This window comes from Labeo rohita, chromosome 7, assembly GCF_022985175.1.
Source record: "Labeo rohita strain BAU-BD-2019 chromosome 7, IGBB_LRoh.1.0, whole genome shotgun sequence".
NCBI lineage: Eukaryota > Metazoa > Chordata > Actinopteri > Cypriniformes > Cyprinidae > Labeo > Labeo rohita.
The window spans coordinates 51,533,389-51,603,507 of record NC_066875.1 but is presented as its reverse complement, the minus strand read 5'-3'; the positions used below and the strand labels follow the sequence as shown (position 1 = coordinate 51,603,507).

Here is a 70,119-nt window from a genome sequence, read left to right as displayed (position 1 = left end):
AAATCAAATCAAGATACATTTACTGAAGAAATAGAATGAATTAAGATGTTAAGTATTGTTTTCTGAAAAGCAAACAAAGAAAATAAATAAATAAAATTAAGTGAGTTTTTGCTTAAAAAAATACCTGCAAATATTGTGAAAAATAAGTTTCATTCAAACAGCAAAACAAGACAATTTTTTGACCCAACTGGCATATTTTATGTTTTTAAGCACAAAAAAACAACTCACTTGTCATCTTTTATCTCAAGTATGTACAAAATAAATTTAGTTAAGATGCAAAACATCAAAGATAAGAAGTTTAAGAAGATTTGTTTTCTGAAAAAAAAAAAAACTAATCAAAATTATGTAAGTTTATGCTTAAAAAATGTGATGTTTTTGGAAATGTAAAAAAATCCAGTTATTCATGAAAAATAAATAAAAAATACAATAATTTATATATATATATATATATATATATATATATATATATATATATACTGACAAATTAAGATGTTTTTGTTGTTGTTGTTTGTTTGTTTGTTTGTTTGTTTTTGTGTGGAGACATTTCGACCATCCAAACAATCAGTCAATCAATCAATCAATCAAGCAAGCAGACAATCAATGATTGATAAAATGGAAAAGAAGACAAAATACTTAGTAAGATATGCATTTTTGCAATAAAGTTCATTTTATGAAGTCTTACATGGTTTCTTCTTCTTTCGAGCTGATCGTCTCATTAGCAGGCATTTCCTCCCAAACTGAAAAACACAAATATTGAACGTTAGATGAATCAGATGTGATGTGCGCTGGATGAATGAGTGAATGAATTAATAAACTCACATTCCACTGTATTCCACCACTCCATCAGACTGTCAGTGTCCTGCCAATAAAACACACACATGACAAAAGACTCAAAATCACAGGTTCCTTACAGGTGTGGCTAGACAAATACATACTCCACGGTATGAACAGAATCTATAGACATAATGAATGCAATAAAGTAAACATGATGAGAAAGGATGATTGTGTTTGTCCTGACTGACCCCTTCATCCTCTTCTTCCTCCTGCTTCTGCTCTTCCTCTTGATCTCTGAGTCGTCTTATGTCCATCTGAGCTGACATCCACTCAGCCTTACAGAGAGAAATGCATGAGAGAAATGATTATGAATTTAATGCATTTTCCTGATAATAATCGTATCTAGAAAATCTTACTGCCCAATTTTCCCCCCAAAAAATAATCTGTCAAATGTCACAAATAAAAGTAAAATATAAAAACAAATCAGCATGTTAGAATGATTTCTGAAGAATCATGTGACACTAATGATGCTGAAAAATTCAGCTTTGATCACAGGAATAAATTACATTTTAACAGATATTCACACAGACAAGAGTCATTTTACATCGTAATAATATTTCACAATTTCTACTGCATTTTTGATCAAACAAATGGTACTATATACATAAGTCTATGTAAAAATGAATATTGATATCTACCTTAGCGGCATCAGACAGGTAAAAATCTCCAGACGTGGCACCCGGAGGATCAAGAAAGTCTTCAGGAAAGTCCTTTATGTCTTTAGTCTAAGTAAAGCAGGTAGACAGATTACATTAGATGAAGCTGTAGTGAATGATTTGATTGTAAATTAAGATGAGCACACAGTTACCTTTGACCCTCTGCGATGCATGTCAGTCTCTTTAGATTTCTGTGGTTTATTATCCTGCATGAGAGGAACCTTCAGCATTAAACGTGTTTGTGTGAATGACATCAAAAGCATGAAACTGAAATTATCAAGTTACCGGTGTATATTCCTCCCAGCCGATGTCCTCCGCGAACTCCTCGTCTCCTGCCTTAAACAGATCTGCACCCTTCTGAGGGAACTCGTCCTCTTCAAAGCTCTAGAGATTTCAGAAATCAACAACAATGTCATCAAAATCTTAACATTTAAAAAGCGAGTTTAAAAGAAAGTCAGTCTCTCACCTTTGAGTCTCGAGGCGACAGCGGCGGCACGTTAAGAAGGGGAGGCTTCTTCATCTGCAAAACAGTCGGAAATTTAGCCAAATGGATTACGATTAAAGCAAATTCAGCTACATTTGTGATATTTACTAGCAATTTCTGAGTAAAATGGTTTCTACACCATTTTTGTTCCAGTGTAGACAGTTAAAGAAAATACACACTGTTTGGAAATTAAAGACACAAAACCTAGATGGAAATAAAATGATTGTCAATCATTGTAAGTTAGTAAATTAGTAACTAAGAAAATAAATGAAATATGAATTAAACCCAGAACATTCCCTTGAAATAAGATCAAGTGAAATTTTGAGAAATATCTGAAACATTAGGACGTAAATGACAGGTTTGTTCACCTCTGAAGCTTCATGATCTTTGCTCTGCTTGATCTCAGAGTCTTCAGTACTCTAGAAAACACAAACATCAGTGATTTCTGTCAACATTGTGTTTCCTTCAGATGCTCTTTTAAGTATGAAATTCCAATTATTGCCATTTTAGATCATTTAATATTTATTAAATGGTCAGAACAGTATATATCAGCAAGGCAACATTGAATATAATTGAAGTACAAAAATAACTAAAACTAAAATAAAATGATCAAAAAGGATATAGCTTTATAGTATAAAATTGTATTTATTTTTAATATCGATTAATATTGTTATACTAAATTAAAAAACAACTAATAAAACAACAAAATTATTAACTTTAACATTAAAATGAACATGGAAGATGCAAAAATAAAAATGAATTCAAAATATTAACATAAACTACATTATATAAAAATATGAAAATGACAGAAAGGCAACATATCTCATTTTCATTGAATTTAACTTTAAGTAATAAAATAACTAAAACTAAAATAAAATGATCAAAAATCGATATAGCCTTATAGTATAAAAATTTGATAAAAAAAAATATTAATTAATATTTTTATATTATATAAAAAACAACTAATAAAACAAAAATATTAACTTTAACTAAAATTTAAATAAATATGGAAGATGCAAAAATAAAAAAAAATATTCAAAATATTAACATGAACTACATTATATAAAAACTATGAAAATGACTGAAAGACAACATGTCTTTTTTCATTGAATTTAACTAAAAGTAAAATAACTAAAACTAAAAAAAAATAATAAAAATTGATATAGCTTTATAGTATAACAATTATATATTTTTTTAATATTAATTAATATTTGATATTATATAAAAAAGCAACTAATAAAACAACAACATTATTAACTTTAAAATTAAACATGGAAGATGTGAAAATATAAGTGAATTCAAAATATTAACAAACTACATTATATAAAAAAAACTATGAAAATGATCGAAAGACAACTTACTAAACAAATTACTAAAATTTAAAATAAAAATGGAAGATATAACTATAAACTATGTATGTATATAAACAGAAAACCTTTTTTCTCTCAGCCCTGAGTTTGATGATTTACCTTTGAGTGATGTCGATGTAAGCGAAGGACTTTAAACTTCAGTGATTTCTTCTGTACAAACAGTGGAGAAATACAAAATTAAAATGCAATTAAAAATGTCACATCGATTATAAGATCTTTCTAAAATCTCACCGGTCGACAGTCTGTCATCTCTGCATGTTTCTCATTGCCGTCTAACGGTGTGAAAAGATCTGAAGTTTTATGGACATCTGTCTCCAGATCAGCCTGAATACATAAAAACCCTTAGAATGAGCAACACTGATGCTTGTTTATGGTTTGTTTTTGGCAGCGTTGTTAATAATTAGTGCTGTTTCGTACCTTTGAATCCCATGAAGGAGGACTCATGAAGCCATTAGAATATGAGCTCTAGAAAAAACACAATTCATATAAGCAATAATTTCACCAGAAGTGACCAGAATATGAGAATAAACAGTCTGAACCTGAACATTGTTTGGTGAGTAACTCCGCCCGGCTTCAGTTTTCATTAATGTGTCTTCCTAAAAACAGAAATATTACAAGATATTCAATAAAGAGACAGTGAAATCAAACTCATCTTCTCATGTGACATCTGCTTTACCTTGAACTCGTGAGGTTTGAAACCAAACGTTCCCTTCAGATCATCAAACCCGTCATCATCCTAAAAGTACAGTTTAATAATGTTAAACATAAAGACACAAAGCTGAGGATTTCATGAATATCCGTACGACTCGGACAAACCTTCGTATCTGGATGAGGAGTGAATCCAAAAGCTCCCTTTAGTTCAGCATCATCGCTCTCCTGCAACACACATCCACTGTAAATATGCTGTTATAATGTGACCGAATCAGACAGAAACACATGCGTATGCGTTTCGCATGTGTACACACTATACTAATCTTATGTTTGCATGAAATGCAAAAAAAAAAAAAACTCATTCATGATGCTGGAAAAATCACATCATCCTTAAACACACAGTTTAGAATATTTGCAATGTTTTGCATTTCTCTGCTGAAATGCTATGATAATGTACTTTTTAAATGTATTTATTTATTTTTTATCTTTTTAAGTTTGCATATATACTGTGTGCTCATTAACATTAACTGAAAAAAAAATAAATAATAATAATTATTATATATATATATATATATATATATATATATATATATATATATACAAGAAAGAAAGAAAGAAAGAAAAGGCCAAGACACATTTTTACATGAAATTGGCATAAAGATAAGACACATTATGCATGCAGTGTGATGAGGAAATGTTTATCATTGCAAATAAATGCAATAAACGTCACATATCACTTTGAAAATACAGTAATTCCTGCAAAGCATCCAGTAAATAGTAAACTATAAAACTATTCTGTTTTGAAAATCGTTCTACCTGAAGATGTGGTGTTTCCTCCTTTGTTTCATTATAAGCTTTGTCAGCCTATTAGCAAATACACAACAACATCTCTTTAGAAACTTTTCATTATAAGCAAAATGTATAATATAAACACACAAAGAATGTTAAAACTCATGGGAAAGAAAGCAGAAGTGGCATCAGGACTCACCCTGGATAAACCGATAACAAACCCTCTTTGAGGAACAAACTTAACTCGCACTTTCTTTTTTGATTTTTGCTAAAAAAAATATATATTATATAGGTTATAATAATAGTAACAATGAGTAAAATAATGCATTAAAGGAGAAGTTCACTTCCAGAATAAAAACGTCCGGATAATGTACTCACCCCGTTCAGGGGTGCAGATGGGATGTCAGCAAACGATTTTAACTCAGGTAGTTACTTTGCATAATTTGGGCTAATGGTTTGCACTAAAAAGCTATTGGGGGATTCTTATTTGAAATCATGGATAAACAACAAAGAACAAAGGTAAACAAAGGCTTTCCTGATTAACACTAGCAATGCATGATCAAACTGTTATTTGTCTAGTATGCCAATCATCCACCAAAACGTTATGCCTTCATGCCTTTAAACATTTGCTTATCTCATCATACAAATTCTATCATTATGAACATTAAAGCAAAGACTCTACGTGCAAATAATAATAATAATAATAATAATAATAATAATAATAAAGTTCAACAACAACTTTGACAACATATTTACATAAATAAAAATAAGTGTTAATTACAGGTTTGTTGCAATTTATAGATTAGAAATAGTTCTTTCAAATGATGTGTGATTCATTAAGAATTAAACATCTATGCCCATAATTTAAGAGCATAAAAAGGCCTAAACATGATTTTGTAAAATAGGCTAATACAGCATGTGGTATGCTATGCCGTGCTTCATATTTGTTTTTGTTATTAAATGTTGTCATTGTAGCCTGTTTTATTGTTGTTGTGCTTTTAATAAAGAATAGGCTACCAATGAATCCATCTTTTGTTTTAGTCTTAAAAAGTGAAAGGTGTATAAATGTAAGCAAAACAGACAATGATCTTTTCTCGTAAAACATGACAAGATCACAAATTCGAAAGTGAAAGCACCTGATGCCTGACTTACAGCAAAAGAGGAACTCTCGATCACAAAATTCAAACCAAAAATAATAATACTGATGAAAAAGAACGGGTTGAGGGTTAACCACTTTCGTTACCATATAGCTATAAACTATGATAAAAGCTCACCAGCATGCATTGATTAATGTTGTAGCCAAAAAACGAAACAAAAAAAGCAACAAATTTACGTGCTCCTGCGGCTAACTGAGAAAGTTAGTTGCAAATTCCAAGATGTTCATGTCTTTCACAAAAGACTGCAAAATCGCCCTACATCGCTGCAGAAGTACCGACACAGTGTTTAAAAAGTGAACAAGCAAAGAAGATCAAAACAGCCAAAAAGGTAAAACAGCGATATAGGGCGATTTTGAAGTTGGAGGAGAAAATGAGATGGGTGTTTTTCAACATACCCTAACTGTATTGACCAAGACTACACAGAATATGCATGTGCATCGCAGAGCTAGACAAGTCGAGCATTTGAGCTTAAAAAGTATATACATTTTTATTTGTGTTTATTATTTCGTTAGATAAGAGCCTTGTTCCTTGGCTGGGATTGTTTAGAGCCTTTTGAAGCTGCATTTAAACTACATTTTGGACGTTCAAACTCGCGGGCAAACTGAAATGTTTTCCTCAAAAAACATAATTTCTTTTACGACTGAAGAAAGAAAGACATAAACATCTTGGATGACAACGGGGTGAGTACATTATCTGTACATTTTTGTCCTGGAAGTGGACTTCTCCTTCAGTGAAAAAATAAAAGACAATTCAGAAAGATGACAGATCTCTACCTGTCCATCAGCATTTCCATCAGTCTCCTCCATATTTCTCTCTTCATCATTCAGATTTTTGTCGATCTCTGATATCTACAACAGAAAATAATGTGTGTTACTCACTAATATAAGACAGTAAAGATATCAGCATTGTGAAAGAAAAATTTTTATATTGTACATGGGTACAGTGTGGTCTGGTCTCATGTGAGTGATTCAACTGAACTAAATAAACTGAATGAACTACTTTGATTCATTGATTCAGTGTTTTGAAGCTCTTCAACTGTCACACACTGAGGCCATCTGCTGGTCGTAGACATGCACTGACAATAACACCATCCTTAAATACACAGTTCAGAAACTTTGCGATCTTTTTGCATTTCTTAGCTGAATTGTTAAGGTAATGTATTCAGTGTTGCTTGTTTTTTAAAACTACATTTATAGTCATATAATATATGTATACACACACACACACACACACACACACACACACACACATATATGTCTGGTTCATTATCTTTGTGGGGACTCTCCATAGGTGCAATGGTTTTTATACTCTCCACACTGTATTTTCTATCCCCTTACCCTAACCCTACCCCTAAACCTAACCCTTACAGAAAACTTTCTGCATTTTTACTTTCTCAAAAAATCTCATTCTGTATGATTTATAAGCTTTTGTACCCATGGGGACCTCAAGCCAGTCCCCACAATGTCAAAAATGTCAGGTTTTACTATCCTTGTGGGGACATTTGGTCCCCACAATGTAGCAAAAACAAGTACACACTGTGACGAGTCGACTGCCTCCCCCCCTTATTGTCAGCTGCACCCCGTCGGTAATCGCCGCCCTTCACCAGGCTCCCGACGGGAGTGGGCGTGTGGGAGGAGGAGGGGCGCCGAAACATCCAGGTCTGGCGGCGTGTGATGAGGCACACCTGATGTGAATGAAGCCTCATCACCGCCGCTGTTAAAATGCCGAGCGCGCCTCTCCTCAGGAGACCGGTCTCTTCCCCGTGCATGCACGCTGGTGTCCTCGTGGGTCCAGGAAGGGGTGAAGAGGGAACCAGCGCCGCAGGACGAGTTGCCGGACCCCGCGGGTTCGGATGAGGACCGCACCCGTAACGGCTGACGGGCCAAGATGCCGGGCCGTGATATCCCCCAGAAGCGCCACGTAGGTGGAGGAGCACGATGCCGCTAGAGAAGCCGCCGCCCCTCGCACCCCGGACCTGAGTGGGGAGCGCGTGCGGCCGCCGGACTCCGCCCCTTACCTGGACCCTTCCCTTTTGGAACACTACCCCTCCTTCACGGAACCCCGTCACTTCGAGGACACCAGATCCCCCTTTTGTTTTGGACACTTTTTCCCCCTTTTTGGACACTTTGTTTTATTGTTTAATAAAAGCCTCTCCGAGGCCTGACGTCACGCCCACTGTGTCTGTCGCTTTGCTCCGCCCCCGTGACAACACATACACACACACACATATGTGTGTGTGTGTGTGTGTGTGTATGTGTGTGTTTTCATTGGTTGTAGTTTCTATACAACCGGCAATCCAGTTTCATCCCTTGTGATCTTTTTAATTTAATTTAATTTAATTTAATTTTTGTCTTCATTTTTCATTTTTGTTCTGTGTTGGGGTAATTTTGTAATGCATTACAACGTTACTTAGTAATTACTTTTTTATCGAAAGCAATGCGTTACATTACTTTTGCATCACACCAAAAGTGAAATGAATTCACCTCAGGCTGAAAGAAAAGTACATTTATGCAGGAGATCACTTCTTCTACAAATGATAGTTTATCTAAAGACATTTTTGCTTATTAGTATGGTTAAACTGCATCATCGAAGGTCAGCAGCAAAGACACAGCAAATAAAATGAGATTAAATACATAAAGGATATTTGTTTTATTTAACATATTTAATTATTTGGTTTGCGGCATATTTGTGTCAGGTTGCATTTCACAGTTTTTATTCATTTTGAGGAACACTGAATCTGTTTTATGTGAGTGAGATGAATTAATGCATGTTCACATTTAGTCTAGAATGTCTATCATGTTTAGTCTATCATGTTTACTCCCAATCTCCCGACAGGAGACTTGTCAGTCAACAAATGGGGAAACAAGTAACTGACGTTACTTATTTGAAAAAGTACTTTCTTAGAAATTCAAAAGTAATGCGTTATTAGTTACTTGAAGAAAGTAATATTATAATTTAATGCGTTTCCCCCAACACTGTGTATGTTTACTTTGATAGGTTTGGAATGAATGTTTTCCTGACAGCTGTCATGTTGAGATCACATGACCAGATAAACACTAGTCCGTCTGAGTCACTCTTATCAGATACACACACACCCACACACACACACACTCTCTCTCTCTCTCATGTGAGCAAATGAATAATGTTGATGAATGCAGATGTGAGAGTGTGTGAATGACAGACAGAACTGAGTTTAAGATCACTGTCAGTCAGAGAAACAAACAAAACAAGAAACTCTACATAGAAAACTGATTTACCTGATGACTGTCACGGACCAAAGCGCCAAGATCCAGATCTCCTTCTAAAAATGGATCTTTGGAGAAGGACTGCAAATAGTAGAAGACATGGTTTCAAATTCTAAGATATTTTAAAATTTAAATTCAAACTGGCTTGAACAGTGAATGTGCATATGACGTGTCAACAGCTGATGTGTTAGTACACATACAAATCATATAAGAAAAAAAAAAGATTTTATGTGTTTTCATTTGAATAGCAGGTCTGTCTACACTCCTGCATATCCTGTACACATGGTTAAAAAGGCCAGTGAAAATACCTTCGAATCCATCAGTGGAGGACCATTCATTGACTTCAGACCAACTGCAGACATATCCTAAAGAAATCACCAGAAAAAAATATACATTGCCTTATGTAACATTAAATGTTTAAAAATATATCTCCTGTTTTCATCTTAATTTGTTGTTTTTGGTAAATTAGTTACTAGTAAGTTTTAGTTTTAGTTTTTTTTTTTTTTTTTTTAGTTTTAGTTTTAGTTTAAAAGATTAAAAGATGAGGGGAAAAAAGGCAAATATTTTGTGTAATTTTAATCCTGAATGTTTTAAGAATAGCTTCCTGTTGGTTTATGGATTTAAAATTCACTCTTTTAATCTAAAGTACACATGAAATAAACATGCAAGCACAGAAAAAAACTACCTTTGACGGTCGGTGTGGCACAGGAGGCTTTAATTTCTGTGTCTGCTTCTGTAAAAACAAAAAAATAAAACAAAGATAGTAAATTATCAATATAAATACATACATACTAATAATTCGATTTTAGAAAGCAGATGCTGAGTTCAAACTGCAAAGAGAAATGCTGTGTGTTTGTACCGGTTTACAGTCCACATCTTCTGCTTTCTTCTCTCCCAAAGCCATAAGTTCAGCATGTTTCGATGAGGGTGTTAAATCATCCTAATATGAGAATGAAATGTGTCAGTGCTCAAATGCTGCTCATCTCTACTGTCAGTAAATATTATTAAAGCACAGCATCGCTCTAAACAAACCTTACTGTCTGGAGTGACTTTAGCTGAAGCTTCAGCAGATTTCACCTGAAGATGTAAACAAATATCATAATAAATAAACATATAATATGCTAAATTCCATCAGCCAATAATTATACAACTCATCCTGTAGAGCGAATTGTACATTTTATTGACAAAAATGTCAAAATGTTGAATGAGAGTTTACAGTTTACAGTGGTAATTACTCTTCTGGAGTAATGCATTGCATTTTAAATAACAGAAATCATTAATTAAAGCATTAAATTGAAATACAAAACAGGCTTATTATTGTAACAATTTAAAAAATTGTGCCAAAAATTAGAAATGAGCAACCTTTTGTTTTAGGGTTAAAGAAACAGTGTTGAAAACATTTAATTAAAATGGGTTTACAGGAGATGAATCTGCAAAAAAATAAAAAAATAAAAAAAATAAAAAATACACACACACACACACACACACACACACACACACACACACACACACACACACACACACACACATATATATATATATATATATATATATATATATATTAACTAATTTTAATAATAAAACTTTAATAATTGAAAAAAAAATTGAACTACATACTACATGTTATATATTAACGTAAATTAATTAATTAATTAATTAATTAATATTACTCATTAATTTTATGATTTTTTTGTTACATGCTTTTGTACATTTCTGTTTGGATGTTTTAATACATTATATATATATATATATATATATATATATATATATATATATATATTTAGCTATATTTATATTTAGCTATAATCATAAAAAAATCATTATTTGAAATTAAAAAAATATATATATTTAAGTATTTTTGGGGGAAATGTTGCATAATTACATTATATTATTTTACATATTATTTATATTGTAATGTATAAATTACAAATCTGTACATTATACATTTTTAAATTACTGAAAAATGATCATGTAATACATATATAATGCTTATTTAATTTATGTAAATATTATATCTTTTAAATCTTTCATTATTTTTTTTTCTTCCTAAAAACAAACAAACAAACAAACAAAATACAAACAGTTATTGATCCGTACAGATGACTGTAATGGTAATGTTTTACCTTGGAGCCTCTGCGGTGTGTAATAATCTTGGGTTTTGATGATTTTTTCTGTTTAGAGAAAAAATAAATCAATCTGCTATGAAACACATACTGTAGATCTGAAACAACCAGGATTCAGAAATAAAGAACGTCATACCGATTTATGATTAGTAGCTTCATTCTGTTCTTCATCTGGAGCGAAAAACTCATCCGTGATGTCAGTGGGCTTTGACACAATACAGAAACCATTACAGAAAGAAAGAAAATGAGCTGCAAATCTACAAAACAAACACGACACTGACATGTGCTCCTCTGTTCTTATCTGAGGTTGATTTTACATGAACATACTCACCTTCGAGCCTCGATTCAGTGAGTTTGTGTTCGTCTCAGAACTCTTCAATTCATCTCCAATTTTATCCTGAAATCACACATATCATTTCTCCAGTGTTACGATATTTTTCCCAGTTTAACATGCAGAAAACAATTATAATTAAGACATTCAGAGGTCGATTTCCCAAAAAGTGAAAGACAACGACTTTCAGTGCAACCAGCACAACTAAGAGTGTGACTTTGATGCAGGACTCTCCATTTCACTGACTGACAGCAGTTGTAAAATTGTTTTGGCAAATGTTTTGACACTATAATGACGTTGTCAGCGATCGCCACTGTTTGTGATTTACCTTTGAGCTCCTCCTGATCATCAGCGAGTGTCTCAGTTTCCTTCCCAGAGTCTGAAAGAGAAACACAAACACAAACACACGTGAAGAAGGACAAACACGCCAACAAAATCATGCTGAGTTTGCTGATTCACATCGTACCCGCTTTCCGTTCTTCTTCCCATCACCGCCTCCATCGGGCAAGTCTGAAATCTGGTGGCAATAACAATGCATAATAAACAATTTTTTATTATGAGACAAATTTAATAATACAAGAGATGTTTGTTCATCTGCTTTGGTTGGCTGTCAGTACGATGTGTTTGCTAATGTGTTGTTCAGTAGTTCTTAGCACATTTAACACTGAACTACACCAAAAAAAGTACAGAACATAAAGGAAAATACAATCCAGACTACACGCGCTGGGGATAAATATGTCGACCACAATGTTTTGTGTGGTTAATTATTGCCTGTGGAGATTAATATTATTTTATTTCTTTTATTTCATATAAAATAAATGTAATGTTTGATTTTAAATGCTTTTTGTTGTTGTTGATGTTGTTGTGAAATAATTTGGGTTACCATCTGAAAAGTTTTCAACTACATCAGTGTTATTTTAGCATTATTTATACACTATTATAGTTTATATTAATATTTTATATTTTATATATTTTATACATTAGACATTTTGAGCTACATACTACGTTATATATTTTATATTCCAACTACATCAGTGTTATTTCAGTATTATTTATATTGTATTGATATTTTATATATTAGACTTTATTTTTTCTATTTTCAGTTTTCAATTTCAAAAAAAAACAAAAAAAACAGTAATAAATAAATAATAATAAAAAAAAAACAACAACACAAATTATTATTATTATAATTAATTAATTAATTTCCAGATTTAAAACAAATTGAAATGTTGCCTTGGAATAAGTTGTTAATCTAATTTTTATATTACATTTTATTTCAGCTTTATTTCAGTTTATGTATGCATATGTGTATTTTATTTACAACTTATTTTTTATTATCTGTGTGCTGTTGTTGTTGTCTCTGTTTACTGGAAGCTTGTGACATTAAAACAAATTCCTTGTATGTGCAAACGTACTTGGCAATAAAGCTCTTTTTGACCTCTCACTTCTGACTTCTAAAAATCCTTTCAATAGTTTTATTTTCCCCTGCTCTACGTTCAGACAGAGGCGTGATCAGAAGGACAGACTCACCCATACAGAGTCTCTCCGAAGCTTTAATTTCCCAGCCTGCAACAGAGACGGAGCAGCTGAAATCTCAGTATTTTTCTGCACTGGTTTGCCATACTGTATTTCAGATAATAAGAACTTACAGGTTTCCATTCTGGAGAAATCTCTGGACTCTGTTCAGGCCAGTCCTCTACACACCTTTCCTGTAAATCACGTTTGAAGTATGTAGGTGTATTTGTTTTACAAATCCCGCATACCATTTGAAGAAATATGAATCCATATGAGGGTGTTTCTTCAACTACGGGAACTTTTTTTTTTTACTTAAAGATTTTCCTTGTTGTTACATGAAAGTCAAATTAAAACATGCCCCGTCAGCCTTCAGCATTTTTAATTTATATTTAGATATTATTTTATATATATTTATATTACAAATTTATATTATTATTTCCCAAACCAACTAAAACTTGTAAACTTGAAATTGTCCAATTAAAAAAAAAAAAAAAAGCTTTTAGTTGGAGAAACACCCACAGAAACACACGGACTGACTGGACGCAGCACACACACCTGACCGATGAGAAGAACGTCCTCATACACCTGCAGATCGCTCTCGATCTCAGCCGACGGGATCTGACAGATCAAAACAACACGTGTCACCACAGTGTCGAGCATAGCAAATATTTCACAAACATTTCACAACGTCCATTTGGATTCTAATGGCTTAGTTATCAAAACACAGACGACACGTAACACATGAAGTGTCCAAGATTACATACACTGTAGTTTCAAACATGCAATAACACCCAAGTGGAAAAGAATACACAGTGAAGTAAATAAAATAATTTCATTGTGGATTGTGAAAACTGGGTGTTTCATGTCAGAATTTTCTTACCAATGATGTTCATGATTTGTCATGATTACTGAACAAAGATGAACTATTGAGGAGGGTTTCAACAATAGTCTTACAGACTATAATAGTCTTAGACTAGAAAACAAATATGGGGCATTCATGTTGATATATATATATATATATATATATATATATATAATGTGTAATTTTTAAACATTTATTTTTATTAAAAATGTTTAATACATTTATTTATAAATAGAATTTACTTGCTCCTTATGTCCCCTGTATCTCTCTCTGTACTACACCTTTAAGTTTACACAAATTATGTGACCCTGGACCACAAAACCAGTCATAAGGGTTTTCTTTGTCCAATAATGAATAAATAAGCTTTTCATTGATGTATGGTTTGTTAGGGTAGGACAATATTTGGCCGAGATAAAACTGAAAATCTTAGATTTGAGGGTGCAAAAAATGTTAAATACCTAAATAAGAAGAAATCACCTTTAAAGTTGTCCAGATAAAGTTCTTAGCAATGCATATCACAAATCAAAAATTAAGTTTTGACATATTTAGGAAATTTACAAAATATCTTCATGGAACATGACCTTTACTTAATATCCTAATGATTTTTGGCATAACAGAAAAATCTATAATTTTGATCCATACAATGTATTGTTGGCTATTGCTACAGATAAACCTGTTCTACTTAAAACTGGTTTTGTGGTCCAGGGTCACATATAGAAACATCTAATACTTCAACTAGACAATTAAAAAAAAAAAAAAAAAAAAAAAAAACCTTTACATTGTAATTTTGTTTTATGTAAATGCACCTTATACTGTACTGTACAATATTTGTAATTCAGCTTGTGTACATTTTTCTGCTTTTCTGCATTTACATGTAATGATATTGTAGCAATAAAGACATGAAAACATGAAAGGCAGAAAAGAGCAAGAAACAGGAAATAACGAATGTGTCCGGATCTGATCTGAACACCAGCAGCAGAACGAGTGGCAGCACAAAATTGAATATAATCATCACATAACATCAGACGCTGTAGATCTTCAGAGATGAACATCAACTAGAGTTCAACTCACTCAGAAAACAACTATGCAGAAAATGAAAGGCATAAAGGCATAAAAGGGAAACTGAAGGAGAGGAGAGGTACAGTACCTGAGAGGGAGCAGGAGGCTGATGGAGGCCCTTCAGCGCTTTACTACGAGGAACAGGTTTGGGCAGCCTCCTGAACATCTACAAGACGAAAAGATTTCACATTTTATTTAGGGGGAGAAAGAACAGGGTCAAGTAAACACCTAAAGACCTATGAAATGATCTGTTGAGCACAGGTTTCTTTTCTTCCTGAAACAGGAAGTCGGGGCTGCTTATTTCTAGAAAGCATTTTATTGGACAAAATTTGGTGTATAATCAAAATTTTGGTTTGGTAGAGAAAAACTATATTTTAAATGAGTATATGGAAGCCAGAGTTATTATGGTTACCTAAAACTAAAAATAAACCACAAAAAAATAACTAAAATAAATAAATAAATAAATAAATAAATAAATGTACATATTAAAAAAAAAAAAAAAAAAAAACAAAAAGCACAATAAATGTGAATATAAATTCAATACAGTACAATAAATTTACAATTTAAACTTAAAATAAAAATAAAATGGAACATATAAGTATAAATATTAATAGAATAATATTCATAAAAATTCTAGGGTTAATTCAGCATAGTTTTTTCCTCTGCCAAAAATTGTCCCAATTTACCGGATCTCAGTAATACTAAAATAACACTAATCGAGTATGAATGCTAGAATGCTAATTTAGCTGACTTTTAGAGAATATCGCCTATAGTCTCTAAAAGTCAGCTAAATTAGCATTCATATTCAGATTAGTGTTATTGTAGTATTTAGTATTTAGCTCAAATCTAACAAATATGGACTAAAAGGCACAAAACATTTGGTCTTTATTGGAAAGACATTCTCACCAGGTCTCCATTTGAGTTTTTCGGCTCTTGAAAGGCTCCATTTTGCAAAGCAACATGGGAAATACCAATGTCAGGCTTTGTACCATTTTGATGGGCGAACAGTAGATCAGAATTGCTCTTCTGATTGGACTGAACTTTATTCTGAGTGTCAAACAAAGGATCAAACGCTTCAATGTTGGAGACTTTGGGCTCTGCGTTGGACGAGGATGTCTTGAAAATATCATCAGACGTTGGGTTGGTATTAGAAAGCAACGGTGAGGCAGATAGTGAAGGAGTCTCGAAGAAGCCGTTTGTTTTAGTGGATGTTTCTTGGAAAACATTGGCAGGATCAGATGGTGAAATTGGAGAAGGCGTTGCTTGAAATTTCTTCTGCCTGGAGAGGATGAATTCCAGGAGAGGATCGCTCTGATTGGACGAAGAACAGGATTCTGTGTTCTGATTGGCTGAGCTGCTTTGTGTCACATCTGTGTCCGCTTTCTCTTTAAAAGGCTGGAAAATGTCTGTCTCTTCACTCCAAACGCTTGATGCTGAGGTGCTTTGAAAGCCATTCGCTGCGTCGTCTTTATAAAAATCAGGTGGAGGAACCAAAACCCAGTCTGGAGCTGGAAAAGGATCATCTGAAAACTCAGACATCTGATGAATGGCGTTGCTTTTAGTTAAACTTTTTATGTTTGGTATCACATTGTTCTCCTCATCAACTGCTTTCAGATCATAGTTCTGCGAATACAAGCAAATTCAACAGAACATGTTAGGATTCCATATATGTGACCCTGGACCACAAAATCAGTCTTAATTCATTACTCCAGACTTCAGTGTCACATGATCCTTCACAAATCATTCTAATATGCTGATTGGCTGGTCAAAAAACATTTCTGATTATTGTTAATGTTAAAAACAGTTGTGCTGCCCAATATTTTTGTGAAAACCATTATATATTTTTTTCAGGATTCACTGATGAATAGAAGGTTCAAAAGATCAGCGTTTATTTGAAATATAAATCTTTTTGCTAACATTATAAATGTCTTTACTGTCACTTTTGATCAATTCAATGCATCCTAATCCTTGATAAATAAAATTATTGATTTCTTTAAAAACAAAAATCTTACTGACAGTAACGTTTTGAATGGTCTCTGCTACCTGTGGGCTTGAATAGAAAGGATTCCAGGAAGTGCTGCGGATCCCATTCTAGTGAAGATAGATAAAAAAACAAACAAACAAACAAAAAACATCAAAATCAAAGAGACTGGATAAAAAGAGCAAAAGCCTATAAATAGGCCCTCCTTTGTACATTTTAGTGTTTATTCATATACATTTTTTTCTTTCATGCATCTACAACTCTCCAGTATTCCAATATGGTCTGGATCAATGATTCTCAACTGAAGACGAAAAGACGTTTACTTGAGCTGTGCGTAAAATGTAATTGATAATTCATATAAAATAATAATAACCACAGGATTCAGTTATTAGAATCTCACCTCCATAATCAGACCTGAGACAGCAAACAGCGAATCACCATCCTGTGAAAGACACACACACACAAAAAAAAGGAATAAGGGTTGATAATGTATATATATTGAAGGCCATTTCTCCACTTCTTTTCAAAAGAAGTTTCTTTTGAAAACAAGTCTTTTCATTTCTCCAAAACTTCAAAACTATCCACATCCACAATAAAATATGCTGAAAATTAATTTCTTTCTGACAGTATTTTCTGATTTATAGAGTGATAAAAAGAAAAATTCAAGATCTCCTTTGTAATAACCTCCTTTAATATGTCGACAAAATCAAACAAGAATAAGGTTTATTTGCACATAATACAAAAAACAAAAAACAAAAAAAACAAAAACAAAACAAAAACAAAAACAAAACAAAAAAAAAAACACTGGCATTTCTTAACGTTTCAATCAAGTGGGTAGCATATCTATTAGTTCAGTCTTTTTTTACTCTATTTACCTGTTAGGGTTGTGTCTTGCGTCTCTTTAATAGTGCTTATCATTTAATCATGAAGAGTTGCAAAAGCAGTAGTATTTTAGCGATGTAAGCATGACGACGCATAGAAAGTCAAAATACGTGACGTCAATGATGACATACACAAGCCCACACATGTGCACTGGTCACCACAGATAATGTGTAGCTAAATTAAGAGTTAATAAAGATTGAAGATTATTTTAATGACATTCGAGCACATGAAAAGAATGAGATAAATTTCATTTATAAATATATACACCATCAACCCTCACACACCGTTTTTAAAGCATTTACTACGTCGTCAGCACTGCAACAGTATTAACAAACGATATTTCTTTATATGCTTAACATCTGCTGTGTTTAGTAGATATATTGATATTGTAAAGAAACGCGAGATAACCATGGTTTTATTATAGTAAATGTTTAGTAACCATGTCTTTTGGCGCATTGATTATCATTTGTATAACAGTTTTACTACAAATACAATGGTTAAACTATTGTTAGTGTAGCAAGACCATGGTTACTTTGTGGTTACCTTTTTTTTTTTTTTTTTTTGTTTTTGTTTTTGTTTTGTAGTAAAACCATGATCAATTTTCGTAAGGGTTCAGCAGTAACAACACGTTGCGGATCTCACTATTTCATTTATTCCGCCTGTTTGAAGCATATTAAATACACACTTACCATGTCGGCTGTTCGGTTACCATAAAGGCTTACAGGAACGTGTGGACGAAAAGAACCACTCACCCAACTTGTTATTAAAAAAACATAACGCAGCGACTCGTTTGCACTTTTGCAACAGGTGATTGTAAGTGTCAAACGCGCCTCCTTTAACATTCACCCGAGCGAAACTATGTGAACCTACCTGTCCTGTCGAGCTCAGGTAGGTCATATGTCATCCTGACAGCTGAGAGACTCAGCTGAACCCGAACCTTACATAAAAACACCACAGGACTGGAAAAAATCATTTTAACCAATCCAATAGCATGCGACGCGCTCATGAGCTCGCGTATTAAATGAGACTTGTTCGAAAGCTATACAACCGCTGCAAACATGGACGGATTGTGTTTACCTGATGATGTTTACCCATCATACAAATTAAGTGTAATTAAGTATAATCTTCTTCTTTATCATCAGAATCATCACCCTGAATATGAGATCTCAGCTTTCGGGACTGCTCCCATTTTGGGAAAAATAAACACATTTTTACCAACTCAGAACCTTTTCTATATAAGGCGACAATGACTTTTGTACATGCATTTTTGTACAAACCATGAAACAGCACAACTGGCACTGAAATAAACAATAGAAACCATCATAGGAATTCTAATGCATGGTTTCCTCTACAAATACCCATACAAATATTACAAACAATCAACTATTACAACTATTCCGGGACATATTTTATTAGGGTTTAGTGGTTTTAACAAGCCACCAAAAGAAGGCGACAAATTACCAACAGGGATCATTACAGTTTCCATTAAAACCAATACCAGTCCCATTATAACCAGTAGAAAACATTACAAATTCTGTGGTGGATTCTATTTTTTTATTTTCATTTTTTCAGCAGGGACATATGTCATCTGATCTCAGCTTTAATTTCGCTTTCACTAGGAGTACAACTCATTTATTTATTAACTGGCTATTCACAAGTGAAGAATTCGTGGCCACGTTGTATGACCTACATAATTTTGGCACCTGCTCCGTCTTACCATAAGAGGGCAGTAAACAATTACCTATTCATACTAAGAAGGTCTACTGTTTAATCAAGTACTGCACGATTTTGATGGCCGTCGTGGTCTTTTAGATGGTTGATATTAACCCTCTGGGGTCTGAGGGTGTTTTGGGGCCCTGGAGAAGTTTTGACATGCTCTGACATTTGTGCTTTTTTCAGTAACTTAAAAACATATTAATGGCTAAAGTCTGATTATACACTGTAATCAGCACAAACTGGGCTACTATAACAGGTAAGCAACATTAATGTACATCTACACAACGTTTATGCGTGGGTAGTGAAAATCTACTTTTTTATATTGCTCTGCAAAACTCCAACAGTGCTTTGCAAATGGTGTAAATAGAAAACCAAAACAGAAATAGAATGAATGCCAAACAACTTTTCACTGAGAAGAAAACTGAAAAGTGCAGCAAATTAGTTGCAGATTTGCAAATACATTAACATTGAGAACATGTTTTATGTTTAATATATATAGTTTAATTTGAACAAAGTATGTATATGTAGTGCAAGTTTATCAAGTTTACGTTGTAAATTACACGAACACAAGGCGGAAAATAAGTGAAATTGATCTCAAGTCTCTAAGTGAAAAAAGCTCTTTAAAATACATCAGAACTACACTAGACAGGCTTATTATGCTATTAATAATATTTAATTTTAATAGTCTAAATAGCAAAGCTAAATAACAGAATAAAATACATGGGAAATAAGAAGAACTTAAAAAGTTAATTTTTAAAAATTAAGTTCACAATAATAATAATAATAATAATAATAATAATAATAATCACATGAAGTTCCAGCAGTATTACTGTATTTGTTCACTGTCTTTCTGGCCAAAATTACTGCAAAAGTAATTGACTTCTAAATTACACTAGTAACTACACTTTCATAATATATTTTTCTGAAGAAGTGAAAAAATAAAAATGTATTCATAATAAGATGGCCAGTACGCTAATGGTGGCGTTAAACATTTCAGATTTCTGTTTTCATGCAAGGCTGGAGAGTGCGATGCTCGTACTTATCTTTCTGAAAGAAAATCATTGGTTTAAACTAGCTTTGGAAAGTTTTATATGAGTGGAATCAGTTTTTCATATTTTTCACATATGTTTCATACTTGTATATTAACGTAACCAATCGTTTATGTACTGTTCGTTAGAGCATAAATTTACTTGAAAAGCCCATTCCTAAAAATAACTATATTAAATCTTTAATCTGATGAAATCATAGAAGTGATCAAAATGATCAAAATCAGATGGTGTTGTGCTTCAAGTGTCTCGTTCCTGTCTCTGGAAGATCTGCCCATCAGGCTGGACTCTCCATGTTATGTTGGATTCAATATCCACCTGCTGATCTCCGAGGATCTGATTCATCTGGAGATGAGATTTCATCTGTGATTAGTGAATGGGATCAGTCTCCTGCCATTCAGATATGTGCAGCTCATAAATGTCCATCTCACCTTCTTCTCTATGGCCTCCATCACTGCAGATTCATTCAGCAATCCGGATGATTTCACCGCAAATCTCACAATCTGTATTTTCACATATTTAGCTTAAAGAAACACAAAGAAGCACAAGTGTGTTTAAAACCAGTGTGGATCTACAGTATATTCATGACTATTCATTTTTTTTGTGTTGTAATATAATTTGTTGCATTATGACAGACAATGAAAATTATTTCAGAGTAAAAATGTGAATGCAATGTGCTATACTGAAAGAAATTACTGTTCAGTGTTTTAAAACCCTTGCAGAATTTTACAGATATTTTAATAATAAATAGTAAAATAATAAACACATTCATTCAGTAATTGATTTATATCCAGTTTATCTGGATATATTTATTATTGTGGATGGATATCATTATTATTATTATTATTATTATTATTATTATTATTGCAAAATTAGAAATATAGTATTTTACTGAAAGAAATTACTGTTCAGTATTTTAAAATCCTGGAAATGCTGCATGGATATTTTAAAATTATCAGCATCATCATTATTATTATTATTATTATTATTATTATTACTCTTCTTATTTTATTAGTATTGTTTTTTTTATTTTTTATTTTTTTATACAGTAATTGATTGAAATCTCCGAATTGGTTCTTTATGGATTAAAGTCAAAATAAAACTCACTATTAGTAATCATTTATTTTTTAACAGTAATTTTTTGTCTTATGATATAAAATAACCTGAAAATAATCTTGCATTGGTTATGAATACTATTAGTATTAGTAATATTATTATTAATTAGTTAATTAATTCATTTGTTTATCTGATCTTGTTCTTTAAAAATTAAGGTTAAAATTAAACTCATGATTATTTTTCATACTTTTACAGTAGTTTGTAATGTTTTTAAAATGATGATTGCACAATGAGAAATACAGTACTTTACTGAAAGAAATTACTATTCAGCATTTTAAAATCCTGGCTATACTGCATGGGTATTTTAAAATAATCATAATCATCATCATCATTATCATTGTAATTATTTAATTTATTGTTTTATAGTAATTGACTGAAATCTCTGATCTAGCTCTTTATGGATTAAAGTAAAAATAAAACTCTCTATTAGTAATCATTCATTTTTTAACAGTAATTTGTTGTCTTACAACATAAAAATTATCTGAAAATAATCTTGCAATGATTATTCATGCATTCATTCATTCATTCATTTATTCAGTAATATGTTTATCTGATCATGTTCTTTAAAAATTAAGGTTAAAATTAATCTCACTATTAGTTATCATACTTTTACAGTAGTTTGTAATGATTTTAAAATCTGTCTGTCTATCTGAGTACAGTTTGTCTGGTCTGGTTCTTCAAGGATTAAAGCAGAACTGGAACTCACTGCAGAAGAAAGGTAAGGTATGCGAGCATGCTTCATCTCCAATCAATCCGGTCTCATTGACAAACCCGCACTTTTCGTTGCCATCGGCGTTATCCGGCTGTCCGTCTGCCCAGTTCACAGATAACCAGGTGACTTTGCTCTGGTCTGACCACAGCCACAGGTTCTTGGACAAGCCGATCCAGGCCTCAGTTATAAGGCCTAGTTTAAGGATAGTAGTCACAATGCCGTTCTCAATGATGTCATTGATGGTGGACAGGTCTATGTTCTTACTCCTGCAGTGACGCTGAGCGTCGCTCCAAGACAGTTTGGCAAGATTGATAATAAATTTGCCTCCAATGAAACCTGTAAAAATTTAATGTTTTGGTCAGAACATCTTGTTGAATGCAATTTGAATTCACATTCAGAGTGGATGACAGTCGACTTGTGCATTATAAGACTTTAATGAGGAAAATGTTTAATATCAAATGTGTCAGTAGGTGCAATGTACCAAAATTATATTTCTGTCTAAGAATTCTGATTTTTTTCTTGCAATCCCGAGTTGGTATCTCACAGTTCTGACTTTCCCATATTTATGAGTTATTAACCCAAACTGTAGAGAATGATTTATGAGCTGATAAAATATTGACCTCCAGTGCAATGCAACTCACTTTAGAGAGAAGTATCTGTCAAATGCATGAATGCATGTCACGCTTACAAATGCAAATTAGCTTGCAAAAACGAGTTAGCCAAACGAAGCAATGATATAACAACTTAACGTCTTACTGTCATAGCAAAAAAAGGGTTTTGGTTCGTCACAAGATGCAGCATGCCACTTTCCAGTGTTTCTAATCACGCCACACATCCTCTGAGTCCTGGAGGTCGTGTCTTCCAGGGTGTCCCAGTTAGTGTAACCTAGGTTTTTATCTTGGTAAGACCAGCGCCAAGCAAATACACCATCATAAAATCCCATCCAGGCCCTGTTTTGAAAATTCATGGAGGTTGCGATCTCCTGTATCTTAAATCTGTCCTCATCACTCTGAATCGTGGCCAGGTCAAAGTGATACTGCCTGCAGTGCGTCTGGGCTTCGGACCAAGTCTTTGGTTCTTGGATTAGAATGAAGTAACACGAGGTCTTCGAGAAAAGTCCTGTCGACAGCACTGTATTAAATGAAAGTAGATGAGTTTGTTTGTTCCTAGGGGAACAGATTTAGAGAAATACAGCATTCCTTCACTTTCTCACCTCAGTAAATGGGTGCCGTCAGAATGAGAGTTCGACCAGCTGTTAAAAACATCACAATAATCCACAAGTAATCCATGTTATTATAGATTATGGATTTTAGCCGAAAGCAATGGTTTGAAGTTAAAAACATCTTGATGGATTTGTTTCTCACAAACGCGCAGAATCTCACTTCTCAAGTTGTTAATTGATGGACTTGAGTGGTGTGGATTACTTGTGGATTATTGTGATGTTTTCTTATCAGCTGTTTGGACTCTCATTCCGACGGCACCCATTCACTGCAGAGGATCAATTGGTGAACAAACTCATCTACATTTTGGATGCCCTGAAGGGGAGAATGTTTTCAGCAATTTTTAATTTTTCAGTGAACAGCACAAATATTATTTGTTTTTAAGTGCACTGCAAAAAAAAAAAAAAAAGGTTGTTTCAACTTGAAATTTTAAGTTACTTAATGCTTAAGTGACAACTGGAATATTTTAGTTGACTAAAACAAATTAAGTCAACAGGGTAACAAATAATTTTAAAGGGGTCATCGGATGCAAACTTCACTTTTTCATGTTGTTTGAACATTAATGTGCATTGGCAGTGTATGTACAAATCTACCCTATAATGATAAAAATCCATGCAGTGGTTTTTAATTAATCTGTAAAAATAATATCCCCTTTTTTAAATCGAGCCATTCTCAGATGCCTGTCGTTGTGGCATCACACCCACAGAGGCCGCTCCCACGATAGTTGATTGACATGAGCGTCTTACCTCAGATCAGCTGTCACAGTCCAGTAACTTTCCTTGTTTCGATGCCGAAGCAGAGATGTATGTTAGACAAGAATATCTCCAATTGAGCGATTGAGGTGTTGTGTTGCTGGATGTAATAATGAACATAGTGGTCGTCATTTACTCCCGAAATCTGAGCAGCTGAAGATGCAGTGGATTATATTTGTTTGGGAAGGGAATGCACCTCCCGATCTACATATATCCGTCTATGTTCACGCGAATCATTCATGATCCAGCTTCACTTACAGCAGAAGTGAGTATAAGCGTTTTTTTTAATGAATCTTTGCGATCGCCTTTCCTTATAACGTGGTAGTTAGGAAGTTTAGCGGCTAAACGTGGCTAAAGTAAACAAGAACGTCATTCCACAGAGAGAAGAGAGGGGCGGGGTGAGCAGAGCTCATTTGCATTTAAAGGAACAACCCCTTAGAATGAGATGATTTTTGCAGTGCTCATTTTGACAAGGTAAAAAGGGTGTTGTTTTACAAAACCATTGATAATTTTTAATCAAAGTATATTAGAGACTTTTCATTAAGACCCTAAAGAACCATATCAACTTGTGGGAAATGGGCATCTGATGACCCCTTTAAGTTGAAACAAATATATATATATATATATATATATTTTTTACAGTGTATAGATGTGAACCAATTAATAGTAATTTTCACAAACAAAATCATATTCATTCTGTACTCACCTAGTAAAAAAACTAAATGAGTTGTTATCTGGATCATATCTGTTGCTCACAGGTTTGTTCACTGAAATGAATGAAACATAATTATATGATATATACAGTAAAAAATAATCATTAAATAATAGCAGTTTTTAAGCATTTAGAATGGAAAATGCACATTAATCTGTATTTTACTGAAACAAAAAAAAAAAAAAAAGGAAAAAAGAAAACTTAAAGTACTCTTATCAGTATTTGATGAGTCTCAAGGCAAGACACTTAAATTAAACAATACAAAAAGCGTCAAAAATGCAGTTCCCTGATGGAAAAAAAAGGATGTAAAAACAATTTTCACAAAAACAGCAAGTAACACAAATTAAACATGAATGTAGTAAATAAACGTAACACATTTTATTTACAATTTTGGAAAATCCTTTTTACAGTGCCTGATAAAAAACAATTTTAAAATGAAATATATTGTAATAATGCATTAAAATAAATTTCATGACAGTTCAATATTAAAAATGCTGTCTGTTCCCACGTTGTGCAACCATGTTGATCTTAAATCTCAGATTAAATGGTACAGAACATCTTTAACAAAACAACAAGAGAAAAACAAGTACATTACAATCACTATCACAGCAGAAGATCCAGCTTCTGACTTTTGAAGTATCTGTTTTCTTTTAAAGCTTTTACATTTAACATTCTTTAAACTCACCTTATTCCTAATATAATTGTTTGATGGAAAGCCTCCTCCGGAGCAGCAGGTCAGTGTGTGGAGACAGCGAGACCGATTTCCATTCTGACTTTGCTGCAACGTGAGGATCCTTATTCAAGTGGCAGAGCATGAAAATATCCGGTAACTGAGCTCATCCATACGAAAATGTAGCATTTTTACATATTTGTGAAAATGATATTTCCTTGCACTTTTCTTTGCAAAAAGCACTGAAAGAAAATCTGCAGTAAAAGCCAGATTATTTCAGGGACCTTGTTACAAATTCATTGTTTCTTGAATTTTTGTATTACTTTAGCCACTGCGTTTACACTTAAAACAATGATTTGGTACACTGAAAAAAAAAAAAAAAAAAAAAAAAAAAACGTAGCATTTACAATTTTCACTCAGAATTTGCTAGAAACAAAGAATGAAATTGTATATTCTTGTAAAACATACTACAATAATATTTGTTTTATTTACAACTTCAACAACTTACAGCTTATTTTGCATTATTTTTATTTTATTTCTTTATTTTTTTAACTGAACAACCAGACTTGCTGCAACATTATAACTTCTATATTATGCCTTCCATCTAAAGAGAAATTTACCAAGTTTTAGAAGGAAGATATAAAAAAAAACTATTGTGATCATGAAAGCCAAAAAAAACTCTATTTTGATGAGATCTGTTTTTTAGATGTCAGAGTTGGCAAACACAAAGCGATAAAAGCCAATAATTAGTCAAAACCAGCAGCACAGAGCAAATGTTGCATTAGACAAATGCAACATCCGTAGTTAATATCACCATCTGGATGAGTTACTGGTTATTTTCATGCTCTGCGATGCCATTTGAATAAAGAGTGCAAGTCAGGATGGAAATAAGTATCAGTGTGTCCACACAGAAACATTTTGCATCCTGAAAACAACACTGTGATTTGCATGGTTAAACATGAACCTTAACAAGGAAGAAACAAACTAAACTGGAAGACAAATGATTACATAAAATTACACTCCTTAATATAACAATAAAACAGCAACTACATGAATACGTTTTCAAAGTCTGTAAGGTAACAGGATGTGTGGGCACTGTTTGACAGAGCTGATTCACTGAGTTAAGTGAGTCACTGAACCTAACTAGTTCACAGCAAATGTATTCAAATTGGTGACTAAAAAATCAGCACACAAGACAATCCACATCATATGACCTTCAAAATATTAAGTCCATCTGATTCTATCAAGATCACAGCTTAAATGCAAATCACAACTCACAATCTAGATTTACCAAAAAAAAAAAAAAAAAAAAAAAATTAGAGGATTTAAACACTGTAAGAGATAGAAGTCCACAATCTCTATTAAGACTTGAAAAACATTTGACTTTCACATTCAGCAGATGGAGCTCTAAAAAAAAAAAAAAAACAAATCTTCAAGGTATTTTTTTGTTTTTAAATATATATAATTATTTAATATTTCTAGCACAAAAAGAAAGGTAAAATTGGAGTAGAAAAAAAAAAAAAAATCTCACAATTTGCTATAGAATATTTCACAAAAAAATGACAAAGAAATGGCCGGTAACCCATTCAATTAAATGTGAAATTCTTAAGTACAAAGACTGTAATAGTAATAATAATACATAATAATTAATAATTAACAATTACACCCACGCCTTTGTTTCCTTCAGAATATTCTAGTCTGGTTCACTGACGACACTTTGGCGTTTTCTGAAAGAATCTTGTATAACTAGTTTTTTCTAAAAATGCTCCTGAATTAATGAAACTTTTGTTTAGTTTTCTGTAATCATGTTTCTTCAACACCAACAAAAACAGACAGGTTGCATATTTTAAATGATTATCTATTAAAATTGACGTCAAAGCCTTTGTGTTAATGCCTCAGGGTCTTTCAGGAAGAAATCTCTGTCAAACTGGAACTTTTCCTAAAATATGCACAAACAGCTCAAAAGAAAAGGTGTCAGAAAATTTTCTTGTAAGCAGAGTGAGCGTTTCCTGTAACGAACAGAGATAGTTTGATGTTGCTCATCTGGTTGCATTTTTCAGCTTCCAGCTAGAAAGAAAACATTCAAAGTTGTTTAGCAACTTTTTAACTTGTTGTTTTAGCCCAGAGAGAGAGAGAGAGAGAGAGAGAGAGAGAGAGAGATATATATATATATATATATATATATTTATAATAAACCTGCTGCATGCCGCTCAAGATGTTCATTTTATCAGAATTTTTTGACAGCTTTGTAAAACTACCACTCATTCTTGATCAGGTTTTTACATATCCATTGACATACATTCCTGTGGTGAAAAAGAAACTAAACTCAGCACAAACTCACCCAACCAAAGAAATGAAGTCCTACTGAACTAAAAATATCTGGCATCATCATGACAATCACAGATGAAAGTATAACTATTATCCTAAAGATGATCAGAGATGAAGACGAGTCAACCATTATTAAGCCTCATGTTGCTCTTAATCTTGATTCTGTTCTTTTCTTTGAAACATATAGCATTAAAAAAACCTTTGTAACTCTTCTCAGTACAAGGACAGTTCAGAGAGGATGTCTATCAAGCGTCACAAATTTCAAAAAAACAAATCTGATAACAAATATAAACTATAGCCCCCATATAGATTTCTAATGATATAAATATTATATTTCTTGCTTTAGTGCAACATTGAATATTTCATTTGCCAAGCATTAAAAAAAAGAAAAAGAAAAAGAAAAAGAAAAAAAAAGAAAAAAAACAAAACAAAACATGTAGCAAGCACAGTTTGGTTGGGAGGGACCTGAGCTAGTTAGGCTTGTTAAATAAACCAGTATTTCCATTAATGCTGACATTTCAGCTAGGCACTCAACGCAGAGCCTGGTGTGTTTATATTTATGTTTAACAGCAAAACTATGTCTCTATTTTTTTTTTTTTTTTTTTTAATGGAATAATAATCCTGAAATAGAAACTTTAAAATTGCAATAATATAATACATTATACACAACTTTACAATTACAAAACATCAACATCAGCTGTTTTGCTGTATAGGCAGACTGGAAATTCTTCTGTGAGGTGAAAAAAATTAGTCCAGCGATTATCATGAATTCCAGGTAAGATGAACTTCATGTGTTTTCCACTTTTACATCACATGGATGGAAAGAAAAATGAATCTTAGAAATGTAAATAATACAGAGCTCCAACACAGGATATTTGGTGAAATTACCTTATCTTAACCCTTTAACTGTCACCGTCCCCCCTGTGGTACGCCTAAGTTTACTTCACCGTATTACAAATAAATCCTAATCTAATCATGACAAACTATATGTCGTTGGAAAGGTCTAAGACTCCTAAATAGATATTTTACCATATTTTTAGATATTTACCATAATTATGTAGGAAAAGTAATAGATTAATATATGTCAAGAGCGCCACTTAAAAAATCTACATCATAACATGAGTTCTGACCTTTGTCACAAAAGACTTTCTTTCTTTGCCTTTTTCTCCATCACGCTTTAGATATCATAAGAAATTATATACCAGCTCATAACTTAAAATTTCAAAATTCATCCTTTGAAAGGCATTTTAAAATCAGACATTGCATTACCATGGAAAATGTACATCAAAATCATATCACAAAATGTTTTCATTCATGAATGATAAAAATTTAAGTCTGGATAGTGCATTTTATGTCAGTGTTCAAAAATGGGAGTGACAGTTACATAACATAACATAACATAACATAACACATGAATGCAATAACACACAAAAAAAAAAAATGTTGCATAACAGGATGTCTTATTTTGGTTAAGAAAACAGTAATGACAAAACTCCCATCGCATCTGGCAAGGGACAGAACAAAAGTTACTTTAGTATACTACGAGGTTGCTCACAAGCCTGCTTGGTCTCATTGTTTATACATAAGTATTAGTACGTAACGTTTAAAAGCACAAAACATACATTTTTGTATGTTTTTATTAATGCTGAAACATACAATTTGGAAGTACTGGAACATGTAAAATGGCTATGTATTTTAGTTAACAAAATATTTACAAATCTTTTATTTAATCAAGATTTTTGCATAATGCATTTTTATCAGTATCGATAACCAATTTCGATTGACTTGCAATCATTTGAAAAATATGATAGCACCCCCAGTGGCCAATTTCTTTCAAATTTCTCTCAGACCTTTGGGGCTGAGTCTAACAGTCCCACCAAATTTCGTTCTGATCAGGATTTTAGAGGGTATTGCATACTGAACTTTTCATATATCAGGAACGTTTCTCTAAAAATGCTATATATATATATATATATATAATCATTTGAAGTGGTTTACAATTGAGTGGTGCTACAATTATTCAGAGAAACTTTCCCTCCATATTTTACAGACTGCCAAGTCGTTCACCATGCAAATCAACTCTGATTGATCAAGGTCCTCCAAAACGATTCCGTCTAGAGACAGAGAGAAAAGTGCTTGATGATGATGGAAAAGTCAGAAGGTGGACTTTGGGGTCAAAAGACACCAGTAAACAAAACAAAGTTGTTCTCCTGGTGGGAGAGACCGGCGTCGGTAAGACGACTCTCATCAACACCATGGTCAACCACTTACTGGGAGTGAAGTTTGAGGATGAAGAATGGTATGAAATCACAGACGAACCAGCCAGAGATCAATCAGAATCACAAACCTCTGAAATCACAATGTATGAGGTCTTTCCTGATGAGAGTCCCATATCACTCACCATCATTGATACTCCAGGCTACGGAGACACTAGAGGACTGGAAAAAGATCTGGAAGTTGCTGAGAATTTAGCCACTCTGTTTCAGAGCAATGATGGAGTTCGTGAAATTGATGCTGTGTGTTTTGTGATTCAAGCGGCTAAGAATCGTCTCTCAGACAGACAGCATTACATTATCAGTTCAGTTCTGTCTTTGTTTGGAAAAGACATTGTGAACAACATTGTGTTTTTAATCACACACTCTGATGGTCTGCCACCCAAAAATGTTATCAGCGCCATTAAAAAAGCTAAAATCCCCTGCAAACTAGACGAAAGTGGTCAGCCTGTTCATTTCTTATTCAACAATCGACAGGCTGACGCCCGTCACACTAAAAAACGTCACATTCGTGCTCAAAGAGACGCCTGGGAAGACAGCATGGAAGGCATGATGGATTTTCTTCAGTCTCTGGACAAAAGGAACAGAATAAGTTTAGAGTTGACTTCAGATGTCCTGATACAGCGCATTCGATTGGAAGCATTCATCTGCAACTTGCAGCTGCGAGTTCAAGAAAAGGAGCAGAAAAAAGCTGAAAAACTTCAGATTCAGGAGGCAATGATGCAAAATAAAGAAAAGATTGAGGAGTGTAAAAACTTTACCATCACAATCCAAAGGAGTGTCAAAGAAAAGGTGCCTATTGAGAGCAAGTCATGGAAGCACAGGAAGGCGATGACCTGCACCATCTGTGAGGAAAACTGCCATGAGTTTGACTGCTGGTGGGGTTCAAATCCCAGCAAATGCGAAGTGATGAAAGATGACTACTGCACTGTGTGCACAGGGAATTGCCACTACAGCAAACATGTCAAAGAAAACAAAAAATACGTCATCAGAACGTCAAGCGAAACGGTAGAATATGACTCTATTAAAAAGGAATATGAAAAAGCCCAGGAACAAACCAAGAGGTTTTTGGTTGTAATGAAAAACATTGAAAAAGATCTGAAGGACCTTGAAACACAAAAGTCAATTTTTCTGTTCAATGCTTACAGAACGATCAGGCATCTGTCTCAGATCGCATTAAAACCAGACTCTGCCTTCACTCTTCAGCATCTCGACTTCTTCATCCCCAGAGTGAGGGAGGCTGGGAGAGAAAACTGGGTGCAAGAGCTGGAGGAAATGAGGAGAAAAGCTGTAGCTGATGAAGCCAATAAAGATGCTCTGAGTTATCTTAAAGCTGGTCTAGCAAAACTTTTCTTTGGGCAATGAAAAACTGTGATTAAACTTTTTTTCTTTATACTGTTCATGCTTTTTTAAAAAATGGTTATGACAAATACTGTAGGTGTATATGAGCTTTTTCTTTCAGACAAATACAATCAAAGTTATATTAAAAAATGTCCTGGCTTTTCCGAGCTTTGTAATGGCAGTGAATGTGTGATATTCAATACTTCAACAGAAGCCAATTAACTGTGTCCATCCATCATAAAAAAAGAACTTACAGTAAATGCCTCTTGATATGAATTGACAAAGCACTTTTTTTTTTTTTTAATGATGAATGGACAGTTTATTGGACTTAAATTGGACCACTGAATCTCGACTGCATTGCCCGTATTGGTGATCTCACAAATAAAGGTGTTTCACGATGCCATAGGAGAACCTTTTTTGTCTAAATTGTTCCATAAAGAACCTTTAACATCTGATGAATCTTTATGTTTCACAAAAGGTTCTTTGTGGCGAAAGAAGGTTCTTCAGATCATAAAAAGTTAAGAAAGAGATGGTTCTTTAAAGGGGTCATCGGATGCTAAGTTCACTTTTTTATGCTGTTTGAACATTAATGTGTGTTGTCAGTGTATGTACAAATCTACCCTATAATGATAAAAATACATGCAGTGGTTTTTAATTAATCTGTAAAAATTATATCCCCTTTTTCAAATCAAGCCATTCTCAGATGCCTGTCGTTGTGGCATCACACCGACAGAGGCCGCTCCCACAACAGTTGATTGACATGAGCGTTTTAGCTCAGATCAGCTGTCACAGTCCGTCCTCTTTGTTTCGATGCCGGAGCAGGGATGTAAATTAGACAAGAATATCACAGATTGAGCAATTGAGGTGTTGTGTTGCTGGATGTAACAATGAACATAGTGGTCGTCATTTACTCCTGACATCTGAGCCGCTGAAGATGCAGAAGATTACGTTTGTTTGTGAAGGTAATGCACCTAGCTTCACTCGATCTACATACATCCGTCTATGTTCAGGCGTGAATCATTCATGATCCAGCTTCATTTTGGCTTACAGCAAAGTAATTACAGACTTTTCATTAAGACAGTATAAGCATTTTTTATCTTTTTTTTTGGATATAAAAGATTGTTGTAAATATTTATTTAGCTGTAAATATGTAATAATATTTGCATTATAGATGTTGTCAGTAAGTCCATGCTGTACTCTACATTTCAACATCTATCTAAAAGTATGTTTTGTGCCTATAAATGTACTAACAATTATGTACAAACAGCAATGCCTGTCTGGATTATCAGCCAAACATGAAAATAACCTAATACATTTGTGCTTTACATGATTTGAATACATATTTTTTTAACATTTTATTGAATAATAAACTCACTTTGTAAAAAATGACTGAATTCCTCTTATGTGATCCTAGTCATAACTGTTACATTGTATACTATTTATTTCTTTAGGTGTACGTTTAGGTATGTAAAAACACATCTGTTCACCTTTAAGACACAAAGATGAGATAAAGATGAGTTTGTTTCCATGTAAGCACAGAGAGCTTTTACTGTAACTCACAAAGGTTGACATTACTCGTCCAGTTGCATTTTTCAGCTTCCACTGGAAGAAAACATTCAAAGTTGTAACACAACCTTTTACTGTTTGTTTCAGTAGCCCAGAGTCAGAAAGTCACAGATAAATCCCAGAAACAATGTTTTTTTACACTAGTATTACATTAATATAATTGACCTGTAGCAGGCTACTCATGAAGTTTATTTTATCTGAAGATCTTGACAACTTTTTTTTTAAGACTAATCATTTACCCTTGATTTGATTTTTGAACATCCGGCGACATACAGTCCTGTAAAATACATAAATGTATGCATGCATAATACAAAACATACAGTCAGTGTTTAAATTCATACTAGTTACAGCAGTCCATTGCCAGTATGAATAATTTCTACCGGCATGCAACCATGTGTTTTCCCTGGCATTTTATTCATAATCTATACAGATACTACAGTGCACATTTGGTTGGGAGGGACTTCAGCCAGTTAGGCTTGTTAAACAAAGCAGTATTTCAGTCGAAGCTGACATTTCATCCAGACACTCAACGCAGAGGCTGGTGTGTAAGAATATTTGTTTATATTCATGTCTAATAATAGCAAAAATTTTGTCTCTTAAAATATTTTCAGAAGGGAATAATATATCTGCAATAGATGGTTTTGTTAATGTTTAAATAATTCAACATAATAGCTTTTTTTTTTTATTAAAACAGTACAGAACTTTACCATTTTTTTTTTCTATTGTAAGCAGACTGGAAGGTGAAGGAAAAGCTCTTCTTTGAGTCCAGCGATCATCATGAGTAACACGTGAGTTGAAAATCACACACTTTCTAAGAGGACAAAATAATTACTTTTTTAATTTCTTAAATTTCTTTTTTTTTTTTTAGGTAATTCATTGCTAAAATGGTGTGTAAGTTCTTTAGTGATACTAAACTATGAGACAATTTTCTAACAATCCAACACTTGCATACTGATCAGGTGCTCTATCATTACAAACGTAAAACTAAACAGAAAGATCAACTGAATGAGCATCATTCCATTTGGTATATTGTTTTATGGCGCCCTCTGATGGACTGAATGGTCTTTGGTCACAAAATAGAAAAATGTTTTCATATTATATATAAAGCTATTGAATTTTATTCGTTAAAACAACAACGACAACAGCATTCTGCGCTCTGATCAATAATGTTAACTTATTTAATCATTTCGTTAATTTCAAGACCAGAGATGCTGCCAGAAGAATAAAACAAAATAAAAAAGATATGTAACAATATCTCTCAGTGATTTAGCATGCAGTCACTTGCGTTCTGTGTTTTATAACTGCTCCCATTCTGGAGTTTACCTTTCTAGCTAACTAACGAAGCATGAGCACATAACAATTGAGGTAAATGCACCGTTATGTGACATTCATGTTGTTCACTTCACATTTTCAAGCGTTTTTTTTTTTTTTTTTTACATTGTTTAACCACGGTTAAAACACATATTGGTGGTCTACATTTTAGTCTACATTTTAATATTAAAAGCAATATTAATAGTATAGTTATTCGTTAAAAATGTTTTATTTAACTTTATAAATGAGTCCATTTATAAATGTCTAAAATGTTATAAATAAGTCCGGGCTTCGGGACAATTTTCAGGAAAGTACATCATGTTTGTTTTCTTTATTTAATAAAAGCACAGTTTGCAACGTGTTGTTGATTTTGTGAGTGCACACAAATAAAAGTAGACCCTTAACAGTTCCGAATGATGTATTACTCTTACCTTTAAGAGCAAAAATGACGGAACATTTTTAAATTGTTTCCACTGAAAAAAAAATGCAAGTAATCACACTGACGTCTCCATTTCATGCATGCTTGCAGCTTTAGCTTCCACTGTCAGAAAAATGCAAGTAATATATATACATATACACACACACACACACACATACACATATATATATATATATATATATATATATACACTGTGTGCAGAATTATTAGGCATGTTGATATTCTGGTCATATTTTTTTTCCAAACACATTTTACCAATTCCAAACCACATCAGTCTTAATAACTACTGTTAATTTTGTGTTTAATCATTTATATGTGATATATAATTGTCCGTGAAGGCTGGAAGTGAAAAACTCCTTATATTCAGGTGTGCAGAATTATTAGGCATGTTTTCGTTTACAGCTAAAATGAGCCAAAAAAGAGATTTAACCCAGACTGAAAAGTCCAAATTATTAAATGCCCATGAGAAGAATGCAATACTAATGCATTACAAGAATTTGCAAAGTTAAGGCTTGACCATTGGACAGTGAAATGCTTGTTGAGTCTGCATGGTCAGAAAAAACAGGTGGAGAAGAAAAGATGCATGTTAACTGCAGAAGAATTAGGAATTAAGGTGAAGAATTAGGTGTGACACCATCAGGAACCGTTTCCAGTTCTCCAGCGCCACCATTTTCCAGAACTGCAACCTACCTGGAGTCTTCAGAAGTACAATGTGTCAGGTTCTCAGAGACTTTGCTTGGTAAAAAATCCTAAAAAATGCCCCTGACTTAATAAGAATAACAAGCTGACGTGTTGTGAAATACATGAAGACAGTTTTTATATGCTTTAGAGACAGATAAGTTGAGAGTGACTCTTGAAGGACAAGCATCACATCCTCTTGTGCCTCTGATTCAAGAATTTATCTTCTAAAATCTGGCAGTAAGTTTTGGGAGTTCATTTTAGTCCATCTCTGCAAGTCAGACTTTTCAGGATAAGAGACTAAACATGAACTCCCAAAACTTACTGCCAGATTTTGGAAGATAAATTCTTGAATCAGAGGCACAAGAGGATGTGATGCTTGTCCTTCAAGAGTCACTCTCAACTTATCTGTCTCTAAAGCATATAAAAAAACTGTCTTCATGTATTTCACAACACGTCAGCTTGTTATTCTTATTAAGTAAGGGGCATTTTTTAGGATTTTTTACCAAGCAAAGTCTCTGAGAACCTGACACATTGCACTTCTGAAGACTCCAGGTAGGTTGCAGTTCTGGAAAATGGTGGCGCTGGAGACTAAACGGTTCCTGATGGTGTCACACCTAATTCTTCACCTTAATTCCTAATTCTTTTGCAGTTAACATGCATCTTTTCTTCTCCACCTGTTTTTTCTGACCATGCAGACTCAACAAGCATTTCTCTGTCCAATGGTCAAGCCTTAACTTTGCAAATTCTTGTAATGCATTAGTATTGCATTCTTCTCATGGGCATTTAATAATTTGGACTTTTCAGTCTGGGTTAAATATCTTTTTTGGCTCATTTTAGCTGTAAACGAAAACATGCCTAATAATCCTGCACACCTGAATATAAGGAGTTTTTCACTTCCAGCCTTCACGGACAATTATACATCACATATAAATGATTAAATACAAAATTAACAGTAGTTACTAAGACTGATGTGGTTTGGAATTGGTAAAATGTGTTTGGAAAAAAAATATGACCAGAATATCAACATGCCTAATAATTCTGCACACAGTGTATATATATAATTTTAAGAGTATATGATATTTTGAATTCAGCCACAGTCCCAAACACTTCATTATTAATTCCTGAGCTGTGACGTTACTATTTGTTTATATTTGTGATTTGTATGTACCTAATAAAAAAATTATAATGAAAAAAATATGCATTGAGTGGGGGAAAGAAAAAAAACAAAAAAACACTGAAAATGAGCCCTTGCAAATACAACTTGGTGTAAAAACTCATCAGTTATTATAATGTGATGGGTCTTAGCGGTTTAAATACTATTTCTTTTTCTAGGGAATACATTGCTAATGTTATAAAAGTATGAATGAAATGATTACACTCCCCATAAGCTCACTCAAAATGAATGTTTTCTGATGGGCATTTAGCCTTAAATTCTTGCTACACCAACATTTATGAAATATTTGACTCCATCTGCATTTTACAGAAAGCCGAAGCTTCCACCACGAAGACCATCTCTGATTCATGAAGGTCCTCCAAAACGATACCGTCTACATACAGAAAGAAAAGATCTTGATGGCTACGGAAAAGTCCGAAAATGGACTTATGGAGACAAAGATAACAGTAAACCAAACAAAACTGTTCTTCTGGTGGGAGAGACCGGCGCGGGTAAGACGACTCTCATCAACACCGTGGTCAACTATATACTGGGAGTGAAGTTTGAGGAAGAAAAGTGGTATGAAATCACAGAAGAAGCAGCTGGAGATCAATCAGAGTCACAAACTTCTGAAATCACCATGTATGAGGTCTTTTCTACGAAGAGTCCTATGTCTCTCACCATCATTGATACTCCAGGTTATGGAGATACTAGAGGACTGGAAAAAGACCTGGAAGTTGCAGAGAATTTATCTGCACTGTTTCAAAACAAAGATGGAGTTTGTGAAGTCGACGCTGTGTGTTTTGTGATTCAAGCGGCTAAGAATCGTCTCTCAGACAGACAGCATTACATTATCAGTTCAATTCTGTCTTTGTTTGGAAAAGACATTGTGAACAACATTGTGTTTTTAATCACACACTCTGATGGTCTGCCACCCCAAAATGTCCTCAGTGGCATCAAAAAAGCTAGAATCCCTTGCAGACAAGACAAAAATGGTCAACCTGTTTATTTCTTGTTCAACAACAGGCAGACTGAAGGCCGTCACACTAAAGAACGTCACATTCGTGCTCAGAGAGACGCTTGGGAAGACAGCGTGGATGGCATGAAGAATTTCTTTCAGTCTCTGAATGAAATGAACAGAAGAAGTTTAGAGCTGACTTCAGATGTCCTGATGGAGCGCATTCAGTTTGAAGCATCCATCTGCAACTTACAGCTGCGAATTCAAGAGAAGGAGCTGAAAATAGCTGAAAAACGTCAGATTCAGGAGGCAATGATGCAAAACAAGGGAAAGATAGAAGAGTGTAAAAACTTCACCATTAAAGTAAGAAAGACAGTCAAACTGAAGGTTCCCATTGACAGTAAGTCATGGAAGAACAGGAAGGCGACGACCTGCACCGTCTGTGAGGAAAACTGCCATGAGTTTGACTGCTGGTGGGTTTCTGATCCCAGCAAATGTGAAGTCATGAAAAAAGGCTACTGCACTGTGTGCATAGGGAAGTGTCACCACAGCAAACACGTCAAAGAAAACAAGAAATACGTCATTAGAATTTCGAACGTCATGATGGAGTTTGACTCTATAAAAAAAGAATATGAAAAAGCCCAAGAACAGTCCAAGATATATTCAGTTTTAATGGATCATCTTGACAAAGATCTAAGGGAGATTGAGGACCAAAAGTCAAATCTTCTGTCTGAAGCTTACCAGACCATCAAGCATCTGTCTCAGATCGCATTAAAACCAGACTCTGCCTTCACTCTTCAGCATCTCGACTTCTTTATCCCCAGAGTGAGGGAGGCTGGGAGAGAAAACTGGGTGCGAGAGCTGGAGGAAATGAGGAGAAAAGCTGTAGCTGATGAAGCCAATAAAGACGCTCTGAGTTATCTTAAAGCTGGTCTGGGGAAACTTTTCCTGACTGGGAAATGATTGAATCCAGTAGAGTGAATAATGAACGAAGACAACTGCTGCTTACAATGAGAAATCATCCCATCCCTGGTTACATCATACAGATTTCGAAATCTGTATTATTTTCATTTTTGTAATATGAAGGTTACATTAATCATGTATACTTTTCTTAAAATATGAAATCGTACCAACACATGATAAAACATCATATTTTGGACTACTACATATAATGAGTATTACGTTTATATTGTTGTATATACTGTGTTACCTTCTTATGGCAATAAAAGAAAAGACTGAAAAAGCTGTTATTGAATTGGCCCATTTCCTCCTTCAGTATGCTGCAAAGTCATGCTAAATGCAAATTGACATGCAACTACAGAGATACTACAGATTATGAAGATGTATGTAGTTTTATGAAATAATAGAGTATCCTAATGCATGAACTGCTTTCAGGTGGAAGCAGAATAATTATCAATGAAATACACAGGCGGGGTGAGGTGGATCCAAATGGAAGCAGAGTATTGACAAAAAGTGAAAAACTGGAGTAAACTAGGAGGCAAGGACAGGGGCATCATCTACAGGGGAAAAACTGGCAAACAAGCACTGAAGCACAGGGGTACACACAGGGTAAGAAGGTTAACAAGGGGGTGGAGATCATCAATCACTAGGGAAACTAACAAGGTAGGCAAAGGAGCAAGGGAAAACAGGAACTAAACAAGGAAGTGAACAAAGAAACAATAGAGAACAGAAACACTTCAAAATAAGAGTCCACAAAAACAAGACAGTCTGGGATCATGACACAGACAGACTATAGACATGCCAAATGCTTCACTGGTTAATCATTAAAATGAGTTTGATTAAATAATCGAACCTGCTGTAGTACATGCATATGAAAAGTTCCTTACAGGACTGCATTGGGTTTGGGCTCCTGCGGGACCTGCAGGACCCAACGCAAATCTCGGGCGGTTTTACCAAGAAGGCCCTGGCTGCAGCCTGCAGAACGGGGTGGAGCTGCATGTGGGGCAGGGCTACATGTGTCACCCCGCCCACAAATTATATCATTGGTTAATGATGCCAACGCCCTCACCAGGATTTTATTTCCACTCATTTGTCGCTGTGTTGGTGAGTAGTTGAGCTACGAGTTTTGTCTTATTTGATTAGTTGTAATGTTTGATTACAACATTGCGTTCACTATGTCACTAATGAGCGATTTGATAAAGGGGATGTGAAGTAGTTAAAATAAGACTGCCCTCGTGTAAACAATGGAAGACACAACAGGTGGGCCTCTGCTAATAAAACAGTGATGTTAAACTGCTGTTTTGTATGACCAATAAAATGAAATACTCAAACTGCATTATCTTCATGTTCTTTGAGTTTATTCCTCTTCATATATTGTTTAGTCCAACGCTTTTGGACTTCCAACTTTCTTTAACATGAGGTAATCTCTATATTTTATCTCTACATGTACACATAATTTATTGTGAAAGGTTTTGTTATCAGAACAAAGCAATAGCTGTCATGTAGTTCTTATAAAAATGGCACTTTATCAATTCATAAGTCTAAGACAACACTTTCAAAGAAACTTTAGGGTTGAGTTGGTGACAAAAAACAAAACAAAACATTAAATACAAGTAAATGCGTAAATAAAAATAAAAACCCATAAATAATTTAAATTTGCAAATAAACATTAATCGTTGCGATATACAGTTCTTAATGCACAAAGATATGACAAGTCGAAAGCAGGAAGTGGATGCTTGCTTAGAAATAATAATGAAATTTTGCCCAAAATAATGAATGAAAACATAATGTATTATGTTTGGTATAGATTAATATTAGGTGTAAACGTCACGTTCCCATTCTCTATTAACGAATACATAATATATTGTTTATTTTTGTATGTAAGTTAATATCACGAATGACATTCTATATGTATATATATTGTGACGAGTCGACTGCCTCCCCCCCCCTTATTGTCAGCTGCACCCCGTCGGTAATCGCCGCCCTTCACCAGGCTCCCGACGGGAGTGGGCGTGTGGGAGGAGGAGGGGCGCCGAAACATCCAGGTCTGGCGGCGTGTGATGAGGCACACCTGATGTGAATGAAGCCTCATCACCGCCGCTGTTAAAATGCCGAGCGCGCCTCTCCTCAGGAGACCGGTCTCTTCCCCGTGCATGCACGCTGGTGTCCTCGTGGGTCCAGGAAGGGGTGAAGAGGGAACCAGCGCCGCAGGACGAGTTGCCGGACCCCGCGGGTCCGGATGAGGACCGCACCCGTAACGGCTGACGGGCCAGGATGCCGGGCCGTGTTATCCCCCAGAAGCGCCGCGTAGGTGGAGGAGGACGATGCCGCTAGAGAAGCCGCCGCCCCTCGCACCCCGGACCTGAGCGGGGAGCGCGTGCGGCCGCCGGACTCCGCCCCTTACCTGGACCCTTCCCTTTTGGAACACTACCCCTCCTTCACGGAACCCCGTCACTTCGAGGACACCAGATCCCCCTTTTTGTTTTGGACACTTTTTCCCCCTTTTTGGACACTTTGTTTTATTGTTTAATAAAAGCCTCTCCGAGGCCTGACGTCACGCCCACTGTGTCTGTCGCTTTGCTCCGCCCCCGTGACAAGTGGTGGAGAATGCGGGCATGGGCGGAGCTTAGGCAGCGCAGTGGGAATCACCTGGTGACGTCATCCCCTCTCGCTCGCAAAAGAAGTCAATGGAGATTCGGACCCGGAGGACGGAGAGACGACGGTGACGGCCTCCCAGCCGCTAAAGGGGTAAGTGACTTGTTTCATTTAATATCACTTACCCTGCGGTTGGTTGAGGCTCGACTAAATTCCGGTTTCTCTGTCCCGGTCCGGTGGCGTTGCGAGAGGGAGTCGCCCGGAGAGGAATCCCCGCCCACTCCGACCGCTGGAGCCTGGTTGAGGAAGGTAGCACTCCTGCGTGGGCGGCGACCGAATGACGGGGATGTCGCTTGGGGGGGGGAATGTGACGAGTCGACTGCCTCCCCCCCTTATTGTCAGCTGCACCCCGTCGGTAATCGCCGCCCTTCACCAGGCTCCCGACGGGAGTGGGCGTGTGGGAGGAGGAGGGGCGCCGAAACATCCAGGTCTGGCGGCGTGTGATGAGGCACACCTGATGTGAATGAAGCCTCATCACCGCCGCTGTTAAAATGCCGAGCGCGCCTCTCCTCAGGAGACCGGTCTCTTCCCCGTGCATGCACGCTGGTGTCCTCGTGGGTCCAGGAAGGGGTGAAGAGGGAACCAGCGCCGCAGGACGAGTTGCCGGACCCCGCGGGTCCGGATGAGGACCGCACCCGTAACGGCTGACGGGCCAGGATGCCGGGCCGTGTTATCCCCCAGAAGCGCCGCGTAGGTGGAGGAGGACGATGCCGCTAGAGAAGCCGCCGCCCCTCGCACCCCGGACCTGAGCGGGGAGCGCGTGCGGCCGCCGGACTCCGCCCCTTACCTGGACCCTTCCCTTTTGGAACACTACCCCTCCTTCACGGAACCCCGTCACTTCGAGGACACCAGATCCCCCTTTTTGTTTTGGACACTTTTTCCCCCTTTTTGGACACTTTGTTTTATTGTTTAATAAAAGCCTCTCCGAGGCCTGACGTCACGCCCACTGTGTCTGTCGCTTTGCTCCGCCCCCGTGACAATATATATACACATATCTATATATACATATATATATATATAGCTTCAGCTGTGCTCTTAACCGCATTTCCTGTTTACAGAGGTGTCTATGTCATTGCATGTTATTAGCCAGCTGAACCATTTATTAATATCACATGTAGATAATTAACGAATTTATAATATATATTTTAATATTTTATATGTAACAGATATTTAATATCACGAATGAATCGTAGCTTGAACTATGTTCGTAACCGCATTTCCTGTTTACGGAGTTGACTACAATGTCATTAGCCAATGAAAGCATTTGTGGGCGGGGCGATGTGTGTAGCCCCGCCCCACGTGAAGCCCCGCCCCGTTCTGCAGGCTGCAGCCGGGTACACTTGGTACACTTGGAAAGTTCCGCGGGATATCCGCGGGGAACGGTGGGATTTGGCGTGTAAAGTCCGGGACACACCAAGCCAACTTTAAATAACTAGCGGCTACAAAAGCTGTCAGTGTTGTCGCCTCGCGTTGGCAGCATCTAAACAAAAAGCTGTGCTTGAACACAGCACACAGACTACAGCCGACTGCAAACTAACGTGTGTTCTGTGCCTGCGTGAAAAGGTTTAACTGTCTATATCAGCAGCTTTTAATAGTGTATAATCGTCATTCAAAATGAAAAAAAAAAAAAAAAAAAGATATACGAGATAAACACAGATATTAAATGTATACAAAGCAGCGCTTGCTTACCATTTTGAATATCAGTTATCACTTTCTTCATTTTAAGCGCTCATGCTGTTATGATTTGGTAACATTAGAGTAGTCTTCTGTTTGTGCCGCCTTCATTTTAGCAATAACCTGACCCCTGCTGGTGTTGTTGCGTCATTCAACTTTAATTTTGAGGCCACGCCCTTTCCTGTCAAACAAAGCCTGCAGGAGATACTGTTCATGACGTGCATGAGCCTGTGTGTGGAAGTCCACAGTTTCTAAGTGTACAGAGAATATTATTTAAGTTTTCTACGTATGCTACTGTACGTTCATTGTGTTATAATGAAGAAAAGCCTAATTGTTGAATTGTAGGCAATTCAGTACTAACTTTGTACCGTTTCCATCAGTAGGCTAAATATAACCAGCCCACTAATTTTCCTGTTTATCATGTGACAGACTAAACCGGTATTACTTGGGGGGGAAAAAAAAAAACAGGTTTCTATTATTATCTTCTTCCTTGAGATATTTTTACAAAGGACTCAAAAGCTTTGCTGTGAGACATCCACAACGACATGGTCTTAAATGATGTAAGTATTATAAATACATGCTCTCTTAGGGAGAATGAAAAAAAAAAAATACTTTAAGAACACTTTTTTTTTTTTTTTTTTAAAAAGCTAAATGTGCTATTCTTCATGTAAAATATGCATTGTTGTAGTTATCTCAACTTTCTTTATTTTTATTTCTTTCTTTTGCTCGTAAGTTAGTTGGGCTGAGGCTGAATTGATATCTGTGTTGTTTTCTTTTTTAAAATGTGTAAAATTGTATAAAATGATAAGATTGAATTCCCAGAGTTTTGAAAATGGTTCCTCTTCTCTATAGAGTCTACTAAATCATATATTAATATTTAAGGAGATTCTACTCAACACACAAAATCATAAACAATATAAATGTTTTTAATATGCGACTGGTTTACTTTCTTTAGTAAATTAAGCATAACGATTCAAGCAATGTGTGGGCAATTACACAAAAATGACTAAGAAAGGAAACATAGAATTATGCATAAAAGAAACATTATTTTGAGAAATGTCTCTGTTTTTTTGTATATACAATGACAGTCAGTGGACTCTTCAAATATCTAATTTGTTTCCACAGAAGAAATGAAGTCATACAGGATTGAACCGACATGAGAGTGACCAAATGATGACATGTACATTTTTGGGTGAACTGTCCCTTTAACCCCAGTAGCAATGGAATTACCCAATATCCACCATCGGCACAGCAGCACAGATGAACCTGTAAATATGCAGTAAGAGATTGTTCTTATACATTACTTGATTCAGGGGATAATAATTTCTAAAAAGCCCAGCCAGGCTATACCCTTTTTACAAAAATGTCTTTATTGTATAAAGGCTAGCCTGGCCTGAGGTAAACTGTTGATCTTTAACACATGAACTATATTTAAAGGGATTTCCTGCTTTAAAACATTGTTTCTGAGACTGACTTTTATTATGTTCATGTTAAAACAGTGCAAATTAAATGGTTACATAATAACAGAATGTCTCTATTTTGATTTGATTTAGTCTTACATTCTCACTACACAAATATTTCTAAATAATTTGCATTTGTTTGCTTTTTTCAGAAAGCCGAAGCCTCTACCGCGCAGACTATCTCTGATTCATGTCTCTGGTTCTCTAAAACGATACCGTCTACATACAGAGAGAAAAGTGCTTGACGACAATGGAAAAGTCAGAAAATGGACTTATGGGTCAAAAGACACCAGTAAACAAAACAAAATTGTTCTGCTTGTGGGGGAGACCGGCGTCGGCAAAACGACTCTCATCAACACCATGGTCAACTACATACTTGGAGTGGACTTTGAGGATGAAAAATGGTATGAAATCACAGAAGAAGCAGCCAGAGATCAGTCAGAATCACAAACCTCTGAAATCACCATGTATGAGGTCTTTCCTGTAAATAGTCCCATGTCTCTAACCATCATTGATACTCCAGGATATGGAGACACTAGAGGACTGGAAAAAGATCTGGAAGTTGCTGAAAATTTATCAGCACTGTTTCAAAGCGAAGATGGAGTTCATGAAGTCGATGCCGTGTGTTTTGTGACTCAAGCGTCTAAGAATCGTCTCTCAGACAGACAGCATTACATTATCAGTTCAGTTCTGTCTTTGTTTGGAAAAGACATTGTGAACAACATTGTGTTTTTAATCACACACTCTGATGGTCTGTCACCCAAAAACGTCATCAGTGCCATAAATAAAGCTAAAATCCCCTGCAGACGAGACAAAAGTGGCCAGCCTGTTTATTTCTTATTCAACAATCGACAGGCTGAAGCCCGTTACAGTGAGAAACGTTACATTCGCGCTCAAAGAGATGCCTGGGAAGACAGCATGAATGGCATGAAGCATTTTCTTCAGTCTCTGGATGAAATTAACAGAAGTCGTTTAGAGCTGACTTCAGATGTCATGATAGAACGCATTCGATTTGAAGCTCACATCAACAACTTACAGCTGCGAGTTCACGAGAAGGAGCTGAAAAAGGCTGAAAAACTTCAGATTCTGGAGACAATGAGACAAAACAGGAAAAATATTGAGGAGAGTAAAATCTTTAGCATTAGTGTCGAAAAGACCAGTAAAATGAAGGTTCCCATTGAGAGCAAGTCATGGAAGCACAGGAAGGCCATGACCTGCACTGTCTGTGAGGAAAACTGCCATGAGTTTGACTGCTGGTGGGCTTCTGATCCCAGCAAATGTGAAGTCATGAAAAATGGCTACTGCACTGTGTGCACAGGGAAGTGTCACCACAGCAAACACGTCAAAGAAAACAAGAAATATGTCACCAGATCCTCAAGAACAACAATAGAATATGACTATATAAAAAAGCTATATGAAAAAGTTCAAGAACAAACCAAGAGGTTTTCAGTCATAATAGGTGATATTGACAAAGATCTGAAGGAGATTGAGGACCAAAAGTCAAATCTTCTGTCTGAAGCTTACCAGACCATCAAGCATCTGTCTCAGATTGCATTAAAACCAGACTCTGCCTTCACTCTTCAGCATCTCGACTTCTTCATCCCCAGAGTGAGGGAGGCTGGGAGAGAAAACTGGGTGCGAGAGCTGGAGGAAATGAGGAGGCAAGCTGTTGCTGATGAAGCCAATAAAGACGCTCTAAGTTATCTTAAAGCTGGTCTGACAAAACTTTTTCTTGACTGGGAGTGAACAATGAAAGATTAAGACTGCTGCTTATAATGAGAAATCAGTGCAGCTGACTGTCTGTCCACAAGAGTTTCTACAAAACTTCTATATACCAGAGACTGCTTTTTGTCTTTAACATTTTTTTTTTTTTTTAATAATATGAAGGTCACATCAAAAATATGTACTTTCTTAAAATATGAAACTGCATCATCAAATTTTGAAACCTCATATTTTGTACTATTACATATAATGAGTATTATATTTATATTGTTGTATGCTGTTGCTTTCTTATGGCAATAAAAGAAAAAAAGTTGTCTTTGAATTGGCTTGTTTACTCTCTTAGTGTACTATAAATGTAAATGAAGTCATGCTAAATGCAAACTTACATAAACCACTACAGAAATACTGCAGAGAATATGTAGTATATGCTTATTAAATTACTGTAAATTTATTAAAGGACAAACTCACAGACTATAGATAGGCCAAAGGCTTCACTGATTAATCATTAACATCAGTTGGATTATATGATAAAATGTATGGTAGTAACAATGAAAGTAGTGTAAACAAAAAGTTTCATGCATTATGAAGTAAATAATAAAATAGATTAAATGAAAAAAAGAAAAAGAAGCAGGCTTCAATGTCCAAGGTCAACAACAATGATATCATCATCCAAGGCAAACAATACCAATTAAACAAACAAGACCAATTAAAAAAAGAAAAATCATCACTTTGAATCTGTCTAGACCCACAGAAACTAAATGCCAGCGTAAAGAGGTGACCTCTTAAATTCCAGCTGTTAAAGAACTAAACCCAAATTTTGCAAATGCAAGGGTGTTTAGCAAGCTAGATGCAAAAGTCAGATACTGTTTGATCTTAATAAGAAATCACAAATCCCATGACATGTCATACCCCTTTTGGCAGAAGAAGCTTGCCATTTGACCTTAGTGTGTCCCAGGACCTATTCCAAACCAAAATGGACAAAATTCTTATAGATCTTTAAAGTGTGATCAACAAAGCAGATTATGTTGGAGTATGTGGAAATGATGAGCAGGATCATGACAGGAATCTAATAAGCCTAATGGAAAGAGACAAGTGTATCATCCAGCAGCACAGCATATCCTTCTTTGATAGCCTGTACAAAGACAAGGGCATCAGACAAGACCAAGTCAAAGTCTATGACAAACAAATAAAGTCAGCACCACAAAGCAAAGAAGACCTTCACTAATTCATAGGCATGCTGAGCTTCCTGCCATCTTACGTACCAAAGCTTGCTGACAAAACCCACAATTTGAGGGGACTGCTGTAAAGTGACTTACACCATGTCATGGAACACAGAGTATCAGAAATGCTTTGATGACCTAAAGACAACAGCGACTGCTGAAGTTTGCTACTTCAAAGTGCTACAATCCAGCAGTCACGTTCACATTGGAGGTAGATGCATCACAGACAGGCACTGGTGCAAGGCAACAGTGAACGAGAAATGTGTATGCAGTTTCCATATGCTGCGATATCATGTATAGTTGTACGGCAAACCATTCATTGTAGTCACTGACCACAAACATCTTGTCATCATATGCACAAAGCCTCTGCATGTTGCCCCCCAGGCTGCAACGTATGCTTATCTCACAATCTATGACCGGTAACATTCTGACTCAACTCCACACAAGATATTGAAAAAACACAGAGGTTGGCTTGAGAAATACTGGCCAAAGATAAACACAGTTTTTGAAAATAAATGTGCAGATCCTGTAGTACCTATGCAAAAAATCAAAAGAACTTCTCTTTTCACACAAAACAACCACAAAGTCATGGCAATACTTGGCATCTGATCTATTTACGGTTTACGGACTTCAGTACCTACTTACTGTAGATGGGTATTCCAAGTACCCACTGGTTGATGAACTGCCCATACCAGTAAGCAACCATGCAGTTGCACAAAGACTGCAACTTTACATGTCTGAAGGACATGACTGGAAGCAGAATGGCTTGGTGACAACTTGCAAGCTACATTTTATGTTGCTGTTATAAATCTTCAACAAAGCATCTGGATCTATTTATCCTTCTCTGCACATGTCAGGATAGTGGACAAGAAACAAAGGAGAAGTTAGAACACATTTACCACTACAAAATGTGAAAAGACTTATTTTGAAAATGGAATGTCTTTGAGAAGAAGGATTATCTTGAAACTTGAATGAAATGGATAGACTGTTTGAGACCACATGGCATGGCAGCAAACAAAGAAATCATCTTAAAGAGGTATGTGCTTGCAGAAACAATGTGCTGATTTAATCCTAAGGTGAATTTGAATGTTATTGTTAAGACTTGGAAATGCTGAAAGTTTTGTCTTTGGAAAGAGGATATTTGCTTGTTTGAGCAAAATGGATAAGTTTGATTTAGAGCAAACCCCAAGCTCAGCTTAGAAGGACTTGAATGCAGTTACTGCTCCAGACCAGACAAGACTCCAGACCAGGAAAAATAGCACATCTTACAAGCTGAACGAATATTGTTAAGTCTTTGATGGTTGATGTTGAATATTATGAAGAAGTGAAGAGAAAATGCTGAAGTTCAATGAACAGTCTAATGAATTCCTGTTTCTTTCTAGTGTTGAGACGTGGATATCTAATGTTCCTTAACCTGACTCTCAAGCTAGTACTCATGTTTCTTCTGCTCTGAAAGTGACTGACCAGTTAAATGAGGAAGACAACGGACTTGCTGTTTTCACCGTCAAGCCTAATTCAGGGGGTCCAAAAACCATGACAGAAAATAAGTGTATAATTCCAACGTGGCATAAAAAGCATGAATAAATCTTACAAATGCTGATTACTTAACATTATATATCCCACATTAGCCATACATTCTACCATAACTTCAAATGTTTGTCTACTGGAATGTATTTCTCTTATTTCTATCATCTGATTAACCAGTGGTTGGAGCAAAAGATTTAACATTTGTAACATTATTATACAGTGAATTTTGTAAATGTTGTTCAAGAAACCTAAAACTTCAACATCAGTGTCAACATCAACTTCAGCATGTACAGTAGCTCTGCAGAGGCAGAGAGAGCAGCTTTATTTGCCAAAGCCAACACACTGCAACAAAAGCATGCTATGGAGACAAACTTAGAAAGATGAAGGAGGTATGGGAAGTTCAAGCAAACTTACAGTTAAAATTGAGTGTCTCAAAAATGTTGAAAAGTATACTGAAACTATGTTACAAGTGGAAATGTGGTCAAAAAGATGCCATGAATGTGTATTGTGAGGAGATGTTAATGAAGTATGAGTGTATGAGTGAACCTTGCTGGTGTTATGTCGCATCGTTCACCTTCAATTTTGAGGCCACGCCCTTTCCTGTCAGATATGTGATGTGCACCCTCCTATGTGTGGAAGTCCACAGTTTCTGAAGTGCAGAGGGAATATTATTTAAAATTTTTATTTTTATTTTTTCCTTTTTTGTTGTATGGTACTGTAGCATCTGGACCAATCAGACATACATTAATTGTTACATTTAACAAATAGTCTTTAAACCCAACAAGCCAGCTATATGCTGGAGCTCTGGAGACAACCCCTAAAGCAGGGGTCACCAGAGCTGGTCCTGGAGGGCCGGTGTCCCTGCGGAGTTTAGCTCCAACCCTAATCAAACACACCTGAACCAGCTAATCAAGGTCTTACTAGGTATACTTGAAACTTTCAGGCAGGTGTGTTGAGGAAAGTTGGAGGTAAACTCTGCAGGACACCGGCCCTCCAAGAACAAGTTTGGTGACCCCTGCCCTAAAGCAACTAACACCCCAAAAGGGGCTCAGTTGCCAGGACAACGATCTGATAAGAGGTTTTATTGCCCAGAGGAATGCACATTCTCCCATGCTACATTTGCCCATAGGAAAGACACAATGCCTATAGAAATAGACTCTTTCCTTTTCATTCACAGGCAAACCTTTCTTTGACCTTCCTATCACACATAGCCCAGGTCATTGTGTACAGTATTACTGCATTGTATTTTAATTTTGTCTGTTGTATTTGTATTTGTCTTTCTACTGTTTTATGCATGCGTTATGATAGATGACTAGTCGTATAACCCACTTATGCCATGTTTGGTCTCTTTGAATTCGTATTTTGATTATCTAAAAGATGGTGTAAATTAGATGTTGATACTTATGCAACATATTAGTGTTTTAAGAAACCTTAGTAGTTTTTGCATCAACACCCAATCGAATTACATATGCAAAACATCATGCTCACAGACAAAGAGTCGTAAACTTTCCCTCCAAAGGTGAAAGTTACCATTGGTTCATGGACCTCCTGGAGGCGCAGCCTCCAGAGAGCTTAAAGGCATCAAACGATTGATCGTCTCTCTCTCTTCACTTCGCTCTCTTCTCCCAATTGCTGCCCATGGGGAGGAACCCACTGGGAGCCTGACAGGCCCCAACATTCAGAGCTGTGGCTCTCGACCACAAAGAGCCAGACATTTCCACTCAACCCTGGAATTTATCTTCATGACTCGCCTCAGTCAGTCAGTGGTTCTTTTAGAACCTAAGAAGATGAGCTAGAACTCTTCAGGACTTCCCTAAGCACGCGCCAGGCCTTGCGGCCTTGTCTTTCCATTCCCCAAAGATCACAGGACTTCAGCTGGGTCCCTCTCAGCTCTTGGTTCTTCTTCACTTTTCACATGGGACGAAACTCCCAGTCACCATCGAGTCAAAACATCTTTGGAGTTCATCACTCTTCAGACCCGAAAGAACGTGATTGCAATTCCAAAACCACCACTTCTCCAAACCATCAAGACTTTCACCCGAGACTGCATTTGGACACTTGTTCAATGACCAAGGCAATGCAAGTATCGTGCATTTAACTAAACAAACAGAGGTTTAGTATAAGCTGTAGACAGCATTGATGGTTTTGCTCAGGTGGCTAACTGACTCTTTTCATAGCTTCATTTCCTTATCTCTCTTTAACTGCTTCTCACTGACCATTCCCCCATGTATGAGTGACTTCATGTTTGTTTGTTTAGATTAGTTATGTGTTAGTCCTTCGTTAATAAACTATTGTGCACAAATTACATGAGTTTTGATTCTGATTCTGCCTTGCAAATTAATGTCCCTTTACGATTCCGATTCAAGCTACATGCTCTAATGCAACGGTACTTTAAGAAAGATATTTTCTGTGGCCAAGAAAATATAATTTCTTAGAGTTCATATAAAAATTATGCTGAATGTTCGCTGGATGAACAGATTAGTTGATGGAAAAATTAATTCTGCTACAGTTACTACTGGCAATTGATATAAATAATTGTAATTAATCATAATTAATTGTAATTATTTATACACATTTCCCTTTGAGCTAAAATCGCTACAGTACTGTATGTTGAGTTATAAGTTATAATGAAGAAATGCTAATTGTTGGATTAGGCAATTCAGTACTAACTTTGTACTGTTTCACAGGTAGGCTAAATATAAGCAGCCTGCTCAAACTCCTTTAAACCACGTGACAGACTGAACTGGTATTACTGGAAAAAAAAAAAAAAAATAGTTTCTATTATTGTGTACCTTGAGACATTTCACAAATGACATAGCTTTGCTGTGAGAACTCCACAACGATATTATCTCGAATGGTGTAAGTAAATGGTCTCTCTTTACAAAATACAACATTTTTAAAACAAGCTAAATGTACTATGCTTCATGTAAAATATATATTGTTGTAGTTATCTTAATTATTTTTTAGTGTATGCAAGTTTGTTAAGCATAAGTTGAATTGACATCGAAGTTTCTTTTTTGAAAGTTCTAAATTGTGCAGACTGTATTTTTTCAGAGTTTTAAAAATGGTTTAAATATTACTGTACAGGCTACAGATTATATAATCTTTATATTTAAGCAGATTTAACTCAACAAACAAAATCAGCTACAGTATATGACTAATTTACTTCCTTGATCCTTTTGTAACGCATTGAATTTTGCTAACTAGAATAAGGCAATATGTGGAGCATTACATAGAAAAGTAAAATTTTATTAGTTGAAAAAAGAACATTAGAATTTTGCACAAAAGAAGTAATTTTGAGAAATGTGTTTTTTTGTCCATACAATAATTGTCAATGGTAAAATACCGTCTTTTGTGTTCCACAGTGGAAAAAAAGTCATACCAGTTTGGAATGACATGAGAGAAAGTAAATGATTGATTCTTGGATGAACATTTTAACCACAGGAACAATGGATTTAACTGTAAACCGCAGTTGGCACAGCTGCAGCATGAGAGAAGGCTCCATAAAGCAGTAAGAAAATGTTCTTATGGATTATTAGACTAACTATGATTTTAATCAAAAACGAGATTGTTGTATTAAGGCCGGCCCAGCTAGAGGTATATGTTGATCTTTTACTTGCTCATTATATTTGGAGGGTGTAGGCATCAACCATCAAAAACTTCACAGTTTAGAACATTGTTTCTAATAATTAGATTATTGTTCATGTTCAAAAACTATTAATTAAACGTTTACATTTTGCATAAATCACAAAATGGTTGTTGGGTATTTAGTCTCAATTTCTTGTTACACAAACACTGACAAACATTTGCCTCCATTTGCATTTTACAGAAAGCCAAAACTTCTACCACGCAGACTATCTCTGATTCAGAGAGGTTCTCCAAAACGATTCCGTTTACAAACAGAAAAGAAAGTTCTTGATGAAAATGGAAAAGTCAGAAAATGGACTTTTGGGAAAAAAGACGCCAGTAAAGAAAACAAAGTTATTCTGCTGGTGGGAGAGACTGGCGTTGGTAAGACGACTCTCATCAACACCATGGTCAACTACTTACTGGGAGTGAAGTTTGAAGAAGAAATATGGTATGAAATCACAGAAGAAGCGACCCGAGATCAATCAGAATCACAAACCTCTGAAATCACTGTTTATGAGGTCTTTCCTGTAAAGAGTCCTATGTCTCTCACCATCATTGATACTCCAGGCTACGGAGACACTAGAGGACTGGAAAAAGATCTGGAAGTTGCTGAGAATTTAGCCACTCTGTTTCAGAGCAATGATGGAGTTTGTGAAGTTGACGCTGTGTGTTTTGTGACTCAAGCATCTGCGAATCGTCTCTCAGACAGACAGCATTACATTATCAGTTCAGTTCTGTCTTTGTTTGGAAAAGACATTGTGAACAACATTGTGTTTTTAATCACACACTCTGATAGTCTGCTACCCACAAATGTCCTCGGCGCCATAGATAAAGCTAAAATCCCCTGCAGGCGAGACATACGTGGCCAACCTGTTTATTTCTTATTCAACAACCGGCAGGCTGACGCCCGTCGCAATGAGAGACGATACGTTCGTGCTCAAATGGTCGCCTGGGAAGACAGCAAGGATAACATGAGGCATTTCCTTAAGTCTCTGAATGAAATGAACAGAAGAAGTTTGGAGTTGACTTCAGATGTCCTGAAGGAGCGCATTCGTTTTGAAGCATTTATTAGCAATTTACAGCTACGAGTTCAAGAGAAAGAATCAAAGAAGTCTGAGAAAATTCAAATTCAGGAGGCAATGATGCAAAACAAGGAAAAGATTGAAAGGCATAAAAACTTCACTATTAAAGTCAAAAAGACTGTCAAAGAGAAGGTTCCCATTGAGAGCAAGTCATGGAAGCACAGGAAGGCGACGACCTGCACCGTCTGTGAGGAAAACTGCCATGAGTTTGACTGCTGGTGGGTTTCTAATCCCAGTAAATGTGAAGTCATGAAAAACGGCCACTGCACCGTGTGCACAGGAAGGTGTCATCACAGCAAACACGTCAAAGAAAACAAGAAATATGCCATCAGCACGTCAAGCACAACAATAGAATATGACTCTATAAAAAAGGAATATGAAAACACCCAAGAACTAACCAAAACATATTTGGTTTTAATGAAACATCTTGACAAAGATCTGAAGGAGATTGAGGACCAAAAGTCAATTCTTCTGTCTGAAGCTTACCAGACCATCAACCATCTGTCTCAGATTGCATTAAAACCAGACTCTGCCTTCACTCTTCAGCATCTCGACTTCTTCATCCCCAGAGTGAAAGAGGCTGGGAGAGAAAACTGGGCCCGAGAGCTGGAGGAAATGAGGAAAAAAGCTATAGCAGAAGAAGCCAATAAAGACGCTCTGAGTTATCTTAAAGCTGGTCTGGCAAAACTTTTCCTGACTGGGAAATGACTGAATTCAGTACAGTGAACAATGAAGGTAGAAGCCTGCTGCTTACAATAAGAAATCAGTGCTGCTGTCTGTCTGTACACAGGTGTTCCTACAGAATTTAAATATACTGTAACAGAGCACAGGTCTTCCAACTTGCTCCTGAGGACCCACTTTCCTGCAATGTTCAGCTCCAACCCTAATCAAACACACCTAAACCAGCTAATCAAGGTATTCAGGATCACTTGAAAAGTCACAGGTGTGCTGAAGCAGGTCAGAAATAAACTTTCCAGGACAGTGGGCCCCCAGGAGCCGAGAAGACCTATGTACCAGAAGATGGTTTTCCATCTCTGAGTTACATCATACATATTACCGCTATTTTAATTTGTGTAAGATGAAGGTCACATCTAACATATATGCTTTTCTTGAAATATGATATTGGCCCATCAGGTTTTAAAACGTCATATTGTATACAGGTAGAAATAATGTGTATTACGTTTATATTGTTGAACATTTTTATGGCAATAAAAGAAAAAAGTGAACAAAGTTGTCCTTGAATTGACTTGTTTACTCCCTCTACGTGCAAACTGTAAAAAGTCACTGGAATATAAATACGACTTGAACTACTACAGAAATACTACATAGAAGTATCAGACATACATCTGTCTACCTATGCTAATCATGCTAACACCATGCTAGTAACTTGTTAATCATACTAACAACATGTAAGTACCATGCTAATGATGCTAGAAACATGCTAACAACATGCTAATCATGTTAGCAACATGCTAGAATCATGCTAGCAACATGCTACCAACTTGTTAATCATGCTAGAAACATGCTACCAACTTTCTAATTATGCTAGAAACATATTAACAACATGGTAGTAACATGTTAATCATGCTAGAGCTATGATAATAACATTAGCAACATGCTAGTAACTTGTTAGTCATGGTAGAAACATGCTAGCAACTTGATAATCATGGTAGAAACATGCTAGCAACTTGCTAATGATGTTAGAAACATGCTAGCAACATGCTAACAACTTGCTAGTCATGTTAGAAACATGCTAGTAACTTGTTAATTATGGTAGAAACAGGCTAGCAACTTGTTAATCATGCTAGAAACATGTTAGCTACTTGTTAATCATGTTAGAAACATGCTAACAACTTGCTAATAATGCTAGACACATACTAACTTGTTAATTGTGCTAGAAACATGTTAGCAACTTTCTAATTATGCTAGCAACATGCTAACAACTTGCTAATCATGTTAAATACATGCTAGTAACTTGCTAATTATTATAACAACATGCTAGTTACATGTTAATCATGTTAGTAACATGTTAACAACATATCTATCTATCTATCTATCTCTCTCTCTCTCTCTCTCTCTCTCTCTCTCTGAGACTGTATTGCCTTCAAAACATTCAAACTTTAACCTTTTAAAACTACATTAAACTTCAAACTATTTCAGACTGAAAACCATCAAATGAAAGAAAGAGATTTAAAGCAGATGTCACTGAAGCTAGATGTGATACAGCCCCTGATACATGCAAACAATGAGACCGGGCTGCATGTAGAAAAATGTGTGTGTGTGTGTATGTGTGTACTTGTTTTTGCTACATTGTGGGGACCAAATGTCCCCACAAGGATAGTAAAACCTGAAATTTTTGACATTGTGGGGACCGGCTTGAGGTCCCCATGGGTACAAAAGCTTATAAATCATACAGAATGAGTTTTTTGAGAAAGTAAAAATGCAGAAAGTTTTCTGTAAGGGTTAGGTTTAGGGGTAGGGTTAGGGTAAGGGGATAGAAAATACAGTGTGGACAGTATACAAACCATTGCACCTATGGAGAGTCCCCACAAAGATAATAAACCAGACGTGTGTGTGTGTGTGTGTGTGATGGGGGATCCTGTGCAAAGATCAACATCAAAATGTTTGTTTCCTTAGAAGCACAGTGAGTGATACTGTCACTCGTCCAGTTGCATTTTTTAGCTTCCAGAAAGATTCAAAGTACACAAACTTTACTCACAGTTACAGTAAAAAAAAAAAAAAAAAAAAAAAAACACACTATGTATTTAAATAAACATGCTGCTTGCTGCTCAAGAAGCCTCAGGGTCATTCCGTGTCAAATCAACCAAATTTCAGAAACTTCCCCGGCTCATATTTTTGATTTTGCTAATATTTTTTCCAAAGAAAGATACACATGTATAATGCTGAAAGCCAAAATATTAAATGTTATGGATGAATATTTACGGAATAATTCACTATTTTGTAGAGGGAGGTCAAAATGGCAATTTTCACCTTAGATTCAGAGTAAAGTTACAGGGGGATAAAAATGACTTCAGAAAGATGGCAGCATCATTATCTTATTTTTTACACAGAGATTGTCAGTTCTATTAATAAAATCTATTGACTTTATCAATCTTTGTTACATTGTGTGCTAATGGTGACCATTCAAAAATGAGGAAACAACACTTGTCAAGTTTTTCTTTAAAGTTTGCATGCCTGTAACTCAAGAAGTTTTAAAGATATCATATCCTTTTGGCATCTTCACTTTTAAGGGCCTGTATGGTTCGGTTCCAGAGATAATGGAATTTCAATATGGAGAACAGGAGAACATCGTTAATGTTTACACATTTTCAGCGGTCAAAAACCAAATGTAGTTTTGTGTCTATCTAGTCATTACTGTTTAAAATGCAGATATGCAAAAAAAAAAAAAAAAAAAAAAGAAATAACAGTAACCCAGGGATTAGGATTGTACAGTGTGACAAGTACAGTGCACTTTTAACATTCAGACAGCTATGTTCTATGCAATTGTTTTGATACAAGATACAAGATACAATTCTAATTTTAACATTATTTCTTCTATAGACATTGTTCAGCTGTATACAGAGTGACCAACATTCAGCAATCTGGACATGGAGCCTCATTGCTTGGAAATTAAGATTTCAAAAGAAAAGTTTATTATTTTTTATTAGTTTATTATTATAGCTTATTAGTTTATTATTAATTTATTTACATTTATAGCAGTCAGACAGGTATGTTTAATCATGACAGAAAGAAATTAGATACATCTCTAGTTTTAACATTATTTGTTCTTCAGATATTCCTCTTTAAAAGAAAGGAAGTATCATATTTTTTTCAATCTGACCCACATTTGTTTTTGACCACTGAAAATGTGTCTTTTTAACGATTTACTCCTGGAGCCATATTGAAATTCCAATATCTTTGGAACTGAATCTCATAGGTCATTAAAATAAAGATGCTAAAAGGAAAGTGTGCTAAGATCCAATATCTAAAAGGGCATTAAGATATCTTTAATATTTCTTAAGTTACAGGAATACAAACTTTGGATATAAACTTGAAAAGTGCTGTTTCCCCATTTTTGAATGGTCACCATTGGCACATAATGCAACAAGGATAGCTAAAGTCAGCATATTTTACTAACAGAACTATTAATCTGAGTAAAAAATAAGATAATGATGCTGCCATCTTTCTGAAGTCATTTTTACCCCCCTGTAACTTCACTCTGAATCTAAAGTGAAAATTGACGTTTTGACCTCCCTCTACAAAACAGTGGATTACTCAGTAAATATTCATCCATGACATTTTATATTTTGGCTTTCATCACTATACATGTCTATCTTTCTTCAGAATAAATAGCTCTGAGCAAAATCAAAAATTGAGCCGGGGACCTCTGGTTGAGTTGACACGGAATGACCCTTCAGTTTTATTTTATCTGAAGGTCTTGACAGCTTTGTTAAACAATCATTCATCCTAGATTGGAATCTGTGGACATTCTTATAGTGGAAAAGAAACTAAATTACCCAACCACAGAAATGAAGTTCTCTTGAATTGAAAACAATCGGCATAAAGTTAACATGTTTGTTAAGCTCCGAATGACTTATTTCAAAGCAGAAAAAAAGGTGGTCCAGTGGTTAGGATTCAGCGCACTCACCATTGCAGCCCAAGTTCGATCCTGATCAGGAAACACTCTTTGAGGCGGTCATGGCCTAATGGTTAGGGAGTCAAGACTTGTAACCCAAAGGTCATGGGTTCAAGTCTAGGAACCGAGATTATAGGTGGGGGGAATGAATGACCAGTGCTCGTCCACCTTTAATACCATGACTAAGGTGAGACTGAACTGAAGGCACTAAACACCCAACTGCTCCCTGGGCCCTGGGTAGACCTTATATTTCATCTTTGAAGTTTATTCCAGCTTACACAACGATCTCACTTCATTCGTATGAACTTCATTTGTCACTAAATTCTTGGTTCTGATCTTATCTGCATTCTGAAAATGGAATGAGGAAGAAAACAAATGTGACACCGTTTTTAGTCACTTTGACCCAGAAACAACTTTGAGTTTTATGCACTAAAGTAAAAAGATAAGTCATGTTTTTAGTGTGATTATGTTTCTTTAGTTCAACATTTAACATCTCTGGTTAAAAGTTCAAAAACGATCATATAAATATCCCATATAACTGTTGATTGAAGATAATCACAACAGTTTATCTTATATTTAGTCTAAAATAATTTTTTTGGAGATTACATCTGTGACTTGAAATTAAAACACTAGATTCCACTGAAGATATTTGGTTAAGGAGGGAGGGACAGCCAGTCAGCATTTCCTCGACACAGACTGCAGGTGTGTAAGGATATTCACTTTTATTTCTTTAATAGCACAACAGTTGTATCTCAGTGTTTTGACAGGGCATATGTTTTATTACATGGATGATTTCAAAAACATTCTGAAACGTAATTAATTGTTTTGCTGTAAGCAGACTGGAGAGTGACGGTGAAGCTCTTCTGTGAGGAACACATTTAGTCAAGCGATTACCATGAGTATCAGGTGAGTTGAAATTCATGTGCTTTTCTGTTGGAGGGAAACATTACTATTTAAAAAAAAAATGAAAGTAATTGTTAAAATTGTGTGTAATACTGTGTGAACAAGCTTGATAAAACATTTTATAAAAATACAGCAATAGTCAAATACTGATCCTGTTCAGATCAGGCATAAACTTGACAGATGTTTAATTTGGAACCGCACTCATATTACTCTTACTAATTTTTACTAACAATGTCATTCTATGGCATGAATAGTAAGAGAAGTATGATACTAGTCAGTTCCAAATTCAGCACGAAAGATGAAATGAAGGAGCAGCATTTCACCAGCTGTAAAATGGTTTGTGTTGCCATCTAATGGATTGAATGGTCTTTGTCCAGAATAGAAAGAAAGGAAAATAAATAATAAATAAATAAATAAATAAATAAATAAAAAGCTTTGATATATCACTTATATCACTTGTAAATCCTTACGCAACTAATTAACTTGTCACTTATTCAGGGATTACTCTATAACACAGCAGAAAATAAAGCAGAATCCTCCTTTTTTATGGTCTAGTCAAAGCAGAGTTGCTATTAAAAAAATAAATAAATAAATAAAATAAAATAAAATAAAACAACAACAACAAAAAAAAAAAAACAAGGCTTTCAGAGTTTGAATTAACAACCGATCTCAAACTATTAAATGCAATAACACTTCACCTATCATAAACACTAAAAAAAAATATATATATAAAAAAAAGATCATCAATCACCTGAGCTGTAATCATATTTAAATTGCACATAAGAAAGTTTTCAGAAAACCTTGCCTTCATGACAGATTTATTAAAATATACATACATATTTAAGTTTTTGAGTAGTTGAGTTAAAGAGGCTAAAAAACTCCATTCAAGTGCAGCCATGCATGTATTACATGGACAAATTTGCATGTCATTTCTGGCATTTTCCTCAGAAATGCATGTTATAAACTCATGACAGTGTGAACAGCACAAACTGTGGAATCTGATTTGGATTCTGTGGGCCACTTTTAAACAGTAGGCCTATATGTGGTTATGTGGATCAGATTCAGGACGTTTATAATGCGTCTGCAGTCTAAACGCTAGCCACTGGAGAGAAAGTGTGGTGTTTTTTGTAATGGTATATATATGAATTCACTGGCTTTCAGGGCACATCAGCAAATATTAGACTAAAGTAAATATTAACTACGATATTAGCATATTTTAATGACAATATATTTATTGACCTTTTTTTTTTTTTTTTAAATAAGCAGAAAATAGTACAAACGTTGCTAAAGTGACTGTTTTGAACAAGTATTAACTTAGACATTATTTAAAATAAATAAATCAATAAATACATCTGTTGCTTAATAAATGTTCAATACAGATGTATATATTTTATCTGCAATTATACATTATAAGCGCAGTGTATGGCACATTTTTTTCTTAAGGTGTGCCTTTAGCCCTGTTGTACCCTACCTAGTGGGCTGCACTGGGATTAGGATCCCAGGGATTCCTTAGGACCCAATGCAAAATCTCACGGAAGCGGGCAGTTTTACCTTTGCTGCAGGTGGGAGTCGGTCAAAAAATATAGTTCCGTTTCAACTGTCCCGCCGTCTCGTGATTTGGTGCATAGCAAAAATAATGGAGTTACATAAACAGGCTTTCTAAAGTGGCGGTGTTTGGTCGCACACTGAATATAGGACTTGCCCACCGTGGCACTGTCATTTTGCTTTTTATAGAAATAAAAATAATTTAGTTGGAAAACATATGTTCCAGCTCTAAACTGAAAGCGCCTGCTCTGCTCTATACAGCAGGAGTTACCAGGTCTGCATGGACAAACTAGCCGAATCAGTCAAAAAGAGATGAAAGTAGTGCAATGACCATGCACACAAATTATATACAACAATAGAATGTTTGCTGGAGCGGGCGGGAGATTAAAAGACGAAAAACTGTTTCATATCAAAATGTTACAAAGATTACTCTATAAAAATATATATATATATATATATATAAATAATGATTAAATAATAACAATAAAAACAACAACAACAACAACAACAACAACAACAAAAAACACAAACTCAGAATTTCAGTAGACACCAAAAAAGCTGAAATGCTATATGACTAATAATGCTAGAGCTGCAAATGATGTTATGACAACACTGATTGGTCGCTATGATAACACAGATGTTGAATTCATAATAAAATTACAAGCATACTACGCTTTATCAGCCATTTATTTATTAATGTTCGTGGTTGAAAATAGTATCTCCGTCTTCATTTTACAGGCAGCCAAGTCTTCCACCACGCAAACCAACTCTTATTCATCATGGTCCGCCGAAACGATACCGTATGCATACCGAAAGAACTGTGCTTGATGAATATGGGAAAGTCAGAAAATGGACTTTTGGGAAAAAAGATGCCAGTAAAAAAAACAAAATTGTTCTGCTGGTGGGAGAGACCGGTGTCGGCAAGACGACTCTCATCAACACCATGGTCAACCACTTACTGGGAGTGAAGTTTGAAGATGAAATATGGTATGAAATCACAGAAGAAGCAGCCAGAGATCAATCAGAATCACAAACCTCTGAAATCACAATGTATGAGGTCTTTCCCGTAAAGGGTGCTATGTCTCTCACCATCATTGATACTCCAGGCTACGGAGACACTAGAGGACTGGAAAAAGATCTGGAAGTTGCTGAGAATTTAGCCACTCTGTTTCAGAGCAATGATGGAGTTTATGAAGTCGATGCTGTGTGTTTTGTGACACAAGCATCTAAGAATCGTCTGTCAGACAGACAGCATTACATTATCAGTTCAGTTCTGTCTTTGTTTGGAAAAGATATTGTGAACAACATTGTGTTTTTAATCACACACTTTGATGGTCTGCCACCCAAAATGTCATTGGTGCCATAAATAAAGCTAAAATTCCTTGCAGGCGAGACAAAAGTGGCCAACCTGTTTATTTCTTATTCAATAACCGTCAGTCTGATGCCCGACACACTAAAGAACGTCAAGTTCGTGCTCAAAGAGACGCCTGGGAAGACAGCGTGGACGAGATGAAGAAATTCCTTCAGTCTCTGAATGAAATTAACAGAAGAAGTTTAGAGTTGACTTCAGATGTCCTGTTGGAGCGCATTCGGTTTGAAGCATCCATCAGCAACTTACAGCTACGGGTTCAAGAGAAGGAACTGAAAAAGTCTGAAAAACTTCAGATTCAGGAAGCAATGAAACAAAACAAGGACAAGATTAAGGAACACAGAAACTTTTCAATTCAATTAAAAAAGACAGTTAAAATAAAGGTGCCCATTGAGAGCAAGTCATGGAAGCACAGGAAGGCAACGACCTGCACCGTCTGTGAGGAAAACTGCCATGAGTTTGACTGCTGGTGGGTTTCAAATCCCAGCAAATGTGAAGTCATGAAAAACGGCCACTGCATGGTGTGCAAAAATAAGTGTCACCACAGCAAACACGTCAAAGAAAACAAGAAATATGCTATCAGCACCTCAAGCATGACTATGGAGTTTGAGAACTTTAAAAAGAAATATGAAAAATCCCAAGAAGAGTCCAAGAGGTTTTCAGTCATAATGGATGATACTGATAAAGATCTGAAGGAGATTGAGGACCAAAAGTCAAATCTTCTGTCTGAAGCTTACCAGACCATCAACCGTCTGTCTCAGATCGCATTAAAACCAGACTCTGCCTTCACTCTTCAGCATCTCAACTTCTTCATCCCCAGAGTGAGGGAGGCTGGGAAAGAAAACTGGGCCCGAGAGCTGGAGGAAATGAGGAGAAAAGCTGAAGCAGAAGAAGCCAATAAAGACGCACTGAGTTATCTTAAAGCTGGCCTGGCAAAACTAGATCTTTTCTTTGGTGGACAATGAACATGTATAAGACAATGCTCTCATGCTTACAATAAGAAAATAAATTGACTCTGTACACAGGTGTTTCACTCAGTTATAATAAGGTTTCCTGGTATAAGTAAATAATTTTGTAATTTTTTGTAATGTGGTATATAATAAGGTCACTTAAAAATGTTTTGAAACTTTCTGTCATGCATTCATCATTTATTATTGTCACTTTTTTACCCTTGTTCCAAAGTTTTCAATGCTAAATACACAGCTGTAAATAATCTGTTTTAAACAATTTTAACTTCTATAGGCCTATAGAATATGCCAAAGATGTTAAATGAACTTCTCTGTAGCGCCTCATAAAGGATTGGATCCGCCCTGCTCCAATGGGAATGTAACACAATGTTTCTGGTCAAATAAACACCCTCACAGTCTCTAAACATCGCCCCGGTATATATGTACTCTTCCTCTTAATTCGTCCTCTCCTCCAATCCTGATGTGAGAGGTGGTGACAGAGAAAGTGAAAATGAAAGTAAACAAAGCAGCAGCACAGAAAATATCTGTACAGTAGTGTAGTATTTAGTCCTAAACAGTAGTGTTTATTTCCCTTTTGGACTCAGACTTGAGTCCAGCTCAGTACATTTTGGACTCGACTGGTTAAAGACAACAAGGACTCGACTCGGACTTGGCATAGGTGGACTCGAACACAACACTACTTGCTGAAAACCAACGGCCACCAAAAAGTTTTGTGAGTCACAACAGCATTTAAATCAAGCAATGAATCCTGTTCTATTTGTACTGGATTTCATTATTTTATTACTGATATTTCACATGACTTTATAAAACAATGTTTACTCAGTTGAACAATGTTTAAAAGCTTCATTATGTTTTAAAGTAGCCTTTTATAATTTGCCGCGCATTAAGTGTACACTGTCTTCTGATTGGATGACCACCAGTCAGTGAGCAGTTTCTCCATCGCTATTGTTTAATATATTAAAAATAAATAAATAAATAAAACTTTCAGGGCGATAAGAGAAAAATGTCAGAAACTAGCATGGCAGCCCTGTCAAACATTGCCAGACAGCAAAAATAACCAGTCGGTGAAGGAGCATGCCACCACACCTAAAACACAAAGAAACCTGTATGGACAAGGGAACAATTTTATTTTAGGTACTTACCAACACTAATGAAAGTGAAAGAATACGCTGAAAGGCAACATCACGCAGTGTCTGTAGCGAACAAAAAGGCGAAACAATATTCAAGTAACTTGTTGGCTGGAATTTGAATGTTAAATTAAGGTATTATTATTAGTATTATTATTATTAGGTCAGAATTTGGATTCAGCCATGCATAGTTTCATAGATTTGCATAAAACATGCTGTCTAAAAGTACAGCAGCTCATGTTGCTTTAAATCACGTGACAAACTAAAGCTGATTAATATTGCTGGGACTTCCAGAGCAGCATAGACATCCTCCTCTTATACAGATAATAATGCTACTCCCTTGAAACTTGTCACAAATGACTCAAGAAGAGCTTTGCTGTGACAACTCCGACAATATGGTCTCAAATGGTAATAATTTTTAATAAATGCGCTCTTAGAGGAGAAAGTATGAAAACAAAACAAACAAACAAAACAAAAAAAGCAAAACATATAACACTTTATGCAGAAGTCTATTGTTGTACTTATTGTAATTATTTTTGTATTTATTTAATAAATACATTTATTTAAGAAATACGTTAATTTAGTGTACGTTTATTTTATTTATATGTGTGCTTTTTTTTTAAACCACAGACAGGCATGCTGCATTGTGAAAATATCATAACTGCATTTAAAGAGTTTTGAAAATGGAGGCATCAGGAAAACTGCTGTCATCAAGACTGATTTCCCTGCTTAGGAATGGAAAGTGGGAAAAAGAAGATGTTGTAAAGTTGTTTAATACCCTCATGGAGCAATTTAATGGCAGAAATGAAGATTTTTACACATGGATGATGAAAAATCTTCATCAAGTGGAGATTCATAAAATGAGTGTGTCAGATTTGACATCAAATGGTAAGATTGTGGATCATGTTGAGGAAAAAATGAATAAAATAGCCAAAAACACTGATAAGAAAACACTGGATGAGATTATGAAGGAAATCTGTGAACAATCAGATACTGATAAGCAAACTATGGCAGAGGTAAAAGACATTGTGTCTTCTGTGTCGGAATGTCTATCAGTTTCTACAGCACCACATCTACATGAAAAAAAGAAAAGTTTGTTTAGACTTTGCAAAGCTGTAGAAAAGACAATGAAATATAAACCTCGACTGACTCAGATGGTGAGCTGGTGCATTCTGGTTCTTTCTAAATCAAGTCGACTGGTTCAGGTTGGAACAGGAGAAGGAAAGTCGTGCATCGTGGCAATGTTTGCAGCTTATCAGGCCATGACTGGAAAAACCCCTGACATCATCTCCAGTTCTCCTGTACTTGCTGAAAGAGATGCTAAAGAATGGTCTGCATTTTATAAGGAACTGAAAATCACTGTTGACGTCAACACCAATAAATCGGAAGAGAAAAAGCTGAAGAAGTGTTATGAATGTCATGTGGTCTATGGCACATCTGACAGTTTTGCAGCTGATTGGCTGAGACAACGCTTTCTAAGACAAGATGTGAGATCTAAGAGAGAGTTTCAGTGTGTTATAGTGGATGAGGTGGACTCACTAATGCTGGACAAAGGTCTTGAAGTGGTCTACTTGAGCACTGAGATCCCGCTAATGGAATCTCTCAATGGAATACTGGCCAAAATTTGGTTTGAAATCAACCAACTGAAGCACTTTGAGACTGGAGAGATTTTAGGTCCCATTCAGCTCTTCTCTCAGGTTCTGTCCGAAATCATTACTAAAAATAAAAACATTGATCAACACAGTATTGTGCAGATGGCTGTGGACTCAGGAATTATGCCTGTAAGATCTTCAATGCAAATGCAAGAAAACCTGGAAAATGTGTTAAAACAGCTAGATAATTCAAGTGTTGTGCAAATGGTGGCTTTTTTAACCATATTTGTGGGGAAATTTCCTCAGTATTTCTTCAAATTATACCAGGAAAGGCCTGATGGGACTCTAAGGAGCCTGAATGAAATCAGTCCTGCATGTACAAGTGAAAGACAAGAAATATCTGTTCTTCTTTTGGGAAATGGAAAATGTCGTGTTGTGCACTTTGAGGAGGACTCAGTAATTATGTCCATGGGGCAAACAATTCAAATTGCTTTTCAGTCTGAATCAATAAAGATAAAAATGGAATCTCATATCCCAGGCCTTGAAGATCTCATTAATGGAAAGGTACAAACATGGATTGAAAATGCCTTCCTAGCTACAAAAATGACTCTAGGCCACGAATACGTCCTTCATGGAGTTGGAGTCGCTCCTGTCGATTACAAATGCACTGGTGTTGTACAGAATGACATGAAATGGGGGGAAGGACTTCAGCAGTTTCTGGAAATGAAACATCAAACTAAACTGTCCAATATGACTCTAATCACAAACTTCATGTCTAATGTGGGTTTATTTAAGAAATACACAAACCAAATATATGGGGTCACAGGAACCTTGGGGGACCAAACAGAGCTTGACATGCTGAAGAAACTCTACAATGGAATTGAGACGTGTAAGATTCCCTCATTTAGGCGAAGGAAACTTTATGAGCTGGAAGGTCTGGTGATACCTGAAGAGGACGAGTGGATCAGGACTGTCTGCAATGTTGTTAAATATCAAGTGTCCTCCACAGTCTACCGAGGTCCACGAGCAGCTCTCGTCATCTGTGAAACAATCAATCGTGCAGTAAACTTTTACAGGACCCTTTCAGTCACCATCTCTTTAGACAAACTAAAACTCTATGTGAATAACAACATGAATAACTCTACAATAACAGATTCAACCATTCAAGCGGGAGACATCATCATTGCAACTAATCTAGCAGGTCGAGGTACAGACCTAAAGGTTAGTGAAACTGTGAATGAGGCAGGAGGTCTGTTTGTGGTGCAAACCTTCTTACCTCTGAATGTCCGTGTAGAAGAGCAAGCATTTGGACGAACGGCTCGCCAAGGGAATCCAGGATCCGCTCAACTCATCATGTGCAGCAGTCATTTCTCTGACTTAGTTAAACTAGTGATGGGTGAAAACCCATCTCTGACCAGCTTACTCAGCCATCTGGACAGCTTAATACAGAAATTGCATAGTCTCAAAGAGACTCTATTTGAGGAAACTGTTAATTACTACCTGGAAAATCACAGCTCTCAGACTCATGATGCAGTGACCTCTGCTCTAACAGACCTCCTAACCATAAATTCATTCCCATCACAGGAATGCAGTCTAGAAAAGGCAAAAGATGTTAGAAACATTCTGGTAAACATCAGACTCTCTGGGTTTCTTGCACAAGACATTCCAAAAATCCTGAAAAAGGAAGAGCTTTTTTTTGTCTACCTTGATCTTTTGGACAATGCTTATGAAGATGATAAAGATGACCAGCTTGATGTAATTGTGTCCTCTCTTCATGAGTGTTGGGGTTTGTGGCTCCTCATGCACTCCAGTGAGGAAAAGACTATTGAGATGTTGAAGGAACAGCTAAAGGTGGATTTGTTGAGTGCGAAGCAGAAACTTATGAGCAAACAGTCTCCATCATCTATGGTCTACTATTACATCAGGTCTGGAAACAAACTCCGTGAGAAGGGACGCCTTACTGAGAGCATTGAGATGTACACCAAAGCTCTAGAGGGTGGTGCCTCTGGGGAGATTATTCCTCTCTATAATCGTGCACTGGCCACAATTAAGAAGAAAGACACTGGTTATATCACTCGGGCATTGGCTGATCTGGAAAAGGCTGACAAAGCAATTGTTTCATACAAATCTTATCTGGCACATATTCTGATATATATCCAATTATCAAGTCATGTGCCAGAAACAGAAGGCGATACTTTGCTCTCAAAACAGTTTAAAATTAAATTTATGATTGTAAATCTACTCAAGATGAACATTCAAGAAGCTGTAATGAAGTTGAAGAGAGCTGCAAGCATAGGAGGAAATGTGAGCCTGACTGAAAAACATCCATTGTTTCTGGTTGTGCACATTATACTCAGTAATCAAATACTTCTAGGTGATCTGGAGACGGAGCTTATGCACATCATGTCATTGGGTCTTGAGGAAATTTTCTCTTTAGACACCCTATTTTCTGCTAGTGGCCTTGTGTCAAAAATATTAAAACTTATGAAGTAACAAATTTCACAAAGGTACAAAGGTATGCTGTTAGTTTTACATAAGCATCAAATACATCGCTATTGTGCAAACGTCTAATATATAGGCTATGTCTTAAGAATTGTTATTCTAATCACACATACATGAATTCTTCCTGATGACACATTTCATATTTTATCGTTTGAGAAGCACATTTTTAGTTGGACTGAATTATGAAAGACTTCATGAATGCTGAAATTTAAAAAAACTCTGACTCGAGTCCGGTCTCGAGTAGAATTTTTAGGCGACTCGGACTTGTCACGGACTCGGATTCATTTTTACTCGGACTTGACTCGGACTCAAGCCTTTCAGACTCGGAAAATATCCCAGTCCAAAGAAAGTTGACGGAAATGTTACTGACATTTAGTGATATTTAGTACTTGCATGTTTTTTTAAGTCTTGTCCAGCAGGCTACTTGAAAGCCGACGGGTTTATGCGCGCACACACTCAAAGCGCGATCACAGAACGCGCCTCTCAGTCAGTGTGTGAATACAGAGTTCTCTTTCGTTTCTAATAGGGTCTGTTATTGCTACACATATGTTCGTCTTAGAGACTATTCATGTAAATAAAGTTGGTTTTGTCTTAAGTAAACCTGAAAAGTTGGGAGAAACACTGATGCACCAAAATATTTGATCTGTGCGTCAGATCTTAAAGTGACAGCAGCGTAAACCTGCAGCAGCCGACCATGTCATAAATACTATATTAATCAAACAACAAAAGAAAAAGAGAAAATCACTTACTTTTCTTGACTGAATCACTTATTAACTTTAATAAGAATCATATTTAACGTATACAGTGAAGATTTTGCAGTGTTTTATTTTAACATTTATTACTTCATAAAATATCTGTATAGTCTGTTTCTGTAATAGCCTTTCGATAGACCTACGTTAAAAAAAAAAAAAAAAAAAAAAAAAACTTTTTTAAAAAGATACTATTTTTTTAAATTATTATTTTATTTGTATTTTTGATTAATATATTTATTTATCCTTTTGTTTGTAAGTAATACTTGGAGTGTTTACTTGCGTTCATTAAGCTTGAGAATGTTTTACTTACATTAGTTGATTAGTTTTTGCTGTATTAAAATTATTATTATATTTTTAAGATGGTGGCAGTTTCTAGCTTCAAAGAAAAATAATTTTTCTAACATCTTTGAAGCAATAGTTTGAATGGGTCCAAAACCATCTTGGGTGTGCATGATTTTCTAGTAATTCAATGGCACATCATAATTTTTTTCTTTATATAATGTAATGTATTGTAATTAATGTAACTATACATGCATTCAAAAATAAAACAGGTGTGGGTTTGCTGTGACTTATGGAAAGTATATGTAGGGCTTTATACACAGTGTGTGTCATTGTAAAGACTAGGTTTATCCATCACAGCCTCATTTTCATCCAAGAAAAAAACCCATATATAAAAGTCATATAAAACCCAAAACACACACAGCCACAATCAGAAATAAAAGAGGTGCATTTTTTGCTCTTAACCCTTTAATTGTCACGGTCAGCTCAGTGGGAAGTTTACTTCATCATATTAAAAATAAATCCTAATGTAATCATGACAAACTATACATCGTCAGAGAGGTCTAAGACTCAAGAGTGTAAC

The 70,119-nt window shown here is 35.6% G+C and overlaps 7 protein-coding genes and 1 pseudogene across 13 annotated transcripts in view; 6 read left to right on the top strand and 2 right to left on the bottom strand.

Moving 5' to 3' along the window:
• The window catches only part of si:cabz01007807.1 (uncharacterized), a 24,041-nt gene extending 5,239 nt beyond the window's left edge, over positions 1-18,802 (bottom strand). The window contains exons 1-35 of one of the 2 annotated variants that reach the window (XM_051115591.1): positions 18,629-18,802; positions 17,458-17,499; positions 17,093-17,167; positions 15,983-16,699; positions 15,165-15,242; positions 13,711-13,773; positions 13,290-13,349; positions 13,171-13,206; positions 12,107-12,157; positions 11,969-12,019; positions 11,641-11,706; positions 11,446-11,514; positions 11,310-11,357; positions 10,219-10,263; positions 10,046-10,126; positions 9,872-9,919; positions 9,495-9,551; positions 9,199-9,267; positions 6,715-6,789; positions 4,984-5,052; positions 4,812-4,859; positions 4,161-4,220; positions 4,021-4,080; positions 3,884-3,940; positions 3,762-3,809; positions 3,576-3,668; positions 3,444-3,494; positions 2,343-2,393; positions 1,957-2,010; positions 1,776-1,874; positions 1,643-1,696; positions 1,473-1,559; positions 1,023-1,109; positions 820-859; positions 683-737 (exon numbers count right to left, since the gene is read on the bottom strand). In XM_051115591.1, the coding sequence (XP_050971548.1) occupies positions 683-737; positions 820-859; positions 1,023-1,109; positions 1,473-1,559; positions 1,643-1,696; positions 1,776-1,874; positions 1,957-2,010; positions 2,343-2,393; positions 3,444-3,494; positions 3,576-3,668; positions 3,762-3,809; positions 3,884-3,940; positions 4,021-4,080; positions 4,161-4,220; positions 4,812-4,859; positions 4,984-5,052; positions 6,715-6,789; positions 9,199-9,267; positions 9,495-9,551; positions 9,872-9,919; positions 10,046-10,126; positions 10,219-10,263; positions 11,310-11,357; positions 11,446-11,514; positions 11,641-11,706; positions 11,969-12,019; positions 12,107-12,157; positions 13,171-13,206; positions 13,290-13,349; positions 13,711-13,773; positions 15,165-15,242; positions 15,983-16,699; positions 17,093-17,167; positions 17,458-17,499; positions 18,629-18,781 (2,897 nt within the window). In that variant the 5' untranslated portion in view covers positions 18,782-18,802. The remainder of the gene's footprint in view (positions 1-682; positions 738-819; positions 860-1,022; positions 1,110-1,472; positions 1,560-1,642; positions 1,697-1,775; positions 1,875-1,956; positions 2,011-2,342; positions 2,394-3,443; positions 3,495-3,575; positions 3,669-3,761; positions 3,810-3,883; positions 3,941-4,020; positions 4,081-4,160; positions 4,221-4,811; positions 4,860-4,983; positions 5,053-6,714; positions 6,790-9,198; positions 9,268-9,494; positions 9,552-9,871; positions 9,920-10,045; positions 10,127-10,218; positions 10,264-11,309; positions 11,358-11,445; positions 11,515-11,640; positions 11,707-11,968; positions 12,020-12,106; positions 12,158-13,170; positions 13,207-13,289; positions 13,350-13,710; positions 13,774-15,164; positions 15,243-15,982; positions 16,700-17,092; positions 17,168-17,457; positions 17,500-18,628) is intronic. The other variant, XM_051115592.1, reaches the window with a different exon arrangement.
• A 1,688-nt stretch (positions 18,803-20,490) lies between these two features.
• Positions 20,491-25,969, bottom strand: LOC127168779 (C-type mannose receptor 2). Of its 2 annotated transcripts, none has more exons than XM_051115850.1 (6): positions 25,899-25,969; positions 25,208-25,268; positions 23,286-23,660; positions 22,524-22,865; positions 21,133-21,224; positions 20,491-21,046 (listed from the first exon to the last, which is right to left on the bottom strand). In XM_051115850.1, exons 2-6 carry the CDS (start codon positions 25,242-25,244, stop codon positions 20,942-20,944), a joined length of 951 nt encoding a protein of 316 aa, XP_050971807.1. In that variant the 5' UTR covers positions 25,245-25,268; positions 25,899-25,969; the 3' UTR covers positions 20,491-20,941. The 2 variants fall into 2 exon arrangements, with proteins under 2 accessions (XP_050971807.1, XP_050971808.1); XM_051115851.1 differs by having other exon boundaries at positions 23,286-23,648; positions 25,899-25,910.
• A 2,772-nt stretch (positions 25,970-28,741) lies between these two features.
• Positions 28,742-32,759, top strand: LOC127168578 (uncharacterized). Its single transcript, XM_051115569.1, has 2 exons — positions 28,742-28,986; positions 30,262-32,759. Exons 1-2 carry the CDS (start codon positions 28,976-28,978, stop codon positions 31,847-31,849), a joined length of 1,599 nt encoding a protein of 532 aa, XP_050971526.1. The 5' UTR covers positions 28,742-28,975; the 3' UTR covers positions 31,850-32,759.
• A 1,138-nt stretch (positions 32,760-33,897) lies between these two features.
• LOC127168556 (uncharacterized) lies at positions 33,898-39,156 on the top strand. Of its 3 annotated transcripts, none has more exons than XM_051115512.1 (3): positions 33,898-33,932; positions 34,124-34,179; positions 37,306-39,156. In XM_051115512.1, exons 2-3 carry the CDS (start codon positions 34,169-34,171, stop codon positions 38,894-38,896), a joined length of 1,602 nt encoding a protein of 533 aa, XP_050971469.1. In that variant the 5' UTR covers positions 33,898-33,932; positions 34,124-34,168; the 3' UTR covers positions 38,897-39,156. The 3 variants fall into 3 exon arrangements, with proteins under 3 accessions (XP_050971469.1, XP_050971472.1, XP_050971470.1); XM_051115515.1 differs by having other exon boundaries at positions 34,121-34,179; XM_051115513.1 differs by having other exon boundaries at positions 33,909-33,936.
• A 4,577-nt stretch (positions 39,157-43,733) lies between these two features.
• LOC127167820 (uncharacterized) lies at positions 43,734-46,577 on the top strand. Of its 3 annotated transcripts, none has more exons than XM_051114076.1 (3): positions 43,734-43,782; positions 44,351-44,501; positions 44,835-46,577. In XM_051114076.1, exons 2-3 carry the CDS (start codon positions 44,443-44,445, stop codon positions 46,426-46,428), a joined length of 1,653 nt encoding a protein of 550 aa, XP_050970033.1. In that variant the 5' UTR covers positions 43,734-43,782; positions 44,351-44,442; the 3' UTR covers positions 46,429-46,577. The 3 variants fall into 3 exon arrangements, with proteins under 3 accessions (XP_050970033.1, XP_050970032.1, XP_050970034.1); XM_051114075.1 differs by having other exon boundaries at positions 43,741-43,782; positions 44,348-44,501; XM_051114077.1 differs by lacking the exon at positions 43,734-43,782 and having other exon boundaries at positions 44,381-44,490.
• Positions 46,578-51,969: 5,392 nt separating this feature from the next.
• On the top strand, positions 51,970-55,001 carry LOC127167819 (uncharacterized). Its single transcript, XM_051114074.1, has 3 exons — positions 51,970-52,008; positions 52,517-52,662; positions 52,981-55,001. Exons 2-3 carry the CDS (start codon positions 52,562-52,564, stop codon positions 54,569-54,571), a joined length of 1,692 nt encoding a protein of 563 aa, XP_050970031.1. The 5' UTR covers positions 51,970-52,008; positions 52,517-52,561; the 3' UTR covers positions 54,572-55,001.
• Positions 55,002-59,355: 4,354 nt separating this feature from the next.
• Positions 59,356-63,281, top strand: LOC127167514 (uncharacterized; annotated as a pseudogene).
• A 493-nt stretch (positions 63,282-63,774) lies between these two features.
• On the top strand, positions 63,775-69,438 carry LOC127168989 (protein translocase subunit SecA). Its single transcript, XM_051116178.1, has 2 exons — positions 63,775-63,996; positions 65,042-69,438. Exon 2 carries the CDS (start codon positions 65,095-65,097, stop codon positions 68,494-68,496), a length of 3,402 nt encoding a protein of 1,133 aa, XP_050972135.1. The 5' UTR covers positions 63,775-63,996; positions 65,042-65,094; the 3' UTR covers positions 68,497-69,438.
• The last annotated feature ends 681 nt before the right edge of the window (positions 69,439-70,119 follow it).

Excerpts from the sequence above, each read along its gene's own strand:
- LOC127168779 (XM_051115850.1), bottom strand. The coding sequence starts at position 25,244 with ATGATCCAGATAACAACTCATTTAGTTTTTTTACTAG. Across the intron at positions 22,866-23,285 it reads ACCCTTTTTTTGCTATGACA|GTTTCATTGGAGGCAAATTT; the intron begins GTAAGACGTTAA and ends AAATTTTTACAG. Across the intron at positions 21,047-21,132 it reads TGGAGGCCATAGAGAAGAAG|ATGAATCAGATCCTCGGAGA; the intron begins GTGAGATGGACA and ends TCTCATCTCCAG.
- LOC127167820 (XM_051114076.1), top strand. The coding sequence starts at position 44,443 with ATGGAATTACCCAATATCCACCATCGGCACAGCAGCACAGATGAACCT. Across the intron at positions 44,502-44,834 it reads GATGAACCTGTAAATATGCA|AAAGCCGAAGCCTCTACCGC; the intron begins GTAAGAGATTGT and ends TGCTTTTTTCAG.
- LOC127167819 (XM_051114074.1), top strand. The coding sequence starts at position 52,562 with ATGATTGATTCTTGGATGAACATTTTAACCACAGGAACAATGGATTTA. Across the intron at positions 52,663-52,980 it reads AGAGAAGGCTCCATAAAGCA|AAAGCCAAAACTTCTACCAC; the intron begins GTAAGAAAATGT and ends TGCATTTTACAG.
- LOC127168989 (XM_051116178.1), top strand. The coding sequence starts at position 65,095 with ATGGAGGCATCAGGAAAACTGCTGTCATCAAGACTGATTTCCCTGCTT.